The following is a 71,417-nucleotide window of genomic DNA, read 5'->3' as shown; positions in this document are numbered from 1 at the left end:
GCTGTTGAGAATCTGCAGTGTGGCTAGTACAAACCTGCAACGTGGCTAGTACAAACCGAGAATTTTACAGGGGACTTTGACTTAGTACCAAGAAAGGGAGGTAGAATGTAAAGTATCTCATTCATAAGTTTTATCTTAGTTACATGTTGAAATGATAACATTTTAGATATATTGGATTAACCTATTTTTACTTTCTTTAATATTACCATTAGAAAAGTTTAAATTTGTATCTTCCATTGCCTTTCAGCTTCCCTAAGAACTCTTTTTTTTTTTTGAAGATTTTATTTGTTTATTTTTAGAGAGGGGGGAAGGGAGGGAGAAGGAAGGAGAGAAATATGGATGTGAGAGAGAAACATCCATTAGTTGCCTCTTGCACACCCCCAACTGGGGACCTGGCCTGCAACCCAGGCATGTGCCCTGACTGGGAATTGAACTGGCGACCTTTCAATTCACAGTCTGGCACTCAATCCACTGAGCCACACCAGGCTGGGCTCTAAGAACTCCTTAAATAGGATCTGCACCTTGCAGCTCTTCCAGCCGTAATCCACTTCTGGCAAACAGGAGCCCTGTTGATATGGTAATGTGTGAGAAGAGGATGTGTTATATTATCTTATGACTTAATCTCAGTCTTTTGGTGGGCTTGCGTTGCTGGACTGGGACCTTCACAGATGTTTCTTAGTTTTCCTCATCGCTTTAGGCAGAAATGCTAAAGAAGGCTGGAGTTAGCTGGTGCCCTTTCCCGGGGTGGGCTAAGGCTCTCCCCAAGCCTTTTTCCTGGATAGTAGGCCTTTATTATGGAGAAGTATTTCAAAATGGTTGCTTTCCTCTCTCCCTGCCAGAGCCACGGGGGCTCTTCACCATGAGAACCCAGTGGAGCTCCTGGAGTTAAAACCCACAGAAGTGTGGGGGCCCCTAAGATCATGTTCCCCAGCAGTTTCTCACTCCCATGAAAGTCCACAGTCAATCTCCAGCAAAGTATCAAATTATCACATCAGTGTTCCCACTAGTTTATGGCTCCAGCACCACCCAGGTGAGCTGGTCTCAGCTGTGTTTTTCTGTGTTCATCTGTAACTCCTCATTTCAAGGTGGTGATTTGCCCTATAACCCCAATTCTCTGCTTAGTTCAAGATAAGTCATGGACATTTAGTTTGTACAGCTTTATCTTGTTGTAAGGACAGGGATGACAACAAGAAGCATTTTACATGCCACAGCTGAATTCAGAGTTTATTGGGGGGTTTTCCCCCAATAAAATAAAATTCAAAGTACGTAATAGTCTGGGCCCACTTAGTGTGGGGTCAAGTCATCTTATTCACAAAAACATAAGGGCAACAGAGCACTGTGGAAGGCACCCTAAGTCATCAGGAAAAGGGTAAATCACGATCCAAATATTCTAGTAAAAAAAAGCAAAGAAGCATGTGTGCATTTTTAAAGCCCATCAGCATGATTTAACTGTAAGTTTGAGCACCCAAATTTTGACCGTTTGGGACAGCTGATCCCTCTGCAGTTCCAAATAGCTGCAGTCATACTATACAGACTCAAAGTAACCGGGTGAAGAGACTCTAAATCAGGTTAAAGTCCTCCTTTTCTAAAGTCTTAGTTATTGTTTAAGAAGACAACAATGCTTTAGAAGTTTGTGCACAAATCAGCCTCTACATAAATGGCTCCTGAGCCTCATTCCTCCTGTGTCAGGTGGTTGGGTCCCTAGTCCACTCCCACGGGGACAGGTGCCCAGCTCAGCTCTGACCTGGACATCTGTGCTGGGCTCCCTCTCTCTCTCACAGGCAAAGGTGGCCTCTCAGAACTCCCCCAGGTTTCTGGGGTGCTGGGCTGGCTGGAACAAACATGCCATAGTTGATGAGCTAATGAATTCATGAAGCCACCTAGGGGAATGAGGTTATAGGGAGGAGTTGGAAAACATTTCTTTCTCTCTTTTCTTCAAAAAAAGAAGAAAGAGAGAGAGAGAGAGAGAGAGAAAGGAAAGAAAGAAAGAAAGAAAGAAAGAAAGAAAGAAAGAAAGAAAGAAAGAAAGAAAGAAAGAAAGAAAGAAAGAAAGAAAGAAAGAAGAAAGAAAGAAAGAAAGAAAAAGGAAAAGAGAAAAAGAGAACTCATGGACATGGACAATAAAGGGGTGATGGGTGGGGAGGGTGGAGATGGAAGAGGGTATGGGGGTTAAATAATAATGGAAAAAATACAATGAAAATGGAACTTTTTTTTTAAAGTGGCCTTTCTTTTTGTGAGTGGGAATGCACTCTCTCTCTCTCTCTCTCTCTCTCTCTCTCTCTCTCTCACACACACACACACACACACCAGGCCTCTGACCTAAAAAACTTCATCTTTCTAACTGCCCCAAATCACTCAAAGTGACTTTCCCATTTCTGAGGTCGCAGAATGCTCAGGTTTTGGCCTGATTTCTGCTCTTCCCCCCGTGAGATCCAATCCCCTTTCTCAAAACTCAGGAGGTTTTTTTATTGGTCGCACTCACGCAGTGTTCCTCCCTTTCGACTCATTAGGATCCGCTCTCTGCTGTAGACAGAAAGCGCCCAAGACCAGGGCCTGGGCCTTACTCTTCTTATGAACCCTTATATCTCCCCACGCTCCTGGCATCTGTTGTACAATCCCTCACCCAGACACGCCACAGACGTTTATTGTTTTCACTCATTTCTCCAATAATAATAATGATAACTAACACATACTGAGCATTTACCATGTGCCAGACACTGTTCTAGGTACTTCATATGGATTAATTCATTTAATTCTCCCAAACAACCCTAACATTTTCCCCATTTCACAGACGGGAGAACTGTGCACAGGTGGGTCACGTAACTGTCCACAGGCCACAGAACCAGTCAACCATGGCAGAGCTGAGCTCTGAAGCCAGGTCTCCGTCTGGTTATATCACCTCCCTCGTGTGCATAAGACCCTGAAATGATTTATCGATATATAGTCCACCGGAAGCTATTCTTTGCTGTCTCAGCAACGGAACAAAAGGCTGGGATTTAACTCTCTAGCGGGTATTTGTCTGGAACTGTAACTGCATCGTAAACGAACTGCAGTTTTCACTCCCACCCCGCCGGTCTTTGCCTCACTAGGGAGCCCTGGGTGTGTGTGGGAGGGTTAGCGGGGATGAGGGGCTATAGTTGATTTCTTTTCAAGATCCAGGAAAAAAAGCAAATTTAAAGCCCTGAGATGGTTAATTTTACATGTCAACTGGACGCCCAAAGTGTTGGTGAGACGTTATTCTAGGGTGTGCATGTGAGGGTGTTTCCACACGCTACTGTCACCTGAACTGGTGACCTCAGTGAATTGCTCTCCCAGTGTGGGTTGGGCATCACTTAATCAGCTGAGAGCTCGAACAGAACAAAGGCGAAAGAAAGAGGAGTTTGCCCCTTTTCTCCCTGCCCACCTTTGAGCTGGGACACTGGCCTTCTCCTGCCCTTGGACTGAGAATTGCAATATTGGCCACCATGGTTCTCAGGCCTTCAAAGTTCCACCATCGCTTCCTGGGGTCTCCAGATTGTCTACGGCAGCAGCGTTCCACCAGGGTGCCACGGTGCTGACCTCTTTTCCCTTAGATTGTCAAATGAAAAAATGACAACAGCCAACACAGTAATAGCTTTCCAGTGTGAATGAATCAAAATGATTTTTTTGTCAGAATGGCAAAAAATATTTTTTTTTTGGTGTGCCACAGAATTTTTGCAATTAGTGGATGTTGCCACGAGATGAAAAAGGCTGAAAATCGCTGGGCTAGAGCAGGGTGTGGGGACAGGCAGCACAGCCCCTGGCCCGTAGGCCAGTCATGCTGTTTTAGCTTCCACATCATCGGCTCATTCTCTAGAGTTAACTGCCCTCTTCCTTGTATCCTTTTTTGAAGTGTATACCTTTCTAGAAGAAAAGTCCTGCTTGGTATAAGAAAAAGGATCTCTTGATGAGGAGTGGGGAGACCTGGAGTCTTTCCAGTTCTATCCCAGTCACTATCTCTGTAGATAACAGAGATCCAGCATCTCTCCCTCCCCACCTTCCCACTGAAATAAAAGCACTGGACTGGCTCTCTCTGAGGACCCATCCAGCTCTAAGAACCTGCAGCCTCTGATTTGTTGTGGGTGGGCTCCCTGACAGCCTTCCTCTGGGACACGGCAGCCAGCACAGAAGCCCAGTTAGAAGGCTGGGGTCCCAAGATTTCATAGTCTGAGCCGGAGGGCTGGCTCTGGCCAAGAGCAAGGAGAACCTGGGCCTGTGGACACCGCCAGGCCTCAGCCAGCTCCCACAGCCCCACAGCTCCACATTAGCGAAGCTTTGTTTTGGAAAGGTCCAGGAATAAATTTATTGATATAAGCTGGAAGTTGGTTGGCCACGTTAAGAACTCAGCTTCCCCTTTCCCTTGGTCCCACTGGTTACAAAAGGAGCTTTGTCTGCCGCAGGGCAGCCAGTTCCAGGATGGGACCACCAGACGGAATTCAGTCTTTAACAGGCCGCAGTCTGCTCAGAAACACACGACGCCAAGCTTCTGCAGCTCCAGTGCTGGAAACCCTCCGCATCGATCCCGGTCAGGGAGCCTGGGCCTGGCCTGGCAGTGAAGAGGAGGGCCTGGCATGAGCACCAGCCTGGACCACCCTTCTTTTCCCACGCCTCCTGTGCCTGCCCTAAAAATGAGCAAAAGTGGCCAGGAATGTGACTGGGTGAACTAAGAGGTTTTCCTTTCTCTGTGGTTGCTGCGCAGGTAGTGTTATAAGGAGCTGTCCAGGGTCTCACCTGGGGCAGGAGAGAGTATGGCGAATGAATATGGTGGGTGAACCCTGTACTTAGAGGCTGCATCATCGTCCATTCCACCCTCTCTCCAACCTCCTTCCTGCCTTGTCTGGCGACCAGTGAGGCCCCATCACACCTGAGGGCTACACGGTGCGATGAAGAAAACTCTGTCTCAGGCACCCCACTACTCTGCAGCAACATCCCCACCCAGGTCCCCAGGGCTTCACCCCCACACACAACCCACTATAGCACTCAAATGCTCCAGCATCCTGCTTTCAGCTGGCTGTGATTTCCCTGTGGGCAGGGATTATGTCTTTCCTTTCTGTGTCCCCAAGTCCTCCCCAGTGCCTGGCACAACAGAGTCGTCTCATATGTATGAGTGAGTGAGTGAGTGAGTGAATGTCAATGTTAACAATGTTATACTTAATGTACATACACCCCAATGGCATGGCATTTTGTTTCTCTAACTAAATCCCAATGGAAGAGGGACTTCATGGCAGAGCACTTTCTCAGTAGCCTTAAGACCTCATGAAATAGGTGGAATCCCTAAAAGTAAAGTTGGCTCTTTCACGGGGTGAGGGTAGAGAGGGGCTGTTTGTGGGGGAGGGAAGCTACACTGGCAAGAGAGAGGAAAGAAACAGTTTTTGGCTGTCTGAAAATGTTGCCTACCGACGTTCTGGATTCTGTCCAGCCTGCAAAAAGGGGACATTCACCACTGTGGCTGCTTCAGCTGCAGAGAAGCGTTGGGAGAGTTTGGCCCATCCACAGGTGGCCAGGCAAGGGTATAGCCATAATACCTCTAATACCCACTAGAAAGGGACAAAAGCCAGAGGAAGTATCTAGATTGTTTGTACCTGGAGATCAGGGAAGGATGTATGGTGAAGAAGGGAAATGGGTTTGGACACACAGACATTATGGGAAAGGCTTTCCAGACAGAGGGGACAGAGAAAGTCAAGGCCTGATGGCTGGGAGACACAGGTGTGCTGGGAGAAGTGTTTCGCAGGGCTCAAGGTACATGAAGGGACTAATAAGAAATAAGTTTGGCCCTGATTGTCAGCCACAAAGTGAAAGGCCGCTGGTTCGAGTCCCAGTCAGGGCACATGCCTAAGTTGTGGGCTTAGTCCCTGGTCAGGGCACATACGAGAGGCAATTGATCAATGTTTCTCTCTCACATCGATGTTCCTCTCCCTTTCTCCCTCCCTTTGCACTGTCTCTAAAAACAAAAAAAGAAGAAATTGTGTAAAGGTCAATTGGGATACAATTATGGAGGGCCTTGGACCACACTAAAGAATTTGGGCTTTATTTCAGGGGCAATGGGAACATTTTCAAATCTCTTGGCAAAAAAAGTGATCCCATGAGGTAGGTGACATGATCCCCATGTTGTAGTTGAAGTAATTGAAATACAAAGAGGTTAGGAACTTTCCAAAGTCACACAGCTAAATGCCCATGTAGGTGCTTGATATTTCCTCCTTGAGCATGCCTTGCGGATAAGCTAAATGAGAATATATGCCAGCAAAATTTGAGTGAACATCCAGGGAACAGAAAGATAATGTGGGAATATAAGAAATGATGGAATTAACCCAAGAATCCAATGAAAAGAAATTTCAGTATGACGGCTGTTTAGCAAGCCTCAGAAGAAACTGGTGTTCATTAAAATGTCAGTGGGTCTCAAGGAGAAAGACTTCTCAGAGAATATAATAGATCCTAAGACATACATAAAATAAGTAAAAAACTAGATCATTGGAACAGGATGACAAAGACCTAGCTTTTTTTGCGCAAACAGATAAAAGAAAGCAATCAAAAACTCTGGGAAAAACAAACCACTAAGCAAAAAAGTTATGGTCCAAAAGTGAAACAATGTAAGAGGTAAGATGTGTGTGAGCAAATGATGACACATAAAATCTATTTGATCTTGAGGCCAAGGATATTGCCCTTTGAGTGGCACAGGTGTCTGTCTTTGAACACACAGGGGAAAAACATGATAATAGACCCTCACTAGGCCTGATGCCCACGGACCCACACAAAATGCCCTACTCCAGTTGCTGTTTGTTGGTCTTCAATTTTTAGAGTTGACCACGAACAAAGAAGGGAAAGGGTCACCAATTTTAGGACAGGATGTAATGTTACCACACTGGAAAACGTGGAAATTTAAAAATAGCTGACAGAAGAGGTGAGATAAGAAGAAGAGAGAGGAAGACAAGGATGGTGATACCAACACCCTACCTTATCAGGTAAGCAGTAAAGTACAGCTGAGAGCTGATGAAATGAAATTATCAATAGAAGAACTAGATATAGTGACTGTTATCAGTTAGAATTTAAAAGGGGGGATTAGACCTTATGTAGTTATGGGACCTGGTTCAACAGTCTTTTGCCTCTGTGTCTGGTGCTGGGCCTGTGGCCCGGAGGATGGGAACTTGAGAACAAAAGATGGAAGTGAGAAAGAGGAGGGACAACCTGAAAGCCACAAGGACAACCTGAAATTTGCATCCTTCTCTCTCCACCTCCAATCTCCACGATGTGGGTGACCTTCAAATAAGCAAGTGTCCCAGGACACAGAATTGCTGGGGGAGCCCTAGGAAGCACGCCAACAAGGTGAGCTGCATGTCAGTGACAACAGACAAGGTTGTCACCTGGCCCTACACTAACCTTCGAAGAGTAAAAATGGCTGTTGCTTCACTTCTGCCTTCTAAATTTTCCACAAACCTCCCTCTTGGCTCACCCTAACTTGAGACCACATAGGAGAGGAATTGGGGGAACTGTAGTTCCCCCTGACACAGTACAAACTGATAAATTCTGAAAAACTGGGAGAGGGACGAGGACACTTGTTATAGGTAGGCTCCCTGGAAGCAGACAGGGAGACAGTTAGGGACACAGGATGTTTATTCGGATGGACACCTGTGAAAGAAGGGGCAAGAAACGAGTTGGGCACAAGGAAAAGTCAAACTGTGATTTGGAGCCTATCAAACCTCCAACCAGGGCCCAGAGTTCCGGGTTGAGCAGAATAGCCCGGCCTTTTCCCCTCATTGTACCCAGTCACTAGATGCAGCTGCCCCAGAAAGGGTGTGACCTGGGCGGGGTGGCTCCGTACCTCTGAGGCCGCAGCCAAAGGAGCTAGGAGCTGGCAGCCGACTCCTGACCACACTCCCTGTAGCTGGGCAGCAAGTCTGTTTTGAAGGGAGGGTCTAGATGGCACTTCTCTGGGTCTACCCACGTGTACCGTGAGCTAAACCCTACTTAACCAGCGGAGAGAGACCAAGCCCCAGAGGATCCACCAGCACACGGTAGGATTATTAGCCCACTACTTCGAGATAGGAAGGTAAACTGGCTGAACCGAAAACCCAAACAATTAAAAGCCATTGCCTCTGGGAGACAAGACCAAATCCAGGTGGAATGGAACGGAGGTCTGTTAAAAAAACAATTAAGCCCTTCTGAATTATTTTGTTTTTCTAATCATGTGCATGTAATTCTTCAATTAAATATTTGTACAGTTGTTCAAAACTCAGATCTGTCTGATTCCAAGCCGCATCCCAGAGTCACACCCCAGACAGGCCTATCTGAAGCAGGCAGACAGAACCTTGGCTTTTCCAGGAGAGGCAGGAACAGCTGTGAGTGCCTGGCTGTGGCTTGGCATCTGGTGCCTGGCTCATCCACTCCCCAGGTGGGAAACTGGCCAAGGTTTTCATCTCATGCTCCAAATGGATGGGTGCCCAGGCCCTGAGAGTCAGGGGGAAATACCAGCCCCTGCTTTTGTGCTGGGTTGGGGACCATTTCCACTGGAAAGCTGCTGACTTGCCATCACTGAGAACAGGGGTGCTTTTTTGTTTATCTGGGCCCCTCCCAAACTTTAACATCTGTGATTTAGACTCCGAGCAGCAGGCCCAGACACCTGGAGCATGTCCGTGGTCAGTTGGCATGGGAAGATGGGCGTGTCCAGTGTGAAGGACTCTTCGAAGGCTGGCTGGACCAAGTGGCCAATGTGTGAGTGTCAGATGATGTCCTTTATTATTTTTTGAATTACCAATGGAATAAAATTACTGTAGTAACTTAGGGAAATGAAGACAAGTTGACTTCACCAACCTAACATAATAGTTACTTCCTTGCCGTGTCTTCCTCATTTCACTCTCCTCTGTATCTGTCTTTTTTTATAATCTAGTTGTCATCAGACTGTACATAAATCTTGGCCCTTTCATCTTCTGTTAAATTTACATTGTATGTCTTTTCTGTGTTGTTACCTAAACTTCATAACTATAATTTAAACTAGCTGCTTAATGTGAGGTCAGGAATTTTGTCCCAGAAACGAAGTGTACTGTAGACAATTAAGATGTTTTTTAAATGAATGGAATGTGTGATTAAGCCATGATTTGTTTTACTATTGTCTTACTCTAAGGTATTTAAGCAATTGGTTTCCAATTTTTCAACTATCTTGTCATTTCTTTCCTGCACATCTGTTCTTTTTCCTTCACTCTCTCCAATAAACTCCTAAACTCGACTCTTTGCCTGATTCTCTCAAGTCACATGGACTCTATCCCTCGTTTATTGCAAACCAGCCATGTGTATACTGTGCGAGCACCGGCACCTCGAACGAGGTTACATGAGGAAAGGCAAACTGAGCCAATGGGTGGGTCCGCCGAGTGGGAGCGTGGGTCCCGTGGGAGCTGGGGCCCTCCGAGTACAGTCAGTGTGTTCTGTCAGCACTGCTGTCACCATCAAGTGCCCTCCGTCATCCTGAAATAGTGGCTCAGACTCGGCCAGTTATGTCATCTCAGTGCTTACATGTTTTCATATGAATTTAATATTCAAACATCATAAACACGAAACATAAACACTCAACCCACCATGGCAGTTTAATGAGCTTCATCTGGGCCCAGCACATTTCATGACTTGCAGTTGTGTGAGAGCTTTCGCCCCAGATCATTCCTTAGGTCTGGCCCATTGCAGCCAACACTGTGTTTTCCGTGCACTTTAAAGATTGGGAAGAACTACTCTGGGCAGATGGTGAATACCCACAGGGCCCTCCTTGGCTCTGATTAGCTAGGCCAGCAGTTCCATGGGCCACTGAGAACTCCTAAAATGACATGTTGAGTAGTAAACCATGATCAGAGACAGTTGCTCACCCCAAAAATGAGTCCCGTGCACCTTTGCCTTGCTCCTGTGCTTTTCAAGTCATAGCCACATCTGCGGCTTTTACATGCTTCCCGTGGAGCAAGGGAAGAGTTATTAGTATCCCTAGCTGACAGATGAAGAAAGATAAGGTAATTTGTCTAAGACCAGGGGACAAAGAACTAGTTGTCCAAGGTCCTTGCTACTAAACAGATTCAGGTACAGACTAAGGTGCTATAATAAAGCAGCTTAAAAACACACCAGGACATAGAGAGGCAGTCCAGGCCATTAGGGGACTCTGCCATCCTCAGACACACAGCATCCGTTGCTGTGTCCAAGATGACCTCTCCGGTGGGCTCAGCCCTTCCTGTAGAAAGGGAGAAAGGGCAGGGGAGCAATCATGCATTCCTTTTAGGGCCAGCTCAAATGTGGGTCGCTTCCACTCACATCCCAGTGGCTGGAACATACATAGTTGTATGGACGTACCAAGCATCAGGAGAGGCTGCATGGCGTGTGCCCTGATCAGACTGAGGAGTTCTATGAGCAAATGGAATGGAAGTCAGTAGACAGTGAGCACACTCCAGTGTGTACATCATGGGCGACCCCCAGGTGGCAGATGAGGGACCCCCAGGGAGAGCTCAGTGTCAGCACCTCTGTCCTGGAGTTTGCTCCCAGCCCCTCAGTAGAGCTCACGGTCACCCTCTCCCTCTGATGGGCCTGAACCACAGCAGTGCTGTGGTCTTGGTTATGATCATCTGTACTGTACTGGGCTCAGGACTAAAAAATACACACACACACACACACACACACATACATGCGCCCTGGCTGGGGTAGCTCAGTGGATTGAGCACTGGGCCTGCAAACCAAAACATCACAGGTTCAATTCCTGGTCAGGGCACATGCCTGAGTTGTAGACCAGGCCCTCAGTTGGGGTCACGCCAGAGGCAGCCAATCGATATATCTCTCGCACATTGATGTTTCTCTCCCTCTCTTTCTCCCTCCTTTCCCATCTCTCTAAAATAAATAAACAAAATCTTTTTGAACAATGAGGAAAAAATTAAAAATGCATGAAAACTGGGCAAATCCTTGCCCACTGGGAGCTTACATTTTAAGAGGCGACAAGGTCAAACATGATAGGGCATGCGACCAGAGAACAAAGTATGAAACCAACAGATGACCAAACGGCAAAACACAGACACATACGCCCGGCAAAGATTTCCCTTCCAAGGGACTAGAGCATCGAAGGATAAAATGGATAGCCCTGGGGGGGCCTTCAAGCTTAGGCTCCTTCCCACCCTGCATTTCCCACCCCTCAGCCCTGTGCACCGACTCTCCCCACCCCAAACAGCTCGCCATTCACCCTCTAGGTGTGCCATGCACTTACCTTTTATCCTTTGCTCTGCCAGTCTAGCCCAGCTAACATCTCTTTATCAAGAGTTCCCTGAATCTCCCAAACAAAATTAATCGCTTTTATCTCTATAATCCCAAAGTACTTTTTAATATGCTAATCAAATCCCTTGTCATATCGTATGAATTATGATCAGCGGGGCATAAATGTGTCACTTCACTGAGCCTAGAATAAGAATTTCATCAAATCTTGCTCACCCAGTGCTTAACACAGTGCCTGGGAAGAAATGGTGGTTCGATGAATGCGTGACCTTTAACATGGCAGAAATTTTGTCTTACTTATTACCATACACCTGGTAGACAATATGTGCGCAATGCCTGGCATGTAGTTGGTGTTCAATAAATGGAGTTTGATTGATTTAACATGAACTTAATTAAACAGATGTGCAATCAGACCCCAGAAGGTACAGCTGACCAGGAGCCAACCTGGTCCAGTTGCACCAATGGGATTTTGAGAGCCTATGGATCCCATATGTCCAGCTTGACCTGTCCAGCAGATGCAATGGCTTGCAGTACATTTGGCAAAGGTTGTTTGGAGCTGGGGCCGACTATGCTGCACTTGGAACTCCCCTCATTATCTCTCCCCCGACTCACTCCCCAAGGCTCAGTCCTAGGCCCACAGCTCTGGACACCACCCTCTGTCCCCAGAGTAGATTTAGCCCCTCAACAGGGCACTACTGGGCCAATTTGTATTCAGTGTCTCTTGTGTGCCAAGCACAGTGTTTGGCACTTAGGTAGAGCAATGAACTAGACGATAAGAACCCAGCACGCACGTAACACCTAGCAGGGGACCCCACAAGGACATACCCGGGAGTGCCTGTTACCTTGAGAGTAGCTTCCACCTTCAGGACATCAGACACTTCACACTCAGCGTGTCTTCCCTCTTGATCTCAGAGAACATGAGTGTGAGTCCATTACAGGAGTCCCAGACCTGCCACCCCGCAGCTGTGAGCACATCCTTCATCCTCGCCAAGTTGTCCTCCTCTGTAAAATGAGGTCAGAAACAACACCTGTTCTGTCTGCCGTTCAGGGTTAGCTGAGGACTCAACAGGAGTATGAGAGGGCTTTGTAAGCAGGAACGTAATACATGTTGTTCATTTCTGTTGTTATAGTTAGTATTATTATTCCTAAGTAATTCTTCCTCCTAATTTTTCCTTCTGGTCATCAGTGGTGACAACGTGCTCCCAGTCCTCAAGCCCAAGGATATCTGTTGTTTCTGTCTTCCCAGGCCTTTTGTTCCCCTCCTCAGATACCAAAGCTCTTTTCCCCAGGGGAAGCACATTCAACCCCAGGCTAGGATCTTCCATCCGCCTGGCTACACTGATTGGCTCAGAGATGGGCACATGATCTAAGCCAGCCAGCTGGAGTCCTTCTGGGATTTTTCTCACCAAAGCCATGAAAGAAAAGGGTCCCTTTTTGTGGAGAGGGTGATTCTGGAACTCCAACCACCACTGATAGCATCATGTGGAGAAAGCCTGTCTGAAGAATAAGCCACGTAGAGCCAAGAGGAGGAGAAAAAGAAAGCCCATCCTGGATCAAGCTGCTCCCAAAGCTAGTTGTAACCCTTGACTTTCCAGAAACACAAATGAAGATAAGGTCTCTCACATAAGCTAGATGAGTTGGGTTTCTATCACTCAGAATGGAAGACTGCTGACCAATACAGGACTCAAAACTTAGGTGATAAGTTCTATGAGCCTGTTTCCTCCATCTCCAACATTTGATCTATCGGAGCTTGTGAACAAAGTCCCTCCCACTGCCTGTTGTGGGCATGTGGCAGGAGGAGGCAGCCTGGTGGGGCAAGCTGGAGTGGATCCCACTCCACTGGTCATGTGATCTCGGGTTTCTCTGGCCCTCAGAACCTTCATCTGTGAAGTAAAACAAATAAATCCACACCACGTGTGGCTGTTATATGAAATGAAAAGATGTCTCTAAGGATCCAGGGGAGGCTCAACAAAAGGTAGCTTTTATTACTGTGATTACTATAACAATACAGTGGCTTCCTAGCTCTGTCAGTAGGGGAAGGCAATGCACCGATCCTGTTTTCAGTTGGGGCCCTAATCATCTTTCTCTGAGCACAAACATTAAAAAATGACCAGAGCTCTGTCCGAGAAAACAGGCCCAGGAAGCCATGGATGCCTGGGAGCACGGGGTAGAAGAAGAGATGACGGAACTGCTGGAGGAATGTCTCCTAGGTAGGAATGGTCTCCCAGCACCAAAGACCGAGACCCTTGCAGCCTCCACAGCAGCCAATCAGAGGTGAATACCACTATAGGTGTCCACCCCTGGAGAGGTCAGGTCAGGGCCAGAGTAAAAGGTCCTCAGAAGTAAGGTGAGCCCTCTCCCAGGTGAGGTGGAGGGTGCGGTCGGTGCTTAGGAACTTAGCACATTCATGATATGCTACAAGTTTATAGTGTGCAGGCTCTCTGCAAAACACCAGGCTTGAATCTGCTCTTTCCTTTTCTTGACCACTGGTCTGGCTTGCCATTCCCAAACAAAGAGAAGAGGACTAGGAGTCTGGTGTCTGGGAGTCCGACCTCATTTGTGATTGATGAGCTCTGTGACCTTAGGAGTGCAGTCTTCCCTCTCTGGGCCTTGGTTCCCTTCCTGTAAAGGGGGGATGTAGAGGAGGGTGGCAGATGTTCTCTAAGGTCCCTTCCACAGCTAACGTTGGAGTCCAAGCCATCCTTAAGCCCTAGGGGTTGATCAGGCTAGGTCCCTTCATCAGATGCTGGCCCCCACTATCCCAGGCCACTCCGAGGGCTTTTGCTTTTAAGGAATCCAAGGCAGGGAGTGGGTGGGGGGAAAACCTCCCCAATTTCCATAGGTGTTTATCCCAAGTGAAATGATGGGCTGTGCATTGAAGGTTGGTAGCCCAGGGGACATTCTCCCCACTGGACAGTGCCGCCTCTGTGTCACCTCCACGTGGAGAAAGGTGAACCAGGAGCTAGGGGGTGAGCGTCCCTGTTTAACAGCTTTCCGTTTGTTTACCGAAAAAATATTGTTCCATCATAAAAATTCCCAAAATAGTTACTTCCCTGGCCAGACTGACTGGCAGACGCCCAGCTTGGGAGCCCAGCCTCACTGGAGACATACTCTCAGGGAGGCAAAATTAGCCGGAAAGGTCGGGGGCTGCAGTTTGAGGACCACCAGCCCCACACATCCTGTGGGGTGGAGCACAGAGGGTTAGAGCCACAGAATGGGCTCTCTGGGGGGCTCTGGGCAGTGGCAGGATTTTCCCCAGAGGCTCAGCAAGTTTATTTTTAGCTGAGAAGGGCTTCCTCTACTCTAGGGCATGTGTGTGTGTGGTGGTGGGGAGTGGGGGGGGTGGGAATGTCCTCACAGACTAGAGGTGGGATAAATGCCTTACCCCCTGCTGGAATGCTCTCTCCCACACTCGTGTTCTCCCTTCTCATCCCACAGCTCTCCACTGAAAGCAGCCCTTCAGAGAGCCCCTCTCCACAGGGTGACCCAAATCAGGGCCTTGGCTGCACAATCTCACAGGATTCTTCCTTTTCCCTTTGGAGGATTTACCGCGGTTTGTCCTCACACACAGGAACGCTGGTCTTTCCCGCAGGTTCTTGGGCAGACAGCACTGCTCAGTACCTGTTCCCAGTACCTTCTGCACAGGAGGTGCCCGGTAAGTATCATTCCCATTGACAGAATGATTCAACAACTTGCTTGAGGCTCAGAAATAACTTGACCAAAGTCACGTAGCTCACAAATGCCAGAAGTAGGATTTGAACCCAGGTCTGACTGACTCTAAAACCTAGGTCTTAACTCCACCGTCCAGCTCCACATGATATGCAAGGCTGGACAAGCCACTGAATGAGATGGTAATGAGCGGGCACAATCGTGTCTTCTCTGTCATTTTCTTCCTTGGGGCAGAAAGGGAGGAAAGCGTACAGGCTGCCCCTGAGGAGATTCAGTACTTCCCCTGGGAGCCTCACATATAATAGGTGCTCAGTAAGTATGTGCTGGGTGAATGTTCCCTCCATCTGGGACCCCAGGTATCTCCCAACGGCACATACATCTTGTGGGAACTTGTTTCTCTTTGCAGATGTGAGAGTGAGGGAGAGAATTAAATAGAAGTGACTTTACTCCATCCCTCCAAATGATCTCTCCACCTACCCCCAATCCCCAACCTACCAGAGCAGGACCCCAATAGGAAAATGGCCTATAGTGAAGATTCAGCCTCACAGGTGACTCCTGCTGCAGCCCAGAGCCCCCAGGTTGGGTTTCCAGGCAAATGTGGGCAAGCACCCTCGGGGACTCCTAGAAAACCCTGCTTTTACTCCCAGACCTACCCCATTCCTGTGCCCCTACCTTGAGGCTTTCTTAGTCTTATGTGAAATGGGAACAAATTCACCTTAGAATTAAATAAATCAAGTTAAATTAACTCACCTTAGAATAAAATGCTAATTTTATTGATCTACAATATGCAATCCAAGTTAAGATAATGGCTTGCTCGCAAGCCCGGCTTGCAGACAGGGCCCCCACACCGCAACCTGGGGGCGGGGGCGGGAGGAGAGAGAGGAGGAGAAAGCACTTGGATGAGTAACAGGTTTCCTCAGGCCATTCCACTCAACGAAGACAGACTCTACGGACTGAAGAACAAGACGGCAGACACTCCCTCCACTGCCGGTTTCAGGTCCCACAAAGCTTAGCACCGCTTGGCACCTTTGGTGGATTCTGATGTGTATCTTTTCATAGGTCTTGGCCCTTAAATGCAAGGCAACTACTTTGTGATGCACAAAACCATGCATATCTTATTTTAATAGGGCTGTTATCTTCAACGATACTTTTACTGGACATGATTTTCTTCTTTACATACTGACTCTAGAACTTGACAGAGCATCCAACCATATTGTCATTCAGTTCCATTGAGGGGGAATCAGACCAGAGAGCCAAACAAGAGAAAACTGCTCCTCTGGAATCCCACCACTCAGAGATAACCACCACACATTGCTGAGGGGCTTTTTTAAAAAAGGTAAGTGGGTACAAATGAGTATTTATTACAGTCCCTTCTCAAAAAGAAAAAACTGGAAAGATATTCATTTGAAATTTACAAGTTGTGGTATTTTTTTTCAAAGTCTTTTCTTTAAGAATAGGTTTGATTCTCTTCTTCTCAAAATCCCATCCAAACTCTGGGCTAATTTTCTGCACTGTTAGTATTTATACCAGAAAACCTCCTTGGTATCCTCAATTCTAAGCAGGTGAGAGTCAGAATCACTCCCAGTGGCAAAAAGGCCAAATGAACAAGGACCAAGCTGCTTCTTCTTCCCACTTTGGCCTCTGGTTAGTCCTGTAGGGAAGCAGGCCCAGGAAGGCCGAGTCTCTTCCATTAAGTTACACCTGTGCTCTGCGCACCCTGGGATACTCAGTTGTACTTGCTCCACCTGGGAACAGGTAGGATCATCTCTGTTCCCTTTGGAGTCCAGATGACACACGGAGAAACAGAAGGAATACTGAGGCCGAGAGAGACATTTAGAAAGTAGACTCCCTTCTTTGCCCCATTCAAACCATTTCTAGCCTCAGCTTGTTTCTGCTCCCAGTTGAAGAGAAAGGGACAATTTGGAGGTCAACATCAATCAGTATTGAGTAACTGGAAAAACAAAACAAAACCTATGTTCAATACAGTATGTATTCTGTATGGGCCTGGTTCCGTTTTGCTTTGCTTTCGTCACTACTTGGTGGTTGCAAGTCGAATCCAAGACTGGCTAAGGATTTGCAAAATCAGTGGTTTTGATGAATGATTTGGACTTTGATCTTTGACTGGATATATACATGGAATTAACCTTAAGAAGAAAACAGTGCTGCTTAGATGAAAGAGATCACCAGCGTCCTGCTCCCCCGAGGGTCGAGGTCCTTCTACACCATGGCCAAAGGGACTACTAAGGAATTTGATAATTACCTTTCCAGTTAGAATGTCACATATTCACAGCTCAGATTCAAGAATTTGTTTAAAAATGCAACTATAAATAGTGCAGGTACTTCCAGAGTTTCTAACATCAGTCTTGCAAGTTTCCTGTACTTATGAATGGCCTGTTGTTCAGGCCACCCCACCACAGTCAGCAAAACGGACTCGTGTGAGCTGGCACCCCCTCCCCACCTTTGTACTGATTTAGCCGCCTTATTCCCAAAACAATTTAAAATGCCTTTTAAAAAGATACATGCTATATAATGAAAGCAAACAATAGGTAGGTAAGGAAATAAGGAAAAGGGGGAAACAAGAAAGAAAAAATAAGATGCAGATGCTAAGGATGAAATTTCACTTTTTCAGGTTGTGAGGCTCTGACACTGGCTCCGTGTTGCTTCAAACTTGAATGTGAGATCCCGTGGATAAGAGGCGTGGCCAGTTATGTGGTCTATGGTGTCCATAAACTAAAGGCTAGGTGTTTAGAAGAAACACAACTATTCCTGGAATGAAGGCCTAAGCGAAATTTCTTCCATTGATCCTCATAGAGAAAACAACATTCTCACCATAAACATGACAAGGAGTTCCATAATTTTGTCTCTCAAAACATCCCTAAATGCAGATTGATGGCTTCTTAACAAAGTTGACTTTGTTAAAACCATTTCCACTGGAGGCCAAAGACTAGAGTTGCAGCTGGCGTAATTCAAGAACAGATTTTAGGAATTGGAAGGAATAGATAGACAGTATAATTTTCAGACAATTCTTTATTTGTGTAAATCAAGCATTCGTTAGGATCGTGAGCACAGTGAATTTACGGTTACTTTTCCACAGACCAGTGTCTGAGATGCCTGTTAAACATCACTCTGCTTTCGCTGGAGCCACGCCAGGGGGAGGTCAACATCCCTGGTGGATGGTGCAGGGCAGCTACCGCACTCATCCCCACCTTCCGCTTTCTTCTCTCACGGGGAAGACTTGAAATGTCAAGTCCTCTCCTTTCCCCACCTTACCATTCAAGGTCTAGTTGGGCCCATCTCCAAACAGCTTCTCACGTGGTAATGCATCTAACCAAGTGAAACTCATGGCCTACTCTTTTAAGTCCTTCTCTTTTTCTGAAGATCCCATGTCTTCTCTTTGGGATGCTCTCCAATCCCTCTGTTCACTCCCCTACCCTCTTCCCACTCCCCAGATAAATGTATCGGGTTGACCAGATGGCTACAGGGATTCCTGAATTCATGTCTGTGGATTTGTTTTGGAGCTCTGGCTGGGTCTAGGTTTTAGGAGGGCATCAGGGCAAGCTGATTATTCCTGCTGTCTAGCAGGATATTTCTCTTATGGGACCCTATGAGATTAGGCTGCCAGAATGGTGCCAACATGCTAATTTGGGGTGCTTTACATCAGAAACAAAGAAAGTTCAGGGCTCTCAGCTATCAGTGATCATTTCTGAACAGTGAGCATGAGTCACGTGGGTGGGCTCTGCATCACTTCTCTCCTGCTCCCCTTACTCCCCCCACCCAAAAAAAACAGCGCCAGAGGACTCACACATTGTGAGGCGTCCCTGCTCACATACACAAGCAGTTTCTTTGTCTACTTTCTTCCAACTCCTACTTAGTGATCCCAGGAGGAAAAATCTTTCCCTCTGTCTCTCTTCCTTTGCTTTATTCCCTCTGTCAGCAAAAGCCCAAGCCCTATTCCCATCTGATCAATTTAAACAGTGGGGCTAATGACGCCTTAGGAAGGCAGAGAAAGCCACAAGTGTAAAGTAAACCATTCCCCAGAACCAGGACCATTAACACCAAGGCCCTTAGAATACCTAAAGGCTCCATCAGGGCTCTCCCGAAGGCTTCATCTGCCTCCACTTCGAGTAAAAGCTGCACACCCCTACCACGCGCGTTCATGGTGATTTTTTTAAATCTTATTTGATTTTATAGTTTTCCTATTTAAGTACTGATGGTGAAAAAGTAGTGTTCATACTTGCATAAAGTCCAAATGGGCAGCATTTCAACTACACATGAGGTTATAAGGATTAATTAAACCACATACAGTTTTTATGGGAAAATGAATTTTTGGTCCTCATAACCACTTTATGAATGAACTTCTGGAATAGAAAGTTGGGTACTTCCTTTCCAGTACCACCTACACATGCAGAAAAATAAAAAAAGAATTGGGGATACTGACCACCACTGGCAATAAATAATGCCCGAGCATCTACCTAAAGAAGGACAGATCCTTCCAGAAATGGTCACTTGTGGAAGAAACGAATTCTTCCACAAATTCATTTGAGTTACTGGTGCAACAAAAACCATCACAACACAAATCCCTGCGTACCCGCGCAGATACACACACCCTGCTCACAGATTTCACAGCACGTGCAGCATCACAGGTTCAGGTTGGTAGTATTGGATTTTTGCTTAGGAGCATGTCCTTCTGGGGAAGTACTGTAGGCCTCAGGGAAAGTTGTATTCTTTTCTTTTCAGGCTATGAGACATATTCAAACCTCTTACTGAAAAATTTGATATATATGGCTTGTACTTTAATCATGAAAATGTGGACGTGTATCTGTATGGAATTAGACTACTATTGATGGGTTGAATGTAAAATGGATGGAAGAGCAGTGGATTAAAGGACAGGCATCCGCGGCTCCAGACCAGCTCCTCTGTTGACTGTGGGACTGAGGGTGGGTTAGCTCACGTCTCTGGACCTCAGTCTGCTGCGCTGCAATTGGGCAGATTCACATCAGGCGCCCTCCACCCGAGTGTCCGGGATTTTGCCCCTCGACCAACGTGTAGACATTTCAGGCTGTCGCTGTACCCACACAGGCCCCGGAGCGCCAGTGCCAAGGCCAGGAACCCGGACCAATTTCCTAGGTAAGAGCTGAACCCAGCTGCCACTTAGGCAAATGTCTGCACACTGTCACCTCCCTCCTCCACCTTCAGACATTTGGTGGCCTCCTGTGTACACAAACTCACAGAGCTTTGTACTGCCGAGTATAAACAGAGAGATGGTCAGACCCTGAAACTATGAGGGAACAGCTGATGGTATCATACCACGAGGCAGAAATCTCGGGAATCTTGTCCAAACCACACAGCAAATTCATGGCATGCTGTTCACCCCACTGCAGGGGGAACTGGGGGTGCTTACTGAGGTTAACCATTCTCCTTTTTCCCACCTGCCAGCTCGGTACCCCTGGAAGCCCAGACAGCAAGCCTGGAGCCAGGGTGAGGATGGCTTTCGTCTCCAGTTTCCACTCTGTTGGAGCAGCTAGGGCCGCGAGGCCCCTAAGAATGTGTGCCGGCTGCAGTCTTGGCCACACTACAGTCGGGGAAAAGCCGTCCTAAGTCCTGGTGTTCTGAGCACAGAAACGCAGCCTCCAGGATTAAATAGGAAGGGAGGAGAGCTGTGCAGGCTGGGGGTCCTGTGGATGGTTCAGTGATGTTTTTATAATTCTAACGCGTTATGAACGTCCCTGCCATATAGAGCCAAAGGCGAGACCAGGATACGCTAAGAACACAGACCTCAACCTCTGTGCTGGGCTGAGTAAGTGACCCTGCTGCTGGGTTACAAACCCCAAGAAAGCCAGCATAGCTTTGTGGGCATAGCTTAGCATCTCGTAGGTCTTCACGAAACATTTGTTGTACACTTGCTCACTACCCAAAAACAGCAGGCAGACTTTGAGTGAGAGCAAGTTTATGTTAAAGGAACAGTGAATGCAGGAGCAGGCCCGGGAAAGGCCACTCCAGTCCAAGCTGCGACATGGCAAGAGGGGCTACTTCGCATGGGAGGTCGGTGTGGTAAGCATTCTAGAGCCATAACCATTCGCCCCAGACACCTTGTGTGCCACCCTGGGCTGCTGGTGGCCCCCAAAGTTTTAAACACATTATCTGTGGGGAGAGAGGCTGTGAGCTTTTGGAGTGTGCCATAGTGAAATTTCCCATCTGTCTAAAAAGAGCCAGCCTAGGAAAGGAGCCCCTCATTAGCTGAGAACTAGGGGGTGTACCCCAGTTCTCTCTGGGGCAGCTCTGGCCAGGCCAAAGCCCTAACTCCTCTGAACCCGAGGCAGTGGAGGGCAACTGCCAGAGAGGAGCAGAGCAGAAGGTGGCAAAAAAAGTTGCTCTTTATCCACTCCAGGCTTCCCCCCCCCCCCCCCCCCCCCGCCCACCGTCCTGAAACCTATCTCCTCGAGGTCAAGACGCCGCAGGAGGCTGAAGTCCCTCTACCATTCCCATAGATGGCTCTCTCCTTTTTGGTTTGTTGCTAATTTATGAAAAGAAGGTTCTGGGAGCTATAATTATCTTGTGCCCTCAGAGACTTTGACACCACGGGAAGTATGAGGTGCTGGGATCAGGTGGTGCTGTTCATAGCAGCTGGGGCAGAGCCCCCCTGAAGGCCTGGCCTTGTGAATTTCACAGCCTCGGTCTGGCTGGTCTATCCTCAGGGCTCCTTACACCCACGTCCTGCTGGGAGAGTGCAGGAAAAGGTGCTGGAGGACACATCTACTTCATACCTGCTGAAATAGGTTCTAGGGCCCCGTGTGCATACACCAGGGACTTTTGAGGATTCAGTGACATAATGCAAAGGCAGGACCTAGCACAGTGCCTGGGAGACAGGCATGCATTTGACAAGTTTTCATTAGCAGGTACTGGGCGCCAGGTATTGTTCTGGGCACCAGTGACACGACTCTGAACAAAACAAAATCCTTTTCCTCCAGAGCTTCCATTCCACTGAGGGAGGCAGACCATACATCAACAATCGCAGCGTGTGCCTTGAGAGAAATTAAGCATCTCGGCTGGGGTGTCGGGTAAGGCCTCCCTGAAGGAGGCCCCAGAGCAACAGCCTCCAGCGTGTCCAGAGGAAGAGGGCTGGAGCTAGACTAAGACTTGTGGCTCTGCCTTAACATGGGGTGGGAGGTGACAGGGATCCATCTCTCTATTTCAAAGAGAGTTTGTTATGGTTTGAGTGAACTTTCCAGAAGCTTTTTCCTTGGCTGTTGCAAAGGAGTCATTGGCTATCCTGAAGCACTATTTATTTTATTTTATTTTTTGACATAAGCTCTGCCTATTAAAAAGTGGCTCCCATGTCTCACACCAACACAGCAGCCCCCTATGTATTAGGGGGCGGGACCTCCCCCAACAACCAGTGTCTGTCAGGTGCTGCCTCAGTCTCCCCGGGGTGATCAGTCTTTAGGAGTCTAAAATCCAAACCATTCAGGACAAGTTCTTCATCTGGCATTCACTGAAATGCATCCTTGAGTGGGAAAATTACTTAACCTCTGTGAGCCTCAGTTTTCCTTCCTGCAATGTTGAGATTACTAATGGCAGCTCCCTTGCGGGGGGCGGTGGGGCTGGGTGGCCATGAGGATAATAAAAAGCGATACTTCGGGAAATCACTCGGCACAGAGCCTCGCACACATAGCGCCTCAGAAATGTTTTCTTCCTCTGCATAACCGGCATGCCCCCACTGCTGTGTGGAGGTGTGGGGGGTTTTATAAGGAGTTCTACTTCTGGCCTCAATTCCTGCTGCTTTCTTTCTACCTTGCAGGAGAGGCTTCAATAGCATGGAATTCATTTCAATTCCTCAAACTCTTCAAGCTCTTTCTTGCTTCTCAGCCTTCACACATGCTGTTCCACCTTCTCCACATTGGTTTCATTGACCAACTTCACAACCACCCTCTGTCCATTTATGCAGAGCTTCGATACCATGCTGCCTGTTTACCCTAAGCCTCGCCATCCTCTTGGGTGACTTTGCTGACCACAGAGTAGGCCAGTCCAGCTCTGCTCCACACAGAAACCCAAGCCTGTCACCCTAGCGGCTCTGTCATCTCCTAAATCCTTGGAGTCCTCCGCTGCACCCTCAGTGTCCAGCCAGCTGATGAAAGACAAGAGACAGAGTGGTAGGTCACAACGAAGGCTTCCAGGGCCAGGCCTAGAGGGGGTCGATGGCACCTTCACTCATATTCCAATTGTCAAGCAATGGCATGAAACTGACTCTCAGCCCGGGGTAACCTGATGAGCTTCAGTCTCTGTTAAACCAAGCAACAAACCTCAGCTGCTCAACTTACCCCAAAGTCTCCGCTTAATGACATTAACCCTTCAACAATTGGCTTTCAGTCATTCAACAGATGTTTCTTGAGCATGTACCCCTGTGTTGTGTGTGAGAGACCCTTCCTACCTCAAGTCTAACCTACTGTGACTGCCACTGAATGACTCTCCCTGGCTTCCCTTCCTCCAGTGTATCCTGTGCCCGGCCTCCAGGTTACTGTATCTTAGTAGAAAAGCAAAACACGTTCTGCCAGTCCTGGGTTCACAAAAATTCTTTGATCATTCTTCATTGCCTATAAAATTCAATTCAGTACAATGAAAATTGTTTTAACATCTTCTATGCACAAGATTTTGGGACCACCACAGTGAACAAGCTATGTCCTTCCCCTTAAGGGGCTCACTGCCTATCCCTAGGAGGGGGCAGACATGTAATAGGCTAGAAAACAAAAAAGTGCCAATTACCGAGGGAAGTTGACATCCATTGTTTCTGCCTCCTCAGTATTCATTCCCCTTGCTCTGGCTACAGCACCCTGCTCTTCCATTGGAGAGTATCTTAGTTTTGGTTTCCCCAGAAGCAGACCCTGAGACACGGGTTCAAGTGTGAGGACTTCACTTGGGAGGTGATCCCAGGAAATGCCAGGGAGGTAGGAAAGTAAAATGGGGAAAGGAAGTCAGTAAGGGCTGTTATCAGTCGAGTGACCAGTCTGGGCACCTGGAACTTAATCCTACCAGGAAACTTGGAGAAACACTGTACGGCATGAGCCTCAGAGCGATCCCACCCACGCGGCAAGAGAGCTGGGCATTTGTACACCAACCCTGTCAGCCACTGGTTGCAAACTGCTCCTGGGAGGTGTTAATTCCCTGGCACCTCCGGCCTGTCTTCAATGTGCATAGGTGGGCTCTGGTGGTGGGAGGAAATCCTCAGGCAAAGAGATGTAGGTGTGAACAGTTGGAAATTGAGTCAGCATCCACTGAAGTGGGAAGGGCCAAGGGGTGAGGACGAGGCACTGACAGCTCCTGCTACAGTGACCACCCCTCCTGGTGGTTGGGGTGGAGCTAAACTTGCCCTCTTGGGCCATGGTTAGTGAGAGACCCATTTTCCCACCCATGGGTATAGTTCTAGTGCAGAGAGGGGGTGATTGCTCATGACTCAGGTTAAGCCAATCGACAAGCCCTGAGAATTCTGAGAATTCTGTTAGAAATGTTGGGCAAGAGATTACTGAACTGAGAGATGGTGTAAGCCTGGGTCTGCCAGGAACCAGGACAGAGAGAAAGACTGCTGGAAAATGGAACCGACCCGGATGAACCCGAGCTGAGCTACCGAGTCCTGATGAAAGCATCTGAATACCTGGACTTAGCCATGTCTCATGCTCCTGCCTTTTAGTTAGATGAAGCAATAAATTCCCTTTTATCTTAAGCCAATTCGAGTTGGATTTCTATCACTTCAAACTAAAACAGTCCTGACTAATACATAGGGCAATCAAGATTCTCCAAAATAATGGTCCCAATTCGAGTTTCTATTGTTATCTTCTACAATTCTACTCACATCCTGCAAGGCTTCCAGACCTGTAACTTACGGTTTCCCCAATTCATCTCATGTATATACACATGCCCCACCCACACTGAGCATCACTCGCCTCATTCCCACCCTCCAGGACTGCCTGCCTAAATCCTAACCATTGTTCAAGGCCCTGCTCCGGTCCTGCCTCCTCCAAAAAGCCATCCTGACCACTCGAAACCACAGCTCTCCTTAGTGCTTCTTGATCACTATGGTCTGTGCCACTCATTTGGTGCCTTTCATAATGTGGTTATTTCCATCACGTTAATGCAAGCTGTTTTCCTGGCTCCCCATTAAGACTAGAAGCCATCCATCTAAGTGTCTCGCTGTCACAAGCGATACTCTAACCTTATGAGTATCCACACTATGGTCTTTCCCATAAGCCAGCCTCTAGCCTTTGTCATGTACCGGAGGTGCCAAGCCGCCTATAGGGCCACCAGCCCTACAGGCAATACCAGCACCAAGGAATAACAGTGAGTCAACACAAGTGACTATGTGATTCATTCAGTTCTTATTAATAGCCCGGTAGCAATAATCATCACTCAGAAACAATCAGCAATAACATCACATAAGAGAATTGGGGGATAAAGGACCTGAGTCCCAAGAGTCCAGATCAGGTCCAGGTCCTGGAGGCAGCCGGTCAGCATCTTGCAAAGCAGAGTCTACGTTGGCTGCAGAGTCAGCTAGAGCAGGGTCGATTGCAGAGTGGAGCTTCTCTCAGCCGTTTCAGCTCCTCTTGGCTGTCTCAGCTGTCTGTTCAAGGGCCTTTGCTTTCATATTCCTGTATAATGCAACATTGCATCAGCCTTTGATTAACACATGTTGCTTTGTGCCACTTCGATAAGCACAGGTTGACTATGTGGCTCTACTATGCATGATCTGAGAGGGTGATGTGACCCTTCAGATAAGGACGTGCTATCTACCATGTGCACTGTGCATGCTCAAGGGGTTGCCTCATCCCCCTGAGTCATTGCTCTACTGAGCATGCTCCAAACATGGCTTCTTAGTTGACGGGACTGACACCACCTTAGTTCAATCCACAGTGTTTCGTAATACCCAGAATGGTCTAGTATTGTACCATGCAAAACAACATGCTAGTTGACTCAGTTTCTTTTTGAAAGTATCTTAAAACTAAATGATGATGACAGTTTGGGTTGGTTGCATAAACCTAGAACACAAGCATTTCTTACTTCTCTATTTGTCTAAGACCAAACGAACACATAGTGCTACTGAGGGAGGCACTTTCTCACACTGACTTTTCCTGGGTATCCCAGGCCACACAGCTCACAGACACCTTGTAGCTGATATCTGTCATTCCTGACTTCTCAAAAGGCTTTGCATCTCTGCCACATTTTAAGGATATTCACACTAATGGATTGATTGAGTGTGTGTGTGTGTGTGTGTGTGTGTGTAGACGCTTCTCATCTTCCTTTGCTGCTAGGTACAGACATGTGGCTTAGGTTTTGCCACTGATATGTACCCACAGGAGAAAAAGGAGGAGTGAGGGCACATATTTGGGAGGCCCAAGTGATGGCAGGTGCAGCAGGTTCCTGGGTCTGGAGGTGGCGGTGGCGGCAGTGTCCTGGCTGTGGGGCAGCTGCTCCCTCCCAGCCCAAACCTGCAGTGTGGCTCTGGGGGCTGTTCACAGAGGTTCAGCCTCAAGCCTGCTCCTCCAGACCTTTTGACAATTCTTCAAGCTTTCCAGAGTCCCCAGATAAACTCCCTCCTGCTGAAACTGCAACTGGGCACTGTAACCAATTCAGCTTCGATGGCTGCTGCTTGGCCTGATGGCTTTTCCCACCTTCCCCATGACGCAGGCACGCACTGAAGTTGTGCGATGGCTGGCTTCAATTCATTCAGAGGCCAAGAGCCTTGGGGCTTTTGAGTTTAATCTGCTATTTCACTCTTGGAGAGAAGAGAAGGGGCTGAGCAGCAAGACCAGAGGGCCCTGGAAAATCTGCTTAGGGTTCTGGCATTCTGGAAGTTTTTCCTACTCTGATTGGGAGTTCTCCTATTTACCTCAAATGTGACTTTTGACTGGAAGGTCTTACTAAATAAATGTAAATTGCTTTATGTTTCTTCAAGATTTTTATAGCACCAGAAATTTAAGATTAAAAAAAAAACAAAAAAAACACCTCTCTCCCAGCATGAGGCTGCCTCTGACTCTATGGACCAAGTTCCTCTAGTCCAGGTTCCTCTTGTTGGCTTCTGACTCAGCTAGTTTCCCCCTTCTTTAGGCCTCTTGAAGACCTTTCTTGGCTCCCCCACCCCTGCTCCTGCACAGCTGCCTACATTATATTTTCCCCTGAAGTGCCTGGTGACTTCCCAATAAAACCTGACCATGTGCCTGCGAGGTCTGAGGGTCTGGAGCTAGGGTTAAGGCTGGTTTGTCATTGGTAAATGCCTTTTCTCCTCCACCTGACCTGGATTCTAAGGTGAACCTTTCCTCCCTCTGCTTCCACTCTCTACTCCAGCTGGCTCCAGGCTAGGCCAAGAATTCCCCAGTCAGCAAGCTGAGCTGCATGTCCAAACTTTGCGGCCTCCTTGAAGAGTGCCACCGAGGACAAGGATAAGGAGTCATGGGGATTCCCCAACTCTAGCGCAGAAGCGTGTGTGTGCTGGGTTTATTTCCATGTGGCCACCAAAGATGCTCCACAGGAATTCTCCCCTATTACCCTTCTAGTTCATCAAACATTTATTCCCTGGAGAAATTGCTCTGGACCGAAACCCTGTAAGAGTGTAGGTTCAGGGTGGCTTGCCAGATCCGCTTTTGTGGACAAGTCGTGGCCAACAGCTTCGGGGGAAACAAGGTCCCAGGAGGCCCCCTGGCTGTCTGATCACGTGACCCTCTTGGCTCCGTGACAAGGACATCCTGTTCCTCTTGGAGCGATGGCTCTATTGGGGAAGTGACTGTGTTGTATCTGGGACAGGAAAAAAGCTATTTCAAGTCCTGAAGTAATCATTCACTCAGTGCAGCCTTTTCAGGAACTGCCTGGAAGGTAGAGAAAGACCAGTCTTGAGGGAGGGTAACTGGAAGCCAAAGTTGTATAGCAAAGGCAGACCACCTGGAAGGAGAAGGGCAGGGGGTTGTCAGGTCACTCCTCCACTGTGACACATTTCTGGACAGCTGCGAAGTGGTGACGTGTGGGGATCAATACACATGATCCCCCAACCAAAAAGCAGAGGCCTCTCCACACTTCCAGAGCACATGCTCACATTCACAGCACCCTTGGGTTTCAAAAGCAAACTGAGCAACTGGACGGTGCTGAGGGCTATGAACGTCTCTCCTTGGCCGGCTAGCGTCCCCTGTGTGCCACAAGGGATTCAAGGAACTTCATTTGTATGTTTCCTTCAGGAATTCTGGGGCTCAGACCCAAAACTTATCTCTTCCTCACCTCCAGGGTAGACTGGGGAACACAAGGGTTACATTCAGAAAACTCACACAGACACACACGCACTAACCAGGCAGTGGTTTGGCCACCACTCCTAAGAAAACAGGAGAAGGGGAAAAGGCCTTTTTCCTGGAGAGATCATCTGTGTTTGCAGCATCATGCATTTACCTGGGCCGGACTGGCACATAGTAGGTGTTTAACTCGTACTTATAGGACACATGGGCTCATGTTTAGGTGTAGAATTTTTATATTATTCTCCATTCTCGTGCATCTGTTTGAATCTCGGGGTGATAGAAAGATTTTGAGTCTGGATTTCACTTCTCAACAATTAGTTAGTCAATCATGTTATTATTTTTTTTTTTTACTTGCCTGATAAATAAAAGAGGCAATAAAAAGCAGAAGGGTGATTTACTAAAAGTCTATGGAATTCTGGGTTTACCTCCAAGAAACCCCCTCCCCACCCAAATGGACTCTCCATTATCATGCAAAATCAGAGAAAAATAACATTATTCCAAGAAATCCCAGAACAGCTGCTGTTTTGAGCACCTAGGTTGGCAATGGCAGATATTTATTTGGCAGCGTGCTACTGCTTTGTAGTCCGTGTCCATGACAGACATCACTAATCAATCATTATGACTCTGTACCACAGACCCTCAGAGTCCGTCTCAACATTGCAGTCCGGGTAGCCACCCTCAATCAACTGGAATACGCTCAAGAACAGAAATCAGCTTGTCATCCTCACTCTAGCCCACGATGGTTTGTGATGCTTTTGTATCCTAAGTCAGTCTGGAAATCCTCACAATGTAACAGTGCACAGTGAAGTTGCAGAATTACAGACCTGAAAGGGACCTTAGCGAGCATCTAGTTTAATTCAAAATATACGATGAGCCTGGAGCATTTTGTATTACAAATGAGGATACTGAAGTCCAGAGAGGCTAAGCAACGTGCCCAAGGTCAGAGCATTAGGTTAACGTCCTAATGATCCCTTATGTCGGCATAGTGCTGTAGAGGTGACAAGTGAGTTTTACCTGAAGCATCTCGTATGATCCTTAATTCATTCAATATATATTTGTTGAATTCCCACTGTAATCCACACACCATGCCAGAGATTAGGAAGTCAGTAGCTAGTAAAGAAAAAGAAAAAGAAAATAAAGACAAAAATTCCTTTCTTACAGTTAGGTAGGGAGACTTAAAATAACCCCATGGCCTGGGCAGAACAGATACTACTCCCCTCAGTTTCTTAGTAGTAGGGGGATGATAATTAAGAGAGGATACGACACTGATTTAAAAAAAAAAAAAAAAGTAGCACTGGAATTCACAAGATCCCTGAAGTCACTACTTTTGAATGAAGACACTATTGTGTGACATGTAGGGACCAAATTTCCAGGCCCACTACTCATTTCTTCATAGTTTTCCCCCTATTTCAGGATGCACAAGGTATGAAGGAAGCTGGACCTACCTTTCTATTCAGGAAACAGTGGTGAAGTCTCGCAACTCTGTTTAAATAATTTCAAAGGGGACTTCTGGCCAAGATGGATGCATAGGTAGACACACTGTACCTCCTCGCACAATCAAAAGAAGGACAACAACAATTTAAAAACAAAAAACAACCAGAACTGACAGAAAATCAAACTGTATGGAAGTCCGACAAACAAGGAGATAAAGAAGACATGCTCACTGAGACGGGCAGCTGAGTGGAAAGGACTCCGTGGCAAGGCGGCAGCTGGTGGACCCAGTGAGGTGGCAGATTGTGGAATGGGGCAGGAAAAGCTTCAGCTGGCCAACGAGGCAGCAGCTGGTGGACCAAGTGACAGACCGCACAACCCAGGGCTCCAGAGCATGGAAATAATGCCTCAAACCACTGACTGAAAACACCTGTGGGAGTTGAGGCAGCAGGAGAAACTCCCAGCCTCACAGGAGAGTTCATTGGAGACACCCACAGGGGCCTAGAACGTACACAAACCCGGGAATCAGCACCAGAAGGGCCCAATTTGATTGTGGGTAGTGGAGGGAGTGACTGAAATCCGGCAGAGAATGGAGCAAGCACCATTGCTCCCTCTCGGCCCCTCCCCCACATACAGCGTCACAGCACAGCAACCAGTGTTACCCCACCCCGTGAACACCTAAGGCTCCGCCCCTTTACATAACAGGTGCGCCAAGACCAAAAAAAAAAAAAAAAAGGCCCAAATGAAAGAACAGATCAAAGCTCCAGAAAAAATACAACTAAGCAACGAAGGGATAGCCAACCTATCAGATGCACAGTTCAAAACACTGGTAATCAGGAAGCTCACAGAATTGGTTGAATTTGGTCACAAATTAGATGAAAAAATGAAGGCTATGCTAAGAGAAACAAAGGAAAATGCACAGGGAACCAATAGTGATGGGAAGGAAACTTGAACTCAAATCAACGGTATGGACCAGAAGGAAGAAAGAAACATCCAACCAGAAAAGAATGAAGAAACAAGAATTCAAAAAAATGAGGAGAGGCTTAGGAACCTCCAGGACATCTTTAAACGTTCCATCATCTGAATCATAGGGGTACCAGAAGGAGAAGAAGAGCAAAAAATTGAAAACTTATTTGAACAAATAATGAAGGAGAACTTCCCTAATCTGGCAAAGGAAATAGACTTCCAGGAAGTCCAGGAAGCTCAGAGAGTCCCAAAGAAGCTGGACCCAAGGAGAAACACACCAAGGCACATCATCATTACATTACCCAAGACTAAACAGAAGGAGAGAATCTTAGAAGCAGCAAGAGAAAAGGAGACAGTTACCTACAAAGGAGTTCCCATAAGACTGACAGCTGATTTCTCAAAAGAGAACTTACAGGCAAGAAGGGGCTGCTGGAAAGAAGTATTTGAAGTCATGAAAGGCAAGGGCCTACATCCAAGATTGCTCTATCCAGCAAAGCTTTCATTTAGAATGGAAGGGCAGATAAAGTGCTTCTCAGATAAGGTCAAGTTAAAGTAGTTCGTCATCACTAAGCCCTTAGGATATGAAATGTTAAAGGGATTTATCTAAGAAAAAGAAGATAAAAAATATGAACAGTAAAAGTGACAGCAAACTCACAGTTATTAACAACTACACCTAAAACTAAAACAAAAGCAAACTAAGCCAACAACTAGAACAGGAACAGAACCACAGAAATGGAGATCACATGGAGGGGTATCAACAGGGGAGTGGGAGGGGGAGAGAGGGGGAAAAGGTACAGAGAATAAGTAGCATAAATGGTAGGTAGAAAGTAGACAGGGGGAGGGTAAGAATAGTATAGGAAATGTAGAAGCCAAAGAACTTATAAGTATGACCCATGGACATGAACTATAGGGGGGGAATGTGGGAGGGAGAGGGTGGGCAGGATGGAGTGGAGTAAAGGAGGAGAAATGGGACAACTGTAATAGCATAATCAATAAAATATACTTTTTAAAAAATAAATAAATAATTTCTAAGGGCTTTTTTTCCTACCTTGTGACCTCTGACCCTGCAACCTACACACAGTGGTGAAAAGAGCACAGAGATGGAGTGCCATGTGTTATTTCCTGCCCCACTTATGGCTCTAGCCAGCTAGCTCATCTTGGACAAGTCACATCACCTTTAAGCCTCTGTTTCCCCATCTGTAAGGGAAGTAGGTTGAGCCATGTTATCTCTAAGCTTCCTCCCTTTCCTCTAACATCTGATGATTCTGCCTGACCAAGGAAGATACAAGCTGTTCAGCCACATTCCACCCTCTGCTTTGGCCAGACAATCTGCGTAACGGCTCTCTCTGCAGCCCAGACACACCAAGCAAAGAGCAGCTCCAGAAAAGGTAGAGTGGTCCAGCAAAGCCCTAAGCCCCAAGTTCTAATCATGGATCCAACTGACGATGTGATATGAGGCAGCCAATCCAACCTCCATGAGTCATGGCTTCCTCTTCCCTCACAGAACAATAGTGATACAACCAAAGGTAAAGCCAGGTGTGGAAATGCTTTGAAAATCCTAAGATGCACCCATCAAGAGGATAATAAAAAGGGCTGACCCAAATAACTTTGAAGAATGTTTTGACTGGAATCATTAAGGCTAAAGACAAAAAGAACTATACAAAAACACTGTATTCTAGTTAAAATTTTGTTTTTTGTAAGGATCAGCAATTCTGAAACTACACGCACACCAGGGTTGAACAAATACGTACAATATCTAAATTGTAGACAATGGGAGCCGGGTTTCTCCTGGTCAGAGAAAGAAGGGACAATGGAAAGAGGAAGGAGGCCAGAATGAGTCCTGTGGTGCTGGATTAGGGTTGGAAATATCGGTACGAAGTATACAAACAGACAGAAATCCATGCAGAGATGTGTATTACACACAGGTTAGCGTATACACATACATTTCCTAACTCGGTCCGCTGAGAGGGCGTGGCACCCAGCAGCAGACAGCACACCCCACACTCAGCACCCGGTTTCCAAATACCATTCTCCAATTAAAGGAACCAGGGCTCCCTGGAGAAAGAACTGACTGGGGCTGAAGCAAGGAAAACACAAGATGAGCCTAGAGCGTCTTAGAGTACCAGGAAGTAAAGAAATGAAAAAAAAAAACCTGGGGGCATGTGAAAAGGACACAGGAGCCAACCTGAAGGAGTTCCCAATGACCAAAGCTGAAACAATTTTAGAAAGTATTGGATTATAACTCAAATAATAACACAAATATCCTGGAGTTCATGCTGACATAAATAATTGATTAAATAAGTAAATTATGGAGAAAAGACAAATCTTTAGAGAAGAAGTCCACATTACATACGTAGATTCTCCCTCCTCCAGGGAGCTGCCGTTCATTTCCCTCCCTTTGAGTGTGGGCTGGACCTAGTGACTCACTTCCATTAAGTACGAGGAGGGACCCAAAATAACCCCATAATTTACTTATTAAAAATTGTGTATTTATTCTTACATTTCTAAATTTCAGTCACCTTTAAAGTACCCTCCATTTGATGCATTACACCCATTGAGACTTTTTTCCACTGCTCAAAAGTTTTTGAACTCATGGATTTTGGTGCTTTTTAGTGCTGCTGCTGTTTTTTGGTTCAGCTCTTCCACATCGGGAAAACGTTTCCCTTGGAGGATTTTCTTCATCGAGGAAACGAAGAAAAGTTGCTGGGGCAAGATTGGGTGAACAGGGAGGGTGGGACACGGGGGGTCATGCCATTTTTTGGTCAAAAACTGCTGAACACTCAGTGCAAGTGTGTGCAGGCATGCTCATAAATCACCCGTCATGAAATGGGCAAATGCATTCAAGGAGTCTTAAAAAAAAAAAACTGACTGAAGCCATAGGGAGCCTCTCACAACAACACCAGCTGTTACACTGATACAGATGGGTTCCTAGGACACTCACCTAGCAGGGGGAGCCTGTACTACAAGGGACCGCCCTCCAGAAGATAATTCCAGGGCTTTTTCTGGGTCCCCTCTTTGTGGAGTCTAGAAAGGGAAAAAGAGTAACATTCCAGTGGAGAAGCCTGGCAGAGCCGCCTCACCCATGTGATCGAGGTTCACCTCACCATTAGTCATGGTGACATCACGTACCCCCTGATTCAGCACAAAGAGCAAGGGCCCTTCAGCTCTGTGGTGGTCTTCCAGAAAACTCATAACCCTGGACTCATCACAAGAAAACCTCAGACAAACCCCAACCGAGGGACATTGAATAAAATACCTATACGTGTCCAGGTCACAAAAAATAAGGAACAATAGGGAAACTTTCACAGATCACATGAGACGTGATGCAATATTGTATCCCGGAACAGAAAAAGGACACTTGTGGAAAGAGTGGGGAAATCCGAACAAACTCTGTAATTTAGTGAACGGTATTCTACCGATGCTGATTTCTTAGTAAAGTAACCCAGGCAAGAAACACTATCTATGAGAAAGGATTATTACACCTGCATTCCGGGGTGAGGCTGGAATTCTAGGCCACTAACTTGTCACAAGGGCCAGGGAACAGATAGGCCACCATTGAAACAAATTCAAGGAGAGGAACAGGGTAAGGGCAGAGGGGCCTGGGGGCAGGCTGATGGCATTGAGGGGAGGGTGTGGGAAGCTGCAGGAGGCCCTCACAGGCTGTCACTGATCTCCCAGCTGACATTAGCAGGCTTCCCGCAGGAAGTCACTTCTGTTGCACCACTGGGTTCTCACCTGGAGGCAGTCATTCTATGGGAAGCTATTTCCCTGAAAGGCCTAGTTTGTGACCAGAATCTATTGTCAGGGAGAAAGAACGTTCCTCCTCCCACGCAAATGCCAGGCAGGGGATGGTGCCAAATGGTCACAGGACCCTCATTTTCTGCAACAGTGATTGCTTTGTGCAAAGGGGGCAAGATGCCAGGGCAACTGCTGCCCAGTGTTGCAGAGCCCCAGGCGTTTGGGGAATTTCAGACTGAGACCAGTGGAAGAAAGAGAACTTCCCCACGTGATCCCCCCTCCGCCCTCCCCCGGCCCTCTTCTGGGAGGGCTTGTGGGGAAATAATGGAGAGAGACTGCTCGTTCCTGTTTCACAGATGCAACAGCAACGCTGGTGACATAAGAGCAGAGACGCTCCAGAGGGGACAACAGTTAAAGCTAAGTGTCCTCTAGAGTGTGGTACCGGGAGAAGCCAAGCTTTTCAGAGAGAGGGGTGAATTCCTCGGAGTGTTTAACTTTGGTAATTTGGTTTTGATGGAGATCTTTTTAAAGCTTGTTACTCACTCCCCCACCATATTAGACAGAGCTTGCGAAATATGAATTAGCCTTTCTTGGCGGTTGCAGGTCATTACGGTGGCCGTCAGTCATTCCATGTGCTGAGATGCAGAAATGCATTCAGCGCTGGGGACATTTGCTGAGAGGGTGGTGATCTCAGCAGTGGCCCTGAAATTTGCTTTTTTGAAAGAATCCCTCACATCAGCTTGTTTTTCCTTCAGAAAAGTGCCATGGGTGTTTTTCTCCTGCATAAAGACAGAACAGAACACTGGCTCCAGAAGCTGTGTGACCTTGGCCAAGTGATGCCATCTATTAGTGGTTCAGACTCTTCGTCTGTAAAATCAGGAATAATGTTACGAAATTGGATCATGCCTGTTTAGACCATGCACGAGATGCATTCGAACAATCTAAGCAGAACAGTGCCAGCCACGCAGGAAGACCTCCACGTGCTCATTATTACTATGCGAAGGTGAAGACAAGTCCTCAGATCTGGTTGATTTGGTCTACCTCCTTTGGCTATGCACTCACCAACATCAGCTAGCTGTCTGGGAAGCCACACTGCTGGTGACGTCATCCCCTGGGACTCATGGGGCCACCAGCCATTGTGCCCATTGTAACCCACCCGCAGCTCTCATCCAGCCTGGGCCTGGTTTAGTAAGAGAGGGAAGAAAGATTTCCCTGGGTTAGGGTCCTCACTGAACCACCGCCTCTTGCAATCCATCCTATGAGGTTCCAGAGGGAAGCGCTCGGCAAATGTGCACTCAGGGCAGCGTCAACAGGCAAAGTGGCAATTAAGTAACTGCCGGAGTCTCTGTTCTCCTGGGCACTTTCACACTGGTTTGGAGGATGAGCCAGCACTTGAATAAGATGAAACTAGAAAGCTCCAGGAGGGCGTGGGCCCAGGCATATTAGGGGGGTGGGGGCCTGGAGACCCTCCGGGCATCCAGTTTACCGGCCGGCACAGCTGCCATCGCCTTTTGCCCCAAAGCCCTCGAGGAAGGCACTCTCTGGCCTCGAAGTTTGCCTTCCCACCAGTGATATCACCCGCAGCGTCTCCAAGTTGGAGGAAGCCGGACGTGACCGCACCAGCCGCAGCCGGCCGCGCCGGATCCCTGAGCCACCCCCTGCTCCAGCCCCGGGAAGCTCAGGAAACTCTGCCTACTTACTTACAGAGACCCCCTCCTTCCCCAGCTCACCCTCCCCACACACAGCGCAGCTACCCTCCCGGCCCCCGCCCACCCCGTCAGGGCTTCGCAGCCATAACCAGGGAGGCAGCTCTCCACTGGCTGGAGGGCGCAGGGCGCGCCTCCTACCCAAAGCTTTGGCATGGATTCCAGCTCCGCACAGACCGAAGACTGGGGAGACTGCTGCCTTGTGGCGCCCCCTGATGAAAAGTCAACCCCTTCGTCTCTGCGGCCTTCCTTCTCCCTTGATTTGCGGGACGCCATTCCGCAGGTGCTGCCCGCAGTTGCAGCCACACTGGTGGAGCCTTCCCCTCCTGTGCCAGAGGCACATAGCCCTCTTTCCTTATGAATAAACACTTGTCCCTAACCTCACTCCACCAACAGAGTAATTCACCGAGGGGGTGAACAACAAACCAGAAAGGTTTGAGCAGATGAGGGGGGCGGGGGTAGGGAGAGGAGGCCTCTCCTGGAAACCTGGAGGGGCAGAGGCAGTGCCCCTGACACCTGGCATGTTGCGAGTGTTCAGTTACTTATTTTTGCTCTCCCCTTCCTCTTTTCCTTTCTCAATATCAGGCCCTCTCTCTCCTCCCACCCCCTTCTCTCTCTGCGTCTTGCTCCATCCCTTCTACTGCCACTCTCTCTCTTTCAGATGGATGCCTCCTGCCTGCCAGGGACACCCAGTAGGGCTGAGGGGGTGCCCTTGGCTCCTTCAAAGTTCTCCTGACCCACAGGCTGCTGACCTCTGAACTAGCCTCCTTTACCACAATCCTGTGCTTCCCTAAATTCACTCCAGCTCCTTCTCCCCTCAGCTGCTCCTGCTTGCCCAGTGTGGCTGGGCTGAAGGAATAAATCTGCACCCAAAGCACAGTTATAGGACATTCTGGCTTCACCAAACACCTCCCCAGTCTTTACTATGCCCCCTTCCAAACCAGTGCTCATGTTGTTGGGCAGCTACATTTTTAAAGTCCTTGTCTATTAGAGATATATTCTTTGAAGTATTTACAGGTGAAATGATGTGATGGGAGGGACAACTTTCGACACACAAATCAGCATATCCAGCTCTCAGCTCTGCCCTACGTGCAAGGTCAATTATTTCACTTTAATTTGTCTTTAGTCTCCTTTTTGGTGGTAAACTATTAAAAATAATTGAGGAATTGAAAGGGTGGAAGGTTCCCCTTTTTAATGACATGCTCAGCTGTGGAAACAAAATACAAATGTTGAAAATCTACAGCCAGGGCCTTATTCTACTCCTTCCTCACTTTTTTCATGTTTAACTGTTTCTCTGCGCCGCCCCCCCTTACCTAGTGGGACCATAGAAGGACCTGCTCTAGGCATTAAAACAGCAGCAAGGTAAATAAAGGCAGCATCTTCAGCTCTGATACCATTTAAGGCCACAGCTGTCCCACAAAGGCACTGTTGTAGAATCAGGTGGCTGAGAGGCCCCATCTCCTTGGCATCAGGGGTGGCACTCAGGTCCTTCAGCTTCTGCATTTGTCATATTCAGCAGAGCCAAGAGCTCAGGTGTCTGGGGACTCAGGGGGGCTGCGGCAATTTTTCCCAAGGGTTACAGCTCAATCTGGGTGAGAAATCAGCAGGAAAAGAGCCATCCATCACATGCGATTCAAGGCAGCAAGATTTATTGAGCGTGTGCAAGTGTGAGTCCCTAGAAGAAATACTAAAGAAGTCTGTGTTCCAGTCGGCGCCTTCAAGGGTCCGAGCCTTGTGAAAAAAGCCAGCGGTAAGCTTGTGAGAAAAAAACAAGAGGACAGTACACGGCAGTGTGCAGTCAAGTGCTGCATTATGCAGCCCAGGCTTTGTAAGGATCAAAAGGACAAAGAGTGACGTGACCAGGAGAAGGCAAGGAGGACCTTATCATAGGTTTCGATGGTGGATGTCTGTTCTGGGCCAGGTATCCCACACACTAGTGCTTGGTCTTTACAAATCCCACGGGGTAGGCTCAGAGAGGCTGCCGAACTTCCCCAGGGCGACCAAGCTGGCCAAGTGGCAGAACCAGTATCTGAACGCAGATCTAACCTGTGTTTTAGACCACCTCCTCTATGCAGCCCCATAAAGAGAACTAGTTATTAGCACTGATACCCTGAGCTAAAACCTTCACATATATTGTTTTTTTGCCCCCCACACTATCCTGAAAAGGGAGGTGTTACTACTCCTAACTGACACTTGGAAAAACTGAGGCTCAGAGAAGGTAAGATGCCACAAGGAAGGAGGGAAATTGGGAGACCCCTACCTGCAATACAACTCAAGTTATGCAAATTCAGGTATCTCATGCATTTTAATTTTTCCCTGCCCCTGATTTTTATTCAAACCACAAAGAATGTAGGAGTTGGGTACATTTAGATATTACCTGTTTCCCAGAGGCAAACTGATAACGGTCTCACTGCGGCTCAGCCTCCGAGTCTTTCCTAGGAAGTGAGCGTGGCCTCATGGGGACTCACGGCAGACCAAGATCATAATACCCGCCAGCTCCAGGCTGGCCGATGTTGCCACGATGTGTCACGGGTGAGATTTTTAAAGCAAGCTGCACATTATGTGCTTTTGCAGTTTCTTGATCTTTTCTGATTGTCATCCACATTTGTGAATCGTATCAAATACTCCCACATGCCAGGCAGGTACTAACCCGTATCTGCACATCAATCCCGTTTTGTAGACGAGGAAACTGAGGCTCGGGGAGGTTAAGTTACTTGTCCCAGATCATACAACTGGGCAGTTGCAGAGCCAGATTCTCTGCCTCCAGAACAGGTTTTTATGCCATTCTCAGTAAAAATTCTCACCTGAGTAGGCAGACTCTTCTTAAATTTTTGGAAGACTTTTAAACCAGTAAATGTACCATTTCATTTATACATTTCATTTGTCCATTTCATTGACTACCTTGTAACTGTTGACAAGTAAAATAACTTCTCTGAGCCTCATGTTTCTCATCTGTAAAACATAAATACAACAGTTCCTTAGCATAGGGTTGTTATTAGGACAAAATGATATAGAATGTATACACCAAACACCATGCCTGGCATATTGTAAGCAAGTCAATAAGTGATACTTATTAGCAGTGACAATATTTAGTTACTGCCTACTATTTGCCAGGTCTTATGCTGTATATTATAAAATAGTATATATAATAAGACTCTTGCATGTATATGTGGAAAATACATACATAGAGATATAGACAGGGGTGGGCAAAAGCAGGTTACCACCTGCATATAATTATTTATTATATAAATAATAAATAATATGAATGATTGGGAGTATACAGACAAGAGCCTAGAATGACATAAACCAAAATATTAAGTGATTATGTCTTCTGTGTCTTTATACTCCCAAATCTTTGTATAAAAAGTATGGATGGGTTACATTTGTAATCAAAACAACAAAGTCTTGGGAAGTCCATTTGAAGTGTCATTTGTTCTGAAATGGGAAGAATGTTTTTTAAAAAAGAAGCAGTAAAAGTTTAAAACCTTTTTAAAAGGTACGCGAGCTTAATTGCCCCGAGGGGAAAGAAACAGTACTTCCTAGAAAAGCTGAGCAAACCCAGCTGACTTCACCAGCAGCGGCTGTGACACCCGGTTCTAGAACAAGGACCTTCGGATTGGAAAGGGAGGGCTTTTCAGTGGCAATCACCCGTGTGGTAGTCACCTGAGAGAGATGGTTGGCCATTGCTCAAACCTCATTGTGCCTTGTTCTGAGGCCAAGCCTAGCTAGGACTCAGAGTCCCCCTAAATCCCAGTCACCCCTTCACCGTGATGCGTGTGTCCTTCCTGGGTGGAGACCTCACACTGACACAGGTGCCCCAGCAGCAAGGGGCTACCCACAGCTCTCCCCACCCGGAAGGCAGATCTAGTTTCTGAGCAGGGACCAACTGGGCCAGCCAGAGGGCTAGTCCAGAGACAGAGCAGTGTGGGGTCTGGGGCAGGCTCCCAAGGAAGAGGAAGTGGGGAGCAGCACATGGGGGAGGGCTGAGCACTTTGCTCCCCAAGGACTTTTCTCACCCATCCTCATCCCAGACTCTGGGGCCCATCAGAAACTCCATCTCACTGATGAAGGGGTCTCCAGAGAGTTGAGAGCCTTGCTCGAGTCCCACAGCCGGGGTGAGGAGAGATACTGCCCCATGTGTGCTTCAGTTGAGGCGGCCCCCAAGCAAGAGTCACCGGAGTGGAGAGGACCTTGGCAGATGGGAGAGCTGAGCTACCACAGGGCTGGCTTTTCATCCCCCAGGGCTGGGTCATGCTGGAATGCAGGCCCACTGTGGCCGAATCTCCTGGACTGCTTTGTGAAATGTCCCCGTTTCTGCCTGTTGGATTCATTTTAAAGATAAAATAAAATAAAGGCCACACCACAAAGAGGCAAAACCCTTAAAGAGTTTAACATCTTGGGGAAAATGCAGTGTGGAAGCCGAGATTTGTGTCGGGTTAGTGCACCCATCAGCCCAGAAGTGAGAGCATTGGATACCCTGAGAACTGAAAACGGCACTTCCCCCAGCGTCCAGGGTGGGAGGTGGGAAGTGGGGGGACAATGAGGGCCCAGAAGCCTGGTTGACAGTAATAGGTCCTGCCTGGTGCAGCTCAAGGAACCTGGTACTGCACTCCCGTGCATAGTTCTGGGCCTCTTCACCTTTCTTCTGTGGTTACTCCAGGTGTAGGCACCCGACAGGCAACCCAGACCATGCAGAGCCCCATATCGGGCAGGCATCTCCTGCTGGACAGGCCTTGACCCCCTGTTCTTGACCTCAAATACCCTTCCCCAGGACCCAGAGGCCATGGGACAGGGCCCAGGCAAAGCTCCCTCTGAGGAGGCCACTAACATCTGCCCCTTTGCTAACACTGACCTTCAACGGGCATCAGTGGCCCAGAGCGAGAAGGACAAGGGTTTTCTCCCAGCTGCAGAATGTCCTTCCCTTGGACTCTTGAAATCCACCCCGTGGTGACAAAGCCAGCTCCAGACAGTGACTAACCCGAGTCTGAGGTGTCTTTCCATGATGGGGCAACGAAGCCCTGGAAACAACCCACCCCCTCCGCAGGGGGTTTTTCTTCCCCCATCGGCAGTTGGCTCATCCTGAAGGCCTAGAATTCTTGCCTTCCTCTTCCCCATTTTCTAAAGCCCCCAGCCATCCTGTCCAGCTGGGGAAAGGGAGGACAGACCCCTAAGCACCCAGAATCCAGCTCTTTATCACTCTGGTCTTCTCCCCTGAGCTCCTGCACCCCTGCCTCCCAGGAGCCACAGCCGCAAGGCCTGTCACTACGACACATTCCCATCTCTCGGGACAGTCCAGTGGGCTGGGGGACAGACAAGCAAACCCACAGTCGCAACACAGTAGGGCATGTGCCCTAACAGAGATAAGCCCAGCGCCCCCTGGAGACTGGAGAACCTAACCCAGCCTGGGTGGGCTGGGGAAGGCTGCCCCGAGCAGGTGGCTGGTGATTTGAGAATTAGACACTGAGTCTAGTTAGCCCGGCTGAGAAGCAGGGGCAGGTTAGATGGTTGCAATAGCAAGTGCAGAGACGTGAGAAGGAAGACACACTCAGGTCTTACGAGTGGGTTGGTGTGGTCAGCTATATTCTTCTTTACATTTCTACACCCTGATGTACTCAGGCTTGGCCATGGGACTAAGTGTCTGGCCAAGGAAATTGGAGCAAAAGTGACATGCATGTCATTTCCAGACAGAAATGTATGGTTCAGGAGCCCTTGTCCTCCTTCCCTACCTCTCCAATAGTGGGAACATGTCACGACAGAGCTTCCATCAGCCTGTGTCGGGGACTGACCATAATGAATAGAGCCCCCTACCGGTTGGAATGGCCATTTGCTACTGCAGCATCACCTGGCCTGCCTGTTCCTGGGTCACTGGCCTGGCAGAAACAGAGAGCAGATGTAGGAGGCACCAGGAGACAAACCTCCATTTGGGTGCACTCGGCCGGATCCCCTGGCATTCTTCCTCCAGGACTCAGATAGCAGAGTTTGTAGTTAAGTGGGTTGGAACCTCAGCACTGCCTTTTTCTAGTTCTGAGATTTGAGCAGTTTAGTACAACCCTTGGAGCTTCAGTGTAGCCGTCTACAAATTGAGAATAACGAAAATAATATTACCTTCTCACAGGGCCGTTGTGTTTCCCGAATAAGTAAATGCCAGATCTTCCCTATCCCCAATTACGCTCCTTCTACCACCTGTTCCCAGTCACCAGGGCACTTATTTAAAATGCAAATTCCTCCTATTCGCAACAACATGGGTGGGTCTTGAGAAATACCATGCTAAGCAAAATAAGTCAGATGGAAAAAGTCAAGAACCATATGAGTTCACTCATATGTGGGACATAAAACTGAAAGCAACAAATGAACAGACAAACAAACAAAAACTCACAGACACAGATGACAGCATGGTGGTCGCCAGAGGCAAAGGGGGTGGGAGGGAGGTAGAAGAGGGTAAAGGGGGTCACATACATGGTGACAGAAGGAGATTTGGATTTGGGGAGCAAACACACAATGCAACATACAGGAGATGTGTTATAGAATTGTACACTTGAGACCTATGTAATATTATTAACTGATGTCAGTGCCAACCAATTTAATTTAAAAAAATAAAAATAAAATGCAAATTTCTCACCCCAAGCCCAGACCTACTGAGTCCAAACCTCTGCAGGCGGGGCGCAGAAAGCTGCACTTTCAGGAAGCACTCCAGGTAGTGTTTTTGCATGCCGGGATTTAAGAACCACAGCCCTTAAGGTTTCGATAGATGGTCAAAATCTCGGCACAGAGGAAGAATCGTGGCGCGGAGGCTGCCTTGGTCTGAGGCCAAGAATCTTCAGCCTGCTGCTGACCAGGTGGCCACGGGGCCTCGGAGGCAAGCCAGAGGCTTAGAAGCTCTGTGTTACTCAGGGGTCAGGTGACCTCACTCAGAGCCCGCTCCCCGCGCGAATCCGCTCTCTGCGGCCAGCCCGGATCTGCTGCTGAGCTTTTTGTGAGGTGCTTTGTGCCGAGAAAGAGCCTTCAGCAGTGCACCCCTCTCCACCCTCGCCCACCCCAGCCCAGCTGAGTGAGGCTTTCCTCTTGGGGATGCAATAGCAGTCCCTTTTCCTTCGGGACCAGGCTGATTCTTAAGAGAACATAGGCTGTGTAAGATGGAGGCTAGGGAGGTGGCTGCAAGCAAAATCCTGGGAAATAGCCTTCTGAGTGGCTAGAGCTGCCCAAAGGCCCTCCATGCAGGAGAAAGATGTTTTAGCTACCTGTCCTACTGCCCAGACCAGGCCCAAAGCCCTCCTGAGCAACGCAGTCCACCCCCACCCCCACACGCCCCTGCCGCAAGACTCCCCTAAGCTCAGCGGTCCTTTCCAATTCCTGCCTATCATTCGGTTGATAGAAATTGCACACACACCACAAGAGCCGCAATGGCCGGCTCACCTGGGCTGATATTTAATTTAGAGGTGCTGATTGTCTTAGCCAACACATGTCCACGGGCTCTCCCTCCACAGAATAAAGAGGATAATTCCATCATTTCTCACACAGTGAGCTTCAGGCACCACTTCAGAAGTGGATAAAAGACCACAGAAGTGGAAGCCAATCTGTCTGAGTTCAAATCCCAACTTCACCTTTCATTGTCTGGGGGTCTAGGTCAAGCTGGATGACCTTTCTGTGCCTCCATTTCCTCAAGCATAAGAGGAGGACAGTGTCATCAGCTACCGCGCCGGGTTGCTGTGAGGAGGGGTGACTCGGTACAGGTAAAGCCCAGGGACTGGAGCTCATAGTGAGCACCAAGAGTTGGCTGTTGGAATGTCCGGGTCTTCGGCATTAAAGAAATTAGTCATCGCGCAAGGTCCCCTCACTTATGCAACCCACTCACATAACGCATGACACATGCACATATCCACAACACACGCAGCATCAACACGCACAGAACAAAACACATGAGACCCAAACACACATGCACACATAACACAGCCAAGCGTTCGGTTCGCAGTCTGTGCTTAGTGGTTTCAGCCAACTTTAAAACCAAATCCAGGCTCACACACACTCACGATGCTCAGTGCCCTTCCCCACTGTGTGTCATTGTGACATCAGGCAGTGTCACAACAAAGCAATTTACCAACCACTCATTCCAACTGCTCTCAGAGCAGAATGTTCATTACCAGTTTGGGGTCATAAGCTTCTCAGCAATAGGGTCTCCTCCACCACAGTGTGGTATTCCAGTGTAGAGCTTTGAGTCGGAAGGACGTGAGTGCAGATTCTACCATTACACCTGCCAGCTACGTGACTGGGGGCAAGCTGTCAAACTTCTCTAGCTGTAGCAGCATCCTCATTTTATGAATGAGGGAACAGAGAACCAGAAAGAGCAAACCGGTACACGTGAGTCTCCTGCTGTTACCTGTGAAAAAGACTCACCTTGCATGGTTCTATAAGGCATGAGAGGACAAGGCGCGGACCTCGTTTACATTAGAGCTGGGCATATGCTAATAATGTATGCCAGCATAACATAGGTTGGGTAAGCGGTGGCGGTGGTGATGAGAGAGTATTTCTTTAAACGGAAAAAAAAAATTGCTCTCTGACTGCTGTGACTCAGTGACTTGGGTGTCATTCCGCAAACCCGAAAGGTCACCTGTTTGATTCCAGCCAGGGCACACACCTGGGTTTTGGGCCGGGTCCCCCGCTGAGGGCATGTGAAAGGCAACTGATGGATGTGTCTCTCCCTGTGTTTCTCCCTCCCTTCCCCTCTCTCTAAAAATAAATAAAATCTTTCTTGTTTAAAAAAAAATTGCTTTGAATAAATTGTTGACAGTTGATGGGACTCTCTGATGGTGACTGGCATCACTCTCACACATTTGTGCTCCAGATACCGTAAACTTAGACCTAATTGTGTTGTAACTGCTCCATTTCCCCTCCTGAAATTTGAGAGGTGATGTTTTGACATTGTTTCATTTCATTTCATTTCCTCCTGATGGGTGGGCTTGTTTCTCAATGAAGGCAGAGCGAAAGGGGGAAGTATTTTAAATCGCCGTGGTAGTCCAAGTTGGGCTAACCTTCTGGCCCCTGAGAATGAGCCCAGAACTCTCTTACATTCTCCTGTATTTGGGCTTTTTCCCAATTCTTCTCATTGCCTAATATAATCCTTTCCTCAGTTTCTTCTAAAGCTCCTCCCCCTTTCTCCTTCCAACTTGCCCCTTGACATTTGGGGGGTACCTTAACAATGAATTTTGAAATAATATCGTAACCATATCTCATGTTCTTTTTTTTTTAGATTTTATTTTATTCTTAGAGAGAGAGGAAGGGAGGGAAAAAGAGGAAGAGAAACATGGATGTGTGAGAGAGAAACATCGATCGGTTGCCTCTTGTACACATCCTCACCAGGAACCAAAGCCACAACCCAGGCACGTGCCACGACTGGGAATCGAACCAGTGACCTTTACACTTTGTGGGATGACACCCGACCTACTGAGCCACACCGGTCAGGGCACGTTTCAGGTTCTTACGGAGCATTCTGTTCACGAAGCGCGTTCTACTCGTCAGCACCGACCGAAGGAAGACCTAAGTCCACTGCATGGATGATACTGCTGAGGCTCGGGTGGTGAGCCAGCAACCCCGGGTGGCAGCCTGCAAGCAAATGCCACTGTCTCTTGGGACAAGAAGAGAGTCAATAACTGACAGACACTTTTCTTAAAGAGTTGTGGTAAAATGTAGATAATAGCACTTACCCGTTCAACCATTTGAAGCCTACCCATCACATCGTGGTGCGAGCGTCACCACCACCTGCCTCCAGAAGTCCTCCGTCCTCCCGGAGGGAACTTCGTGCTCCCCAACACTAACTCCCACCCCTCCCAGCCCCTGGCACTGGCCACTCCACTTCCTGTCCTTGCGAATGTGACTACTCTGGGCTCCTCATAAAGAGGAATCATACCGCATTGGTCCTGTTGTGTGCCAGACACCTTTACAGCAAGATTGCTGGAGGAAGTTTCCTGCACTGCATTTCTTTTGGCTAATGTTGCCCATTAGCCGGACAGGGTGCCTATTCTTGCCCTGAAGTAACCCGCCCCCAAGAACGTGGACACCTTTCAGGCCCTGCCCTGCAAAGCAAATATTTTCTAGTGCTTTGTTTTACCCTGAATGGTGTTCATTCCTCTTCCCCTCCAGGTGATTACTTGAATCGTGGTCATCGGCAATACATAAATAAATAAAAGCTCCTGGAGAAGGACATGGGTATTTCCCAAAGGGCCCTCTCTCCAGCACTGGCCTCTCTGTGTCAGTGTGTGCGTTGTTGTTTTGTTTTTTTGCTTTAAAGAACTCTGTGGTCCACTTCAATTCATGTTTTGCCCAGAAAGCTAACACAGCTGCAAATTCTTTCTGCCAGGAAAGCCTTCCAGGCTTTCCAGAGGCCTCTTTGCTGGTTCAGTGGCCACTCCCCTCCCTCTTGCGCTGACCAGCTTCGCTGAGCCCGCCGCCGCCCAGGTTGCCCGCCCAGCTCTTCAGAGAAGGTGCTGCTCTCTGTGGGAGTGGCTGTGCCTTCTCCGTGGGTTTCTATTACTTGGATGAGCTCAGGCCCTGGGACACTCCAGCCCCCTCTCTGGGCTTCCCCCCTCAGAGCACTGGCTCTGCTGCCTGCTGGTAAACTGGGCTGGCTGTCACCATGACAACGACCTGGCCCAGCGCCTGGATGACGCCAGGCCTGACTCCCTCCCTGCCTCACCCAAGTCTGTTTGTTTGGGTTCCAGCTGCTTTTGTTGGGCTTCGATTTGCTTGTCTGTTTGAGGGAGTTTGTTGCTGATTGGCTGCAGGGCTGGGTTTGGAGTCCCTGGGATACCAGGAAGTCAGCTCCCAACCCCGGGGAAGGAATTTCCTGGCACTCTGGCACTCTGGGGGATGTCCCCATCACAGTGACAAGAAGAGCCCTTTGGGGGAAGGCAGAGCCCACAGGAGGCCAGGCCGCCAGATAAGCAGCTAATGCTCTGACCCCAGAGGCAGTTTCCATCAAGGGCACTAGTTCCAACCCACGGCGGGTTGCTGATGCCACACTCATGGCGAGAGGCCAGCCTGCTGTTTGATCGAACAGAAGAAACAATACGTGTTGACAGAGCAGTCCGGCTGTGCAGACATATCAAAAATAAATAAATCCAGGAAGAAGAAGAAACGACGTGGGTTTTGAGGATGTTTAAGAGAATGTGGTGACACATCAAATAAATTTTCACTTGACATTTGAGGAGGTCTCGCTTGTTATTTAGATACCTGTCGATGCGGGAACCTGGAACGGTGTGACTGATTTGAAAACAGGCTTTCTAGCCTTTTGTCACTTTATCAGGTTTTCATCTCCCACATAACTTATTTAATAGCTTGCATGGCAGCCAGGGCTCCTGAGTTTCCCCCCAGACCCTCTGATTTGTGATGTAAAAGGTGCTTCTCTTCGTTGTCCTTCGAAGCTGTGCCAGGACTCGCTCAACTCCTCATCAGTAAGACGAGGCAAATAGAGCCAGCCAGCCTAGCTCAAGCGTGGCACTTCCTGGGCTGCTGTCATCATTGCTGACCCCCACCTGTGCCTTTTTTCTGGGGACCCTGACACTCTTTATAAGAATTACACCACTGATTCAAGAAAGTCTCAGTGGGCAGGCACTGTGATAGCCGCTAGGGATCTGCTTGATAGACCAAGCGGACACAGTTCTGGCCCTTTGGTAGCTTCTGGAATAGTGAGGGAGACAGAGTTTTTCAAATAATCACACAAAAGGTAACATTATATCTGTGTCAGGTGGGTGAAGCTGTCACAGGTCCTCCTGGCCAGCCCACCCCCAGCTGAACACCAAGGAGGACATCCACCTTGGCCACACTGAGTAGAATTTCCCAGCCAATTCCTGTCTTAATTCCTGACCCACAAAACCATGAGCTGTGATATGTTGGTTGCTGTCTGACATATATACACACACACACACACCCAAAATAAATTATATCTGTATTAAGTATCTAAAGTATTAAGAGAGTGTGGAATAGAGGAAATAAACTATATGGTAGCCCCTTTTTCTAGTTAGGAAACTAGCGTTGAGGTAGGTTTAGATACTGTGTAAGAATTTAGAATACAGGGTTGCAGAACCATGGGATGCAAACTCTCAATCCACAATCTTGCAGAAAGATCCCCATGGTTGTTTTTACAAACCTTGTTTCACTGAAGAGCGCCCTCTTTTGGCTAGGGGCGCTTTCTCTTGCCATGCTGCAGCTTTTAAAGGGATTTGTAGAGTACTACGTCCATCCCTTCATCAAATGTGTGCCCAGCACCCAGGCCTGGGGACACAGCTGGTCAGCAGACACAGGCTCCCCACCCTTATGGGGCTGACAGTCATTTCAACCTCCTAACATCTCTGAGAGAGTAGGACATGCTTTGTACCTCCCATTTGCTAGAAAAGGAACTGAGACAGGGATAAAACTTTGCTATGCTAGTCATCATATAGGACTGGATTTTTGGACTCCAGGAGACAAGGAACCTCTCGCTGAACAGTCAATTGGACCCAAATTTCTCACCCTCCATAGCCACACCCTGCTTCGTTGCCCTCTTTCCTAACCTTGAGTTCCCTCCAGCTTGGGATGTCTCTTCATGGTCCCCTCAACCACGGAGCCCCACCTCCATGTTGTCACTGCACATGCCTTTCCTGCCACTTCACCTCTGCAATCACTGTTTTTCCAAAGCCCACCTCTAGTCTCCCTCTTCCCTAAGAGCCTCCAGCCCTTTCTGACATCTTGCCCCCCAGGGTAGCCCTGATACCCTCCCATGCATTTGGGGATGGAGAGCTAGGCCAGCACCTCATTGTGTGCCCTGCCACTTCGGGGCATGGCCTTTGCAGGAGATCACACAGAGCCCTTTGGGTTCAAATCTCAGATATGCCACCTACCGGTCCTGAGATGTGAGGAAAGTGATGTCACCTCAACTCTGAGTTTCTCATGGACACAACATGATGGTAATTCCTACCTAACAAGGCCGTTCTGAAACTTAAAGGATGTGTTTAAAGCACTCAGCACATTGTAAGTCAAAGCTGTTGAACGTGTTTGATCTGGTCACCGGCTTAAAAAGCAGTCTGGCCCTTGAGGCATCACGTACAGCCTCCCACCTGTGTGGGGAGATGTCGCCCCGCCACCAGGAGGAAAATGGGGCTGATACGGGAGGCATGGGGCCTAGAGCCCACAGTAGTTTTAGGAACTCATGGAAATGTTTTCATTTCTTTTAAAAATCAAAGGAGAAAATTAACTTTTATGTCAAAAATGACTTTATATATTTTAATATATTCACCTTCATACCAATGCAGTAATATAATTTTTATAGAGGAAGGGTCCCATAAAGGTCAAAGTGCCTACAGCCCATGGAAGTTATAATAATGAAGAAAACCTTCTAATATTTAGAGAGAAGGGGGAGGGGGGAGAGAGAGAGAGAGGCAAACAGTGGCAAAAGAAAAACAAAATTGCTGACAGAAAGAGTGTAACTGTTCCTCCCAACCCTAACATCCTATGGTTCCGGGAGTTCCTTTTGCCTCGGCATGGCAGGGATCTGTTACAGTGAATTCTTAAGAGTACAGTTTCTAACGCTACTGTAGCCCGTGTGCCCATCTGCTTTTAGTCGATCTTGTTCCCCAAGAATGGTGTGTTTTAATTAAAAAGGATCGTCATGCCCTTCAGTGGCCGACAGAGGGCGCAGCGACTCAAGCTTAAGCATGGGAATCACAGTGGCCTGTAGACAAGAAAGAGGCTGTAGTTTGATCATTTTGCTGCTCAGAATGGTCCTGGACCAACACAAGGGAATCACCAGGTGCTTGTTAGAGATGCAGAGTCTAGGCCCCTCCTCTAGACCTCCAGAATCAGAATTTTCACGTTAAGAATATCCCCAATAATTTATGTACATACTAAGTTTGAGAAGCACTGATTCAAAGTGTCTCGTGGAAAGGGAAGCCTGCTTCCTCAAGAGAAAGGGGGTTGGGAGAGGAGCTGGCTAAGCCACCCTGCACAGTCCCCAAGTCTCCTGTCCCTTCAGTGAATCAGCCAGCATCAATCAAGATGGACCTGAAGCCACAGGAGAGGTGTAAATGCATTTCAAAAGTCACAAGTGAACTGGCTTATTCTTCTTCCATTTCGATGCATGTTTATTCAGTGTCTACTATGTCCTGGCCATCAAGGACACAATAGGGAGGGAAAAAAAGATGCTGGTCCTGCTGTCCTGGAACCTTCAGCCTCGTGAGGACACCAAAGGCACGCAGTCACAGACACACATTACTACATGCCCTGGTGCTGCTACGCAGGTCCAGGGGTCAGGACTGAGGAACGGGAGTGAGGGGGGCTGGTAACACCATATGATGAAGGAAGGCCTCTCTAAGGGATTGGGCTTGAAGCTTGAGATCTGAAGGTGAGCAGGAGTTAGCCAGGAAAGGGGTAGGAGTTCCTGGCAGGGAAAACAGAACGTACAAAGGTCACGCACCAGGAGAAACTGAAAGAAGACAAGCATTCAGTGATGCAATGTGAGGCCGAGAGGAAGGCAGGAAGCAGCTTGGACGGGGCCAGGGGCTGGAGGACACAGGCTCCACCTCAGTCACAAAGTGACCGGCACATGGCTCTGTTTCCAAGGGTCCCTGCCCCAAAGGGCCCCTATGAACATCTCGCCCCTGCCCATTGAGTTCCTGTTCTCCTCCACAGCCCAATCTCTCCTATGCTAGCTTCCTCACCTGACCCACCATCAACCCCCTCTCTATTACTTGTCCACTTCTACCTGCCACTCTCCAGATAGTCTCTCCTCACCCTGCCACCATTCAAACCCGCCCAAGTTATCCCAGCTTTCCCGGGCAACCAGACCTCCATTGCAAGACATCTTCCCCTGAAGAGAAGACAATCCGTAAATCAGAAACAAGCACCATTTATTGAGGGCTCATTATGTGCTATGTCAGGCACCACTTAACACACTTTTTCATCCGCTCCTCGCAGCAATGTTTTTGGGTCGCTACTGTTATTCTGGCTTTACAGTCGAGGAAATTGTAGTGGAGAGAGAGTAATTTCTGCAGGATTACACAGCTAGAAACTGGCTGAGCCAATGCGACCAATACCTTCCCAGCTGTGACGGGGATTGCACGCCATACCATGTGACACGCTGCTGACCGCACAGCTACATTTCAAAAGCCTTAAAAGGGAGCACACCCTTGGCCCACTTCAAAAGAAGTAGTCTGAGATGGGAACCAAAATTTAGCTGCAAAGATATTTGCAGCCTTGTCTATACTAGTAAAAAATTCAGAAACAACCCAAAGGCCCACTGATACAGAGTTGGCAAAATTGTTGGATGTTGATAAATAGAATCCTATGTGATTAGCTATTAATGTGATCACATGAAAAAATAAATATTGTATATTCATGACTTACTATGTAGAAAAGCAGACTACAAAACAGTATTACAGCATGTTCCTATTTTCATAAAAACTACAGTGTATAAACTAAAGGGTATAAAATTAAAGTGTACCTCGGAAAGGGAGAACCAAAAAGGCTGACAGATGTTTATCTCTGTGATGGAATTACAGATGATTTTTATTTTCTTTGTTTTGATTATCTAAATTTTTTAAAAAGGTTTTACCACGAGCACCTATTTCTTTTGGAAAGTGGAGAAAGCAAAAAAAAAAAAATGGTCAGCAGGTGTTCGAGATTTCCCATTTACAATGTTCTGTTATCTATTAAAAAAATAAATATACTACTGCCGGGAACATTTTAAAAATATTTTTTCTTATTACAAAAGCAGTATGCATTTGCCAAAAACAAAAAATCAGAAAGTACAACAAGCAAAAAGAAAAAAAATAAAACGCACTCCTCCACCGCAGAGACACCCAACATTAGCACCTGCATGACCCTTAGGCCACGGCGGTCCCCCAGGGTCTGCCCCGGGTGCTGCTCTAGGGGCCCGCCCTGTTGCCCTTACTGGAAATAGGTGTTTGGAATGAGGCCTCCAGATTCCTCTGCGATCTCCAAACAGCTCCTCAGGTGGATTTGCCCAGGTTTTGAATCCCTGATCAACAACTTAGTGCAGATCCTGACCGATTGGGGAACACACAGCTCCTCGTGGGTCACAGGGGACAAGAGCTGTCGAGTGGAAGGACCGTAAGAGTGATTCCTAACATAGTTGGGATTGCCACACTCGGTCATCGTTGGCTTTTGCAACCCTCCTTCCCCTTCAGAAAGAACTCAAGGACTCCACAGAGCGTGTGCATGTTCCATTCAGTACTTTTCCACACAAGCAGGTGGAGGAATTCACTTGGCTTTAAGACTGCCAGGACCCTCCTTCCCCCCGCCCCTTGGATAATTGCCGACAATGAAGCTGCGGTGCCCTCCGCCAAGGTAGGGAATGCCAGCTCTGAGGAGCTGTGCGGGCAGGTTCTGCTACGAGGGAGGCCACACCAGGCCTGGGAGTCCAACTCCCAGGGCGAGATGTATCTGGGTCATTACACACCACACACACACACACACTCAACAGCAGGTTTCCAAGGCCCACCCTGCCCACACCCTCTCCTACCAGAGTGCCTCCTCCTGGGGAGAAGAGCAGGAAGGGCTGGCACCTCTGCTGGCACCTGGCTGCCCTGGGTCCACACCCTCAGTGCAACCCTTGGGCAGAAAATGTTCCTAGAGCTAATGCGCGAGTCAAACCATCCCCGGTTTCTTCGGATGTCGTGACGCTTATCAAGGCCCGGACCCATGGCCTCACCTCCCGCTGCCAAGCTCTGACTAGAGCTGGTGCCTTTGATCTGCAGTAGGTTCAGTCTTTCCTGAAACAGGAAAGATACTGAAGACCCGATTCTTCTTTATATGTGGCTCTTCTCATTGACAGTGACTATATATAGCTCCTGTTTACCGAGCTCCCTCAGTGCCAGGCATTTGACAAGCAATGGAATGCACACAACAGTCTTTTGAGGTAGACACAATTATCCCATTTCGCAGATTAAGAAAACCGAGCCCCCCCCCCCCCAGCTGCTAACAGAGACAGGAGTCAACCCAGACCTGACTGACCCCAAATCTCAGGCACTACCCTGGGAGGTCAGTGTGGAAGGGAGCCAAGAGACCATATAACATTCCCCTATTCCATTTTCAAGAAAGCAAAGCTGAAAAATTTATTTACAAACTGTTCTATAGCACTTCCTATGTGCCAGGCACTATCCCAACACTTGCCACACAAATATCAACCCCCCTCACCTTCAGCATACCACCCCCACGAGACGCAGGATCGATCGTGTGGGCAGACAGAGGAGTAAACTCGCCCGAGGCCGCACGCACAGCACGTGGTGGAGCCTGGGAATTAACCTGGCTCTAGAGCCTACACTGCTTCTCTGACCCCAGGAGCAAAGGCCCCCTTTCTTCACTTCTCATCCCTTGACCTCCCCACGTCACCACCCTCCTCATTTCTCTGAGAGTTCACTTCAGACTTCCTCATCCTCAGGCAGAGACGTGTTCACTTGTGAAATTGCCTTGTGAAACCCCTAGTTGTGCAAGGCTACATCTGCTTAGGTCACTCTCTAGACGCCCCCCCACACACACCCCACACACACACAAAGCACTTAGTGTCTGGACGCTTTATTGAAGCCACTGCCTAGAGTTGCTTTTGTAGAAATCAATCAATTGATTAATTAATCAGCTTACTGAGAGCAGTTCTCATCCCCAGCCCTGTGCCAGGCTCTATGAACACAAAAGATACGACCCCAGCCTCAAGGAAAGAACGCTGGAAACAGCCTATGAAAGAGTGTGCATTGGGTGCTGGGGCTGTGTACAGCTGTGTTTCAAAAGATACATAGGAAAGAAGAGTCAGAGAAGTTGTTAGAAGGAGGTGGAATATGAAATAGAATTTGAAAGCACAGGCAGGGTTTGGCTAGCAGGAAGGAATAAAGCAGACCAGACAAGGGGGATAAACAGAAGTGTTTTTCTGCATCCAAATTGACCAAATCAACAGAAATAAACTAGAGAGAGAGAGAAAAAAAAATTTTTTTTCTGCCAAATTTTCCTATTTCCATTAGCGTGAACAAAGAAAACCTCTCCCTCCTTCCACCCTGTGCCACCACGACGCTGCTTCTGGAACTAGCTGGGGTTGGGGGGTCGCTCTGTCTCACATGTCCACTAGAGGGCAGAGCTACTGCTCTGCGGCTTTAGCTCCAAGTACAATCAGAGAGGAAGGTGCAAGGATCCCCTACCCCTCCTCAAATCAGCCAGCTGGAATGGCCAGAGGCATTGGAAGGAACCAGTCTTCTCAGTCCGAGCTGCCTCCATATTCAGCCTAAAAATTAGTGAAGAAATATAAACTAAGAGGAAGTTAAGTGAGGCCAAAAGGGAAGGGAGAGACAATAGAGGCATTCCCCCAAAGGATCTAACCTCTATGTACCATGGAAAAAAACCTTTCAAAGAGCAGAAAAAGGATTTCCATGGGTTGGAAACTACTCATGCCTTCTGCTGTTAACTTGGATGACAAAAGCTTAATGCAAGACCTGAATAACTATAAAAAGTGATCAGCTACTTTCTAACACTGGTTTCAGGACAGCCGACGGAGGCTCTCTGGATAAAGGTGGCCATTCCAGACATTACAAGGAGGAATGCTTGTGGCTTTGGGAGTAGACACCTCCCTGCCATCACCCCAAGCCCAGGTTTCATGCTGTGGGCTGTGCAGGGCAGCAAGTGCCTAAAGGAGCTCTCTAATGATTACTTATTTTCACTACACACCCCACCAGCTCAGCCAGGCAATAGGGTCCTGAAGCCACAGAAAGCAGAGGTTAGAAGCAGCTACAGGAGGTGGAAGTGACAGTAGTTTGAAGTCAGAAACCCTGGCTTTCCCCGGAGCACACCTGTGCTTTTCCCCTCCCCCTCTCCTTCTCCACAGTTGTGCATCTCCTTAAACTCTAAGGAGCCCCAGGAGACTTACAGCCAGGGAAGCGATGGGCAGCTGCAGCTCCCCCACCCCCGGTTAACCCCCTGAATCTGTCTCCAAGGCCCCCTTTTCCCTGACTTTCCGGTGAGCCAAAGCAGCCCTACTTAGGCTCTCTCCTGTTGATTCTTTTATCCTAAACCCTTCCTTGTTTCAGCTTTAATAAACACGCTCAAAATCAAAAAAGGAGGAGAAAAAGAAAAGGAAAGGGAAGGAAAGGAGAGAGAGAAGAGAGGACAGGAGAGGACAGGAGGGGACGGGAGGGGACTGGAGGGGAGAAGAGACCCTAGCTTTTATCTGTCCTTTTAGCTGTGCAAGTTTGGATGGGTGAACCAACTTCTCTGATCCTTATATTTCCCCTTTTGTGAAATAGAAAGGCTGAATTAGGGAATAATCTCTGATGTGTGAATCAGCTCCAAAATTCTGAAAAACACGCATTCCCTTTAGACAAAAGAACTGGGGGCGGGAGCTTACAGGAAGGGGGACGCCCCACTGTGCAGCTTGAAGAGTTAACCCCAAGCCCGCAGCCAGCCCCCCAGCGCACTCTCCAGCAGTGGCCACTGCGGCATTTCCCGCCCCACCCCCACACTCGGGCCCCGAGGCAAACACCCACGGCTCCTTCAGACACTTCTGGATTCCTCCCAGGAATGCTTCTTGCCCTTTACACCTGCAAATCGCTTTACATCAGCAACCTTGCTGCACGATTATTAATCATCACAATACTCCTTCTTCCGCCCGTAAAAGGAATTGCGGGGGTCTGGATTTATGAAGGTGAAATCCAAAGGTAATTTGCCTGTGATCGATTCAATAATCAGTTAATTAAAGTTAATTAAGCGCCTAATATGGGCAAGGCGCAGACACAAATCCGGTTACTATGAGGTCAAAATTGTAGGGGTCCTCAAAGAAGTTCACTGATATTCCGGTTCTGCCGTGGGCGGGGGGGGGGGGCGTAGTTAGAAGATGATAGACGATCCCCCCCCTCACGAACCTGACGCCACTGCCGCAACTATTAAGGCCCCACCCCCATTTTACTAGGCCGTTTAAAGGGAAGCGACCTTTCCAAGGTCACTTATCCCTTAAGGGGCAACAGTGATCCCCAAACCTCGGTCTTCAAAGCTTTTCACTGCTCCATGGGCGAGAACCTTAAGTTCAAACCTATAAAATTAATAATAGACTTAGGCAAGGGATAGCAGTTTCCATGACTTCTGGGCACAGAGTGAGAAAATCACGATCCCAGCTCACCCACCCAGAACAGACAAGACGACCCCAAATCCTGACTGCGGCCTCAACGATCAAGGAATCTTCGGGACCTCAGAGCTCATTCACTCATCACCCACCTCCTCTCTCGGGGGTCCCTGAGCGACCCCGCCCGTCACCCACGCTGGGTCTCCGGGAAGGGGAGGAGGGCACGTGGAACACAGCCAACGTCAGCACACCCCGGAGGCGTGGCCGGGGGCCGAGGGCGGTGCGAGGCTGGAGTCGGGCTCCCAACCTCCACCCGGCAGGCGGCGTGCTGGCTGCGCCAAATATGGGCAGAGCGGAAGCGGCTGGCAGACGTCACGGCGCCGGGTGGGGCCGCACGGCGGGGCCGAAGCTGGATGGCGCTGACGGCGCCTGCGTGTCACCATGGAAACCAAACAGTAAATAGAGGATTCGAGAGCTCCCGGCGCGGCCCGACCTGGCGGCCTGACCTGGCGACCTGTCCTCGAGCAAAGGGCCCGGCACTGGGTAGGGCCAGGAGAAACCTGGGCCTGGCAGACGTGGGTGCTGACAGGCTGGGGGAGGGGACGCTAGAGATGCACACCCTCTGGGAGATCCTAGCTCTTGCTCAACCCAGGACCCAGCAGGGACCGGTCAGGAATAGAAAGGAGCGCTTCTGCATTGAAAAGCCTGCCTGTCCTTTCGGAAGGGCTGCCCTTGGCCTCCAAGGTTGGCAATATTGGTTGTGCTTTGTTTTTTCTTACTAGTGGCTAAGAATTCAGGCATCGGAGCCACAGTGCCCGGACCTTACATTCTAGCTCCGCGGTTCCCGTTGGATGATCTTGAGCAGATCGCAAACCTCCTGTGCCCCCAGACCCTTTTATCTATAAAAGAAGGCGAAGAGCAAGCAGGTCTTACATGCTAGAGTTAGTTTAATGAATTAATATAGATGTGTAGATGTGTATGTGTAACAGCGTCTAGCAGATTGTGAGCCAAAATTAGTGCTAGTTATTTATATTTTATCCCTAAGCAGCACAACAGCAACTTACCTAGTATCAGTCAGCTACTCAACTGTACTACTGCTGTAGTGTTTTGTTTTCTTCATTCATTTTTTTAGTTTTAAAATAAAGAATTTCCCATTGTAAACTTAATGCTAAAGTTTAGTAAAATATTTCATGTGTTAACTGAAATGGGCTCTCACCAAATAAAAACATTGCTTGTCTCAGTTTGCACTGCTTCATGGTTTTAAATTTTAAACGCAAAAACTCTAAATGGTATAGAGAAGAACAGAACTGCAGTAACTCGACTTCAGTTTCTTTGTCTTTACAGTCACTGTGTTATCGTTACTCCAGATCTACTGTTTACACACAGAATTGTGTACCAGCAGAGTTCGAGACACCACACTCAGAACGATCCCCAATGATTCTGAACCATTACAGACTTTTAAAGTGAAGGTATATAGCGGAGTCCGTGTGTTGGGGACCAGCTGTTAGGTTAACTGGGAGTTACCTCCATGTAGCATACAATGCTTTAAATGATAAGTAATTTTTGAAAGGAAACTTACACATACACTACGAAAATTCAACAGTCATCCCAGCAACTGTTCAGAACTTAAAACAAGATTTTTTTCAGGAAGAAGTATTTTGTCACTGATAATGTCTAGAATTTCCAGTTTAATGGTGCTTTACTACTACTTTTAAACTCTCGGTAGGTGTTGTGACCTCTTGTGGCTGACAGACCCGAGGGTGACCCCCAATAATTCCTGCCTCCTGGTGACTGTGCCTTTGGGTAGTTCCCTCCCCGAGTGCAGGTGAAACCCACAAGACTTACTTTTGAGCAATGGGATACAGCCAAGGTGATGGGATTTCACTTCTGCGATTATGTCGTTTTGTGTGTGTATTGTGGTGAATTGTGTGTGTGTCCTTCCGTCTCACTAGCACACACTAGTGGGTTCTCCTGGTAGCCTTGACCAAGCGAGCAGCCATGTTGAAGAAGCAGCCTGTAGGACCTAAGGGCATCCTCCAGCCAGCACCTGGCAGACAGTCAGGACCTTAGTTACACAATCACAGGGAAGCAAAGTCTGCCAACAACCAGGATGAGCTCAGAAGCAGACCCTTCCCCATTCACACATCCAGGCAAGAACACAGCTTGGCTGGCACCTTGATTGCAGCCTCGGGAGACCTTGAAGAGAGGATTGAACTGAATCGTGCCCAGACTCCGACCCAAAGAGACTGTGAGACAATAAATGTGCATTGCTTGAAGCTGCTAAGTGTGTGGTAATTTGTTACAGAAATACAACACTAATCCCTCCTCTTTGCCTGTTCCTGGGCCAGACGTCTCCGACCTCATACACTTGGTGTGCCGCATATGCTGCGTGCACTGCTCAGCCTTCCACCCTAAATGATGAGCTGTGGGCCCCACCAGTGTCTCTCCACACGAGTCACCTGATGTCATCAGAGTTTTAAAGCTGGAAAGGGAGTTTTGCGGTTTTTGAAACCCACTCCTGATTTGGTAGAGGAAACAGCCTCAGGTTAGAGTCTTACCCTAGGTCACAAAGGTACATAGTTGGGGGCAGATTTCAACGTTCTAACAGAGCAGTAAAGCACTTCGAACTTTAAAGTTGAAAAGAGCTGATTTTTCAAAACTCAAATCTGCTATTTTTCAGTTGTGTGAACTTGGTTAACTTATTTAAACTTTCCTAGGTCGTTTTATTGCCTGTAAAATGAGGATCCTAATATCTGCCTCAGGGGGTTGTTGTGAGGGCTGAGAGCATCCATTCAATAAAAATTCTTGTATGTGCCAGGTGCCAGAGGTGAAATGGTGAGCAAAGAGACCATGGTCCCTGGTTTGGCAGTGCCTGTGACGTGCACAGCACAGCCCGGCGCAGAGCAAGCACGTGTAAAATGTTAGCCATGACCAATGTATCCTAGGGCTCCAGCTTCCATCCTAACCACATGCCTCCAGACGAGCTCTATAAATTCACATCATAGAACCTCTATCATGTAATTCCAACTGCCTACATCCCCCCTCCCCAAAATCCCTCAGGCACCACAAGCTCAGCATATCCGACCCAGAACTCACCATCTTGTCCCCCAAACCTGCTGTTCTCCCTGCAGTCCCAAAGTCCTTGGTGGAACCACAAGCCTGTGTGTGTGTTAGGCCTGGTCAACCTGGGAGTGAGCTTAGATTCCTCCCGCTCCCTCACCTCCTGCATCCACTCAATCACCAAGTGCAGACAGCGTTACCCGCTCGCTAATCACCTCTTGTTCCCTCTACATTCCCACCACCACTGCCTTGGTTCAGCCTACGCACAACTGATCTAAACAAATACCAGGCTTTTCATGATGTGGCCACAGTTACCTCTTCTTGACCTACCTCCAGCCTGTGAGGCTGCGATACTGATGCAGATGAAATCAAGTGTACCTATGGAGTGCTCTTTAATTTACAGCTCCCATGCTCTCCTCCCCCGGCCCCACATTTTATAGTCCAGCAAAACCGAGTGCGTTGGTTTATGTGTCTGTCTTTGCATTGCTGTCCCTCTGCTTCCTGGAATTCCTCCACCTCTCACTCGCTCATCTTCACTTTATCCTCATCTGCTTCTCTTCAGCCACCTTTGAAGCCCAGATCAGAGGTCTCTTATTAGAACCCCAGGCAGAGTTCATCACTTCCTCCTTCATTCAAAACCTGCACCTCGTGTTAATTTTCATTGTCGCAGTGTATTATAACGGGTATGTTTGTGTGACTTCCTCCCTCACTAGACCATGCTCTCTTTGAGGACAGGGCTTTGTCTTCCTCACATCTGAATCCAGCACCTGATATATAGTAGGCACCCAGAAGCATTTTGTTGAATGAAATGAAGCCCATCCTTGCTCCAAAGGGTATATATTTTCTCCCCTGAACCCCCCACCTCCCTAAATTATAAAGACGATACCTAATAGCTAATACTTTTGTAATACTTCCGTGTGTCCAGGCACTGCAATTAACACTCTGTACATACTAACCTATTTGGAGCTCACAACAATGCCAAGCGGTAGGTACAATTATTATCCCTTTACAGATGGGGAAACTACAGTTGCCCAAAATCAAGAAGCCCAGGTCCCAAGCTGGTCTGTGCTCTGAATCAGTCTGCTATATTGGATCCAATTCCTCAAATCCAGATTAACTAACCGTATTGTTTTGATAGATTTAGCTGTGGCGACAGTTTCACGACTGACTAAAAAGACTGAAGATGAATCATTGTTTCTGCACACCTGACCACAAATTGCTCCCCAATGTAAATACGGCCGCAACTGAGGCCTGTGCCATCTACCCTTTATGATGAAGGTGATGCCTTTTTCTCCACACCCTTGCACAGGCTCCTTTCCCATGGGTCTTCTTCCAATGTAAGCAGTGGTCAAGCCCCTCTGGGTTCTTATCCTCATTGAACCACACCCAAGCACCATGTCAGTGTAAACTGCAAGTATAAAAAGGCTTATTATTTAACAAGAGTAGATGGCCATAAGGCCAGGCAGCCTTCTTGGAACAGGGGCCAGAGCCTTTTCTGTTCTTTGGCCTCTTGGGCAGCTGAACAATGCTTCTTGGGCAAAAAAAAAAAAGCCAGCTTAGTTTAGTCCATGAGTGGGTGTGTGGAACCACTGAAATGAATTGCATTGCAACAAAGCTTCTGTGGCTTTTTCCTTTGTGCAAAGGAAGTGGAAATCTATCCAGCCAGCACCCTTCAGGGATTTTGAACTGACTCATTAGGAGTCAATACGCCTTATACCCACCTGCTTCTCTTCAGGTCTGGGCGTATTCTTGGAAAGTGATGATTATGATGGTAATGACATCGATATTGATAATGGTAGTGATAGTAGCTAACCCTTACTGTTCCATTCTAACACACACTAAATTTTAAGGTGTATCATTTCACACACCAATTGCTAAGAATCAATGAATTCAAATGGATTAGTGTGACTGTCTGAAACTTTCCTATCAATAAAATTGAAAAAAAATGTGTTCGTTTTTTTGAAGATGAATACACCTATACTTATATATGCCTCCATTCTTCAGTTGAAATTTCTTTAAAAAGGAAAAGAAAACATAGGTTAAGTGTTGCAGGTATGATATGGGCTGTGAAAAAACAAAGCAGGATAATGGAATAAGAGTCATGGAGATTCTTTACGTATGTGCCGAAGTTGTTTCTCTAGAGAGAAAGACTGGGGAAGCCCTCTTGGAAGGGATGTCCTTTGAGCTGACTCCTGAATGATAGGAAGGAGCCAACTCCAGCAAAAGAGGCCCAGGCAGAGGGACAGCAAGTGCAAAGGCCCTACGACAGCAGCTGGTACACTGTGTATGTGTCCGGAATGGGAGGAAGGACTGAGCGGAGTGCCTGTAGGAGAGAAGGACCGGAGATGGAGTTGGAGAGGAGGCAGGAGTCGGCTCCTTCATGTTTATAGCCAACGGCACAGCATTCCAGTGATGCTTATGTCTCCTTTATATTTTGAGAAATTTTATTATTCTGTTTGGATTAAATCTCATATACAGTTAAAGATTGATTTTTTGTTTGTTTACATTTATTCTTATTTGAAAAACATTGAAACTTCAGATGATTTCCTTAGAGGAATCATCTGAAAACATTTACTTTGCCTCAGTCTCTTCTTTGTCCATTAATTAAAGATAGCCTAGTTGACTTACTTTTATTCACATGTGGAAAGTTACTATTGATACAAAATTACTGTCATTAAGACCAACTGTTAAATGCTGCCCTTTAATTTTGATAATTACACAAGGAAGAGGCAGGGATATGCGAAGATGATGTAGATGCTACAATCCACTGTTATATAGAGATAAATATTTTGTTTCTTCTCTCCTTTTTCCATCTAAAATTAGTTTGGAGCTGGAAGCACAATGGCTGTGCATTCACTCTGAAATGGAATCGGCAGAGGTGATCCAGGGGAGGCAGTTAAGGAATTCCAGGAGCCAAGATGGAAATGGCGTATGTGTTTAAAGCCAGACATAATATCATAACTGGGCCTTGAATAGGACAATTGAGAGACTACGTGAGGAATATATTTCTGTTTATGGAAATGTATTCCTGGCAGATATTCATTAATCCCATACTTTGTGCCCGTCACTGAGATAAGTCTGGGGATCCATCAGTGAGCTAAACTAGACCCCCGTAAGGAATCCCCGTAAGGAATTGACCCTTTCCAATCCTTGTTCCCATCCCCTGCTCTTACATGTATCTCTTTTGTATCAGCGTTGAATGATAGTGCCCTGAGATAGTTGTTTTGTTGAAACCAGTATAAGGCCATATCTTGTGGGTAGGGAGCTGAGTCTTTCTCGAAAGGAAACTGATATTCTCCAGGTCCCTCATCCATGGAACTTGTGGACTCGGGAGTCAGGAAAGGAGGGTTTGTAAGGAGCCCTTTAGCTGGAAAGAGAGGGAATTCTTTTCTTCTCTTGATCCCATGAGCATGGTTGGCAGGGAGCTTGGTGGAATGTGCACCTTGTGGGGGACCCTGTAACAGGCCCCCGAGAAGCCTATGACAGAGCTTCCCTGTGTGCAGGTCCTCTCCCTGGGCTTCAGTGCAGTCCTGTTGGTGGAGCAGCCTGGTCTCAGCTGGGCTACAGTTACTGGAGGAAGGGTCTGTGTCCAGACCTAGGCCAGTGCTGTCAAATGAGAAGCATGGGGCTTACAGAGGTCATGGGTCAGGTCCCCAGGAGCAGTTCAGTGTCCGTGCTAGAGGTCTAGCCTCCCTTTCATCCATCTGGGAAGTTTTCCGTGGGCGGTTATTATTGCACATGTAAGGGAGCCAGCTGGCTTCTTTACAGGGTGAACCACTTTGTTATTTCAGATCTTGGTGTTAGTTACAGTATAGCAATTCTGTATTTAGTTTAGGTCATATTGAAAGGCTACAGAAAATTTACCCTCTGAACAGCAAACAGGGAGTCTAATGCCACTTTCACTATTGCCAGACAGGCAAAAATATTATGCAAGTGGTGTGCGGTATACCAGTGCTCTTACGAACCAAAGGAAATGGCTTTCGAATGCTAATTATTCGAAAAGCGAGTGAGAACATCAACCTCAATAGAATTGTCATTTTATTATTTTTTTTATTTATTATCCTTTTTAACCCTCACCCATTGCTTCTTAGAGAGAGGAAAGGAGGGAGAGAAACATCGACATGAGAGAAGCATCCATTGGTTGTCTCCTGTACATGACTGGACCAGGAACTGAATCCACAACCTTTTGGTTATGGGACAATGCCCCCATCAACCGAGCCACACCGGCCAGGGCGGAATTGTCATTTTGAATTAAAACTTTCAGTTTGACTGAGCGTGACGCCCTATAACCACCCAGTGATTTTCATTATCACCAAAGCATTAGAAGGCTGGCACTGAAGCTGCTCTTCACCTAGCACATGTGCAGACGTGGTCTCTGGCCTCCAAGCTGGGGCCTCCACGCCACCTGAGCACAGGGCAGGAAGGGCACCATCTGCTTTCCTGGTGGTTTGCACTTGTGCATGTAAGTGTCCCATTTCCAGAGGTGTCCCAGGCAAAGGTCATGTTCTTCTTTAAGATGATAAAGTTTCTACATTAAAGCTTATTCAGAGTCATGTTGACTTCTGATTGAGCTATTATGTAACTTTTTATTTACCAAATGATCAACCATTATTTGTACAGTTTGAGATCACTTTGAAATTCTCAGAGCCAACTTCCCTGCCCCCGCCCCCGCCCCATGTAAGCTAAATGTCAGGCATGTGATGTTAAAGATATTTTTTAAAGTACAACGTATTTCTTACTAAGAGATAGGACAATATTCCTCCTCTCTTTCTAAAAATAAAAATAATTCCACTGATGTGTGTATATTAGAGGTAATGACTGAAAAGGTTGTGGGTTTTTTCCCTAATCAAGTTAAAACCTTTTCAACCAAAAATTAAGAGATAGTTCTGCATCGTGGATAAGATTCCAATCCCAAAAGTGAGACATGGAGAAAGTCATTCATACTAACCATTCCTCAGTTTGCTCACCTTAAAGGTAAGAGGATACCCTTCACATGATTTTGTGGGAATAAAAAGTTAAAGTCATTTGTGAAAAGCTTAATTCTATTTGCTAAAAGGATTCCTTTAAGGTCAAGACAATTAAATTTAATGTTAGCACAACTGGATTTAAATATTCACCCCTTTGACTTTCAAAATAGAAAAAGAAGCAGGAAGACCTGTTCCCACAGAAGCTACTCAGAGCAGATGCCCACCCTCAGAAACCATAAGCAGAGAATCTTAGGAATGCACCATGAAGACTTGTATTTATAAACTTTCCAACATCAGCTCTAGAGTTCCCTTCTCCTCTCCGATAAGGGATCGAACCAGAGGGTGTGTCCCCCTCCAGGAGCGAGGCTTCCTGACAAACTGGTCTCCAACACCTTTCTGAATCTCACCAAACTACCCAGACAAGAAGAGCACAAGGCTGGTCGCATTCAACTTAAATGGTTTTATTGACAATGTCTTTGAACAATAAGCAAACAATGCTTAAATTTTTCATTCAAATTCACTTTGCACATGTCAAAAGACCTCAAGGTAGAAAAAAATAAAATAAAAATATAAATATCTGAGAATCCATCTTAATAAATAAATTAAAAACACAATAAAACGTTTTCATGGAAAACTGTTAATGTCAGAACAATCATTCCACCTCAACAATGCATGATCAGTAACATGACGATGAACATTGATGTTGGAGAAAAACTACAGTACATGGATATAGCTATTTATTTCTCTATCTACTAGAAAATAAATTCATATCTTTTCTTAGTTTAATATTGGTCATTGCTAATCAGAACACACTATTGCCAGGAACACAGTAGTTATTGTGAAAATCAGCTGCACTAGATACAATTTGAAAATATCCAGCACCAGGTTAATTCCAATAATGAACCCAATAGATTAGTTAATGCTATGAGAAGACTAAAGAGAAAGAGAAAAGAGACGCAGACCCAGGCCTGGCTCAACATGCTACTAACTACCAGCTCTCAGATGTGTCACGGGGAACAATACACACTCCATGCGTTTTGCTACATCTCTGGAAGAGGTAAAGACTTGAGTCCACACGTGGATGCTTTCAAGTCCTTCGAGGCCCACAGCCTGGTGTGTTTCACGCACAGATAACATCCTCCCTAGGTCTACAGGAACCCTCGAGGGAAGATGTGTTTCTCCTCTTTGTAATGCACCAGCTCAGGGCAGTGGCACTGGTGTGTGCCTGCTGCCTCCCTTCCCTGCCTGCTCACAGGGCCAGCAGCGTGGGTGAGCTGAGCGAGTCAGAGGAGGGCTCGTTGCTGCTGCTGCCCTTGCGGTGGGCAGCCGCACAGCTGGGGAAGGAGTCAGCCTCTGGGTAGGTGAAGACAAAGGAAGACGTGTAAGTAGTGCAGCTGGGAGTACAGGTAACCACCGGGGTGCATAGGGGCTCCAGCTCTGTGGCCATGGACGCCATCCCCAGGGAGCCACTGTGCAGGGGCTCCCAGTCTGCTGGATAGAAGGAACCAGACAGGTCCATGTCTGGCACAGAGCGGGCGGTCTCCGAGCCGCTGGGCCTGGCCGATGCTGGGAACAGGAAGTCATCAAAGGGCTCAGCCTTCAGCTCCATGTTGCTCATGTTTTTGATGGGCTCCACTGAGGGCTTGGGCTCAGGGTCGTTGAGGAGGGGCAGGGCAAAGGCCTCCTCAGACTCAGGGGTGGCATCCTCGGGCAGGCCTCCGCTCAGATCAAGGGAAGCCACAGACATCTCTTCTGGGAAGCCCAGGTCATCAGGGATCTTGCAGGCAGGTCGGTGAGCTGCCAGGATGAACTCTAGTTTTTCCTTCTCCTTCAGCAGGTTGGCAATCTCAGTCTGCAAAGCAGACTTCTCGTCTTCTAGTTGGTCTGTCTCCTGTGTACAGAGGGATAAAGCAAAGCATAAGACACAGCCTTGCTCAAGGACACTGGTCCCTTATGCCCAATCTCCAACTTTGCCCTTAAGTTTTAAACCGGAGTGACCCGCACAATCTACCCACCGCTTGGAGTGTGTCAGTCAGCTCCCTCCTCCGGTTTCGGCATTTGGCTGCAGCCATCTTATTCCTTTCCCTTCGGATTCTCCTTTTCTCTTCTTCTTCTGGGGACAACTGGAAGAAAAAAGACCAACAGTCAGGAACAGCGTCTGCCACCAGCTCCACTCACTCGCCCCAGTGAAACTGGCTCCTGCAGCTTCCCAGCTTCCCAGCACCTCGTCTTTGAAGCCATTTCTCTCTAACCTGCAGTTGCAGGCTGGGTGTGACTTGCATGTCAAATAAGAGGCTCAGCAAGACAATGCATAACAGCCCAGTGTCAAAGCATGAGACAGGGACCTCTTAGGGAAGAAACTATTAGCTTGGGGTGGGACAATCGGAGTCTGACTCCAGATGGAAAGGGCTTGGAGCCAGAGTTCCCCGTTCAGGATGGGCAGTCAGTTCCATCAGTGACCTCACCCTACCCACTGTGCCCTCCCCGTCTACACCGATGCTAACACCCCTGGCCACCCCCGTCTCCCGCCCCCACGCCCAGCACACGAGGTGCCGAAAAACTCACCTGTTCCACCTTGCCCCTCCTGCCAATGCTCTGAGCTCTGCTTCCTGTCATGGTCTTCACGACTCCCCCCCTGGAGTAAGCCCCAGCCGGGGGGGTGGGGACTCCATAGGGGTGGGGGGCCCTGGTCTGGGATGGAGCCACGGAGGAGACCAGGGCGGGCTGCACGAGCCACTGCAGGTCCGGGCTGGTGGAGATGGCAGTCACAGTTGGGATGAAGTTGGCACTGGAGACGGCCAGATCTGTGCAAAAGTCCTAGAACGAAAAAGAAAGGGGAAGTTGACGTGAGCAAGCAGATTCGGGATACAGGTGAGGTGAGCCGAGCTCCCAGGGCCGCATGCAGCAGGGAGAGGAGGAGAAACGGTCCTGCCGGGGCCTGCTCGTGTCTTTTTATATTCCCCTTTTTATATTCCCTGACGAAAGGTCTCCCTCTTTCCGCCAAGAATTCCGGCGCGCAGTGCCTTTCTCCTCCATCCCGCTGCTGCGTTCCCGTTATCCCTTCGGCATCACTGGCTTGAAAGGGGGTTTGTTATAAATATCCCTGACGTCTGCGCTGACGCAGGCGCCGCTCCGGAGTCTCCTGAATGAACTCGCTTTTTATCAATGAAACTGCCTTACACACCCGCTTGCTTCGCCCTCCTCCCCCAGCCTCTGCTCCAGGCTGCCAAAGGAGGGGGGATTGCCCCTTCTGGCCGCCTCCCTGGAGGAGCCAGTGTCTCGTTAGCGAGTCTTTGCTGGGGACACTTTTGCCCCAGCTAGTGCCAGAGACCAGTCAGAGAGCGCGGGCCGAGGGCAGATCAAAAGGAGCCTGCAGCTGGAGAGGAGAGCCAACTCTTACTCTGACCAGCGCGTGTGCGCTCCCAACAAGGCTCAGGCTCCCGGAATGGGGCTGCTGCGGCCGGGGCAGCCTCCACCCCCCCCGCCGAAAAGGGGTACCTGACCGGCCTCCCTGAGCGTCCCATCCGGGACTCCCTCCCCGGTGACCCCGAGTCCCCGACCTCGAGGAGGCGCGCAGCCAGCCTTACCTGCGCATTGACAGGAGAGCCCATGCTGGAGAAGGAGTCGGCAGGTGAGTGGTAGTAGGAAAGACTGTCCCCGGCCGGGGAGGCGCTACTACAGCGGGAGGAGGATGCCTCGTAGTCGGCGTTGAAGCTTGAGAACATCATGGTCACCGTTAGTTCAAGCCGGGGCGCAAGGCTGAGGGGCAGAGGCAGGTAGGAGCTGAGGGGCAGAGCTGGGTAGGAGCGCGGTCACTGTGTTTTCGCTGCGCTGCTGCTGGCTCAGTCTCTGCTCCTCGTCTGCAGATGCGGTTAGAGTACGAGGAGAGGCAGCCACCGTTTTTATCAGCAGTCATGAATGAGTCAATGACGTCAGGCGCAACCATTGCGGGCCGGAGGGGTGGCGCCCGAGCCTGGAGACCTCTGCTGCCTCCTGGCTGCCTCCGCCTTCCTCGCAGCTCCCGAGTGGGCCCCCAGTCTTGTTGCATTTCCTTATATTGTAAATGTTTAGAAGTCTGGGTCTCAGGGGTCCCCTAGACCCCCTAGGATTAGGGACAATGAGGACGGCTCCCCCCACAGGGCCGCAGGGACAGGCCGTGGAAACCTGCTGACGCAGATGTCCTAATATGGACATCCTGTGAAGAGGGAGGAGGAATTGACGGGAACTGCTAGCCTGCTGCAGCCAACAACTAGGGTGCAGCGCGGGGGGAGGAGGGGCCGCAGCCGGGGGAGGGGAGGCGGGAAAGGCGCAGAATGCGAGCGAACATTCTCACCTGGGTCAATGCGGACCCTTGTTCCCCGGTGGGGGATGGGGTGGGGACGCGTTTTTACCAGAAATCCGTAACCAAGGAGCTGTCTGAGTGTAGGAAAAAGGTGTAGGTGAAACAAGTATAAAGCCTTCAGGGCTTAAACCTCGGCCCGCGAAAGAGTGCGCCTTCACCCCCAGTCCCAAATTTTGTGCAGACTGTGGAGCGACCCTCACCCCCTTGCCTCAAGCCCCCGGGCTTGAGCAACACTAGGACTGTTACTGAGTTTGGAAGCAAAACGTCGGGAGGTCCAAAACAAGAGGATAACTGACTTTCTGCGATGCTAGGTATTTTAATTTTACTTTTTTTGTTTTTAAGGGAAAAGGCGCATTTCCCCCCTTCAGTCATATAAGTGTATATTGGTGTTACTGTCAAAGCCCCGAGACACTAGACAATAAACATTGTGCAGAACCTCCATGGCCAGGATGTCTGAAAAGTGTTAAATTCCCAGGTTTGGGGGCCCGGGGCGTGGGGTGGGGATGGGGGTGTTATGTGGACAGAGTCGTCAGTTCGGGGTAACGAGTGGAGTGGGCTGTTGGGGGAGCGCAAGTCTGAGCGGGGAAAGTGGGGGTGATTCGGTCCCCCAGGAAGCTGGGCTTACAGGGAGCCCGCAGCGGGTGATTTTCCAGCGGGGACTTGGAAGGGGGAGGACTGAGGCCGCTGCAAGGACCCCGACCAGCAGCGCCCAGGCAGGAGACCTTAGCAACTGGGACTTCTGGCGCGGCTCGGAGGCCGGGAAAACAGAGCTTTGGAGCGGCAAGGTGCTCGGGAGTGCGCTGCGCCCCCAGACGCCCCCAGCCTCCTGCTCCGCTGCAAAGGACAGCCAGGGTCACATTGCCCTGGCTCGGTCCCAGCGCAGGCCACCTTTGAGGAGTGAAGCCGCAGGTACCCGCAAGATCCTTGTATCCTTCTCCTGACTGCCCCTCTCCACCCCGCACCCGGCAGAGGGGGTGGGGCTGGGGTTCACGGCGGGCACTGGAAGCTTGCAGAGGGCCAGAAGGGATTAGGGTAGCGGGCGGATCCTTCGCGACGCAATGGGAGTGGGACCGCGGACCTGCCTCCCGCCACCGCACCCCGGAGCCAGGCTATCCTGCTATAGATAGTAACAGGGAAGCGGCTGTTTACAGCAACACTGCACCGCCAGGGCCGTCTCCTGGCGACGCCGCGCGACCCGGCGCGCCGTTGGCCAGGCTAGGCCACCCTCCCTCCTGGCTCCCCAGGGACCTTGGCCTCCCAGGCCCGGCTGCTGCCACTCCCGCCGCCTGACATCATCCGCTGGGTACAGGGGGCTGAGCGCGGCTCGCGCGCGGCTGTGCGCTAACCTCCATTCTTAGAGATGTGAGCCCGGCGGGAGCACGGAGGGCAGGGAGGCGGGGATTCGTGGAACTGGGCCACTTGCTATTTTTGCATTCCCAGTCACAGGCAGAGGTGAAAACAGAATTTCATCATTGTATGTCACTGGTTTGTGTTGGTGGGAATTTAGGCGTTTCTTTTCGCACTTAAAAAAAGGGAGAGAAAAAGAAAAACATAATATATAAACAGTCTTTTGGAGCTGCTCTGAATCCTAAAGCGAATCTGCGGCCTTCGGTTCTCCTAATTCTATCATCTGTCAGCCTATTTCACTATCTTTGCTTATTAAATTTTCAAAAAAAAAAAAAAAAGGTTATGAAGGCAAACCCATCTCTCCTAATTAGTTTTAGACAAAGTAGGTCAAGCTTTGAATTCCTGGGTCTGGACTTCCATTCCATTCATTCCTAACTGGATCTCAGGCCTCTGGGAGAGAAAACCTAGAATGATTTCATTTACTTCCCTCCAGAGTCTTGAATCAGCTCAAGCCAACACCTAAAGGATGTGTCAAAATTTTATATCCAGGATTTACCTCATCTGTGACATCCTGCCTATGCCAACAACAAAGGAAAAGTATCTTTGGATAAATATGTCTCCTCTGGATAGCTGAGCTCTTTCCTTCTTGGCACTCTTATGAGCAGAGAATTGGAAACAATAAATTCATCCTCTGAAAAGGACCATGAATTCATTCATTCTTCTCTGAGAGCCTGTGGTGGGGCACCGTGCTGGGGACTGGCAGTTGCTGAAATGAGCAAGGTGAATCTGTTCTTACCCTCAGAGGGATTCCGGGCTCCTAGAGAAGACCAGCAAATCAACAGAAAATTGCAGAGCAGCAGTAAGCAGTCTGTTTGACAGCGTGAAGGTCATGGTGCCATGGAGCGCGGAAGAGGGTGTGGAGACAGGTATCAGAGGGAGTGAGTGACCGCAACACACAGATGCATCCACTGTCCTCTGGGAAACAACATGATAAAGATGGAAATGCCAGGGCACATAGGGAAGCAAGTGCTTAACCCCAAGCAGTCATATCAGCTGATACAATCCCAAGCTCCCTCTCCTGCCCCACTCACTCAGCCTACTCATGCTATCCGTTGCCAGACTGCAAAATCACAATTTTAATATGGAGCTCACATGATGTAGCCTTAAAGTAAAGAGAAATCAGAACCAACACATGAAATTCCCTTTGCCATTTGCCAAGGTCAGGGTGACTTTGAGACAGATGTGTGTGTGCCTCTGTGAGCACCACGCTGCCTTCCAGCACAGCAGGGTTTCCCTGTTCTGGACAAGCCTGAGCATATAAAACCAAAACTGACATAGTTTGTGGTTGTCTGTGTGCCGAGTTCCTCCTATTTAGGGATCCAAAAGTGACAAGGAAGGTAGAATCCCACATCTGATTTTAACCCAGATTGAAATCAAATTCATTTCTTCATAGCAGTTGCTGCTTATCAGATAGAGACGTTTGCTCCTTTGCACTTCTCTGGCATCTCAACTCAGAGACCCGACCCGCATCGAACATGGGTCCCATAACTCTGGAAGTCCACGCACATTGTTTGGCCTGGTGTTGTTGCAACATTAAGTGAAAGGCTGCTGTCT

The 71,417-nt window shown here is 48.3% G+C and overlaps 1 protein-coding gene and 1 long non-coding RNA gene across 2 annotated transcripts; both read right to left on the bottom strand.

Annotated features, from left to right (window-relative positions):
- Positions 1-26,112: 26,112 nt before the first annotated feature.
- Positions 26,113-56,344, bottom strand: LOC128781392 (uncharacterized). The gene is made up of 3 exons (XR_008427358.2): positions 56,240-56,344; positions 29,181-29,276; positions 26,113-27,825 (listed from the first exon to the last, which is right to left on the bottom strand). It is a non-coding gene; the product is annotated as an uncharacterized lncRNA (long non-coding RNA).
- An 8,210-nt stretch (positions 56,345-64,554) lies between these two features.
- Positions 64,555-68,015, bottom strand: FOS (Fos proto-oncogene, AP-1 transcription factor subunit). Its single transcript, XM_024567756.3, has 4 exons — positions 67,702-68,015; positions 66,680-66,931; positions 66,130-66,237; positions 64,555-66,005 (listed from the first exon to the last, which is right to left on the bottom strand). The coding sequence occupies exons 1-4, from the start codon at positions 67,840-67,842 to the stop codon at positions 65,364-65,366; spliced, it is 1,143 nt and encodes a 380-aa protein (XP_024423524.2). The 5' UTR covers positions 67,843-68,015; the 3' UTR covers positions 64,555-65,363.
- Positions 68,016-71,417: the final 3,402 nt, after the last annotated feature.

Source organism: Desmodus rotundus, chromosome 7 (genome assembly GCF_022682495.2).
Source record: "Desmodus rotundus isolate HL8 chromosome 7, HLdesRot8A.1, whole genome shotgun sequence".
Taxonomy (NCBI): Eukaryota; Metazoa; Chordata; class Mammalia; order Chiroptera; family Phyllostomidae; genus Desmodus; species Desmodus rotundus.
This window is presented reverse-complemented; position numbering and strand designations above follow the sequence as displayed.

Excerpts from the sequence above, each read along its gene's own strand:
- FOS (XM_024567756.3), bottom strand. The coding sequence starts at position 67,842 with ATGATGTTCTCAAGCTTCAACGCCGACTACGAGGCATCCTCCTCCCGC. Across the intron at positions 66,238-66,679 it reads GGAGGGGCAAGGTGGAACAG|TTGTCCCCAGAAGAAGAAGA; the intron begins GTGAGTTTTTCG and ends TTTTTCTTCCAG. Across the intron at positions 66,006-66,129 it reads TGACTGACACACTCCAAGCG|GAGACAGACCAACTAGAAGA; the intron begins GTGGGTAGATTG and ends CTCTGTACACAG.